We start from the raw sequence: 70,523 nt of genomic DNA, 5'->3' as shown, positions 1-70,523 counted from the left end.
TCTCTTTAATTATCAAAGACACATCTTTTCAGGGGGCCAACAAAGCGGTTTATTTCACCCGCCAAACTAAAGGAGAGTTATTCCTGTTTAGAAGGAAGATGCAAGCGGTTTGGGACCTTGAACAAGGCAAATATGGTTTTGGTATGTTTACTTACAGTATTTTTTTTTCTCTCTCTCTCTCCTTTCTCACTTTTCTCCTTGTGCTATGTGGGGTTGGGGATGACTTGGGGTTTTTCAAGAAAAAATCGGATTGCTAACGTGTATGAAATGCCTAGGACTGTGGTTTAAGGGGTTTGGGGAAGGGGAAACCGTCAATTCAATGCATTGCCATATTTTATTACATGTGTGTGGTAGGAGAGGTGGTGGAGGGGGGAAGAGGGGGAATATACAATTGCAAAGCTGCCAAAATATGATTAAACCGAAGCGTAAAGACTGCGGTGCCTCCCATCTCCTCAAACTCATTTCCTTCGCTAGAGCAAACTAAAAGCCAGTCCTTATAAGCGTGTTTTTCCAAGCAACAGACGACTCGGTTTTCTAGCAAAGGAGCTGCTAGGCTCGCACTAAGTGTCAGAATTTACTGTTCGATTTGCCTCGGCGCTGCATTTTGCAACCTTGTGCAACTGACAACCAGCCAGGCAGGGAGGGAGGAAAGCGCTGCCCGGCGCCCTCGGCCGCGGCTCGGGGAGGCGAGCGTTCGGTTAAGCTAGGAGGAGAAGCGCGACGAGAAGGGTACTCACCATCGGGCGGGGTGGTGGAGCTGGCGTGCGAATTTCAGGCAAACGTTTACCTTTTTGCTGTCTATTGCAACCGCGTCGGGCTGACTTAAGCAATTCTGTGCTCTATCCAAAACGTTCAAGGAACGGTTCCTCATTTTTAAAAAGCCAGCGAGAGAGACGACAGAGACAGAGAAAGAAAAAGAGAGGAGGGGGTGAGGGGGACGCACATAAACCCAGTTCAGGAAGGAAAAAAAAAAATCATCACCTCTCTGCCAGGGAATCGGGAAACGCAGAGGCAGCGAGATCTGAGTCCGGTCCAACCAAGTCAAAACCAATTAATTTTAAATCCTGAAGAATTATTCAGATTAAAATGTACAGAAGTTTCATTCTGCTATGCCTACGTGAGCTCAAAGTCGTTTCCCTTTAAGAGCTCTTTTCTTTTAAAGTTGAATTTTAGGCAGCGAGGACTCTTACACTAGGGGGCAGACAGATACTGTACTAGCTCCAATCTTAAGCAATTTTTTCCCTCCCAGCATATGCTCTGATTTAGCACTGTAAATTTTTCAGAGGACCCAACTCTGACAGCCCCTGGTGATTTTCAAAGTACCACAAGCCAGTGGTTAAAAATTGCATTGACTTGGAAGTTCAGAGAGACACAATGGAAGCCCCTTTCCCTATTCATGGAGCTCCAGTGTGGTGGAAGAGAAAAACACACACGGACTAGATTGAGGGGAAGGAGGATTTCAATGAATCCTGGTGGACAGAACTGGTTTCTACTGAGTTCAGAGTTAAACTCAGCATTTGCTGGGGTCTGTATTCATATTGTGATTTAATTTGTGTAGAATTACAGGCACTTTCTGCAAGAAAATCATATTCCTCGGTGGGTTCCTCCCCCCCACCCACAGTTAAACAAATGTTTTTTCAACTTTCTCTGGCCAAATTTAAGCTTGCCATTCTTCTCATTAAAATAAATTTATATCTGCAATAAAAGACTGGGCTGGATTAAAAAAAATGACATTGATATTTATCTTTTAGTCTTAGAGCTGTTTTATTCAAAGAATATGAACATCTCTGAAGAAGACATTTTAAAACCTGCTCCCCTCTTTTTCATTCTCAGTCTGGAATCTTCTCTCTTCTTCTATACAATAAAATTAACTGCAATTGATAGTCATTTCTTTGTTTCTTTTTGGCTTTTTAATAGCACCCCCATAACTGAATGAGTCCTAAGATACAGAGTGAAACACCTCTGACTCTATAGCTGCCCTGGGGTCGTATGCCTAGCAGACTCCAGAGCTGTTGAAGATGGTTGGGACATCCTTCATTTAAAATCAGGCCATCAGAGCGTACTTTAAATACCAAAAATCTCAAAGTGGACAGGGTAACTCTTGCTCCTCAAAATTTTTTCCACTGCATGTTTGTAGAAGGTTATCTTGCCATAGAAATGCCTGCACCCAAGAGGTGAGTTTAGGGTTTCTCTGTAATCAATTATTCTTATCTTCTATTAAATTGAGATAAGGATGCCCATTAGATTTTCTATCTCAACCCCAGCCCTACCACATCTTTGCTGAGTTTGCCCCTAATCTACAGACATCTGTAGCATTAGGCAATTCCTCCTCGAATTATAGAGACTGAAAAGAAAAAGAAGAAAAAAGATACAACCTTCTCTGAAATGATTTCTTTTCCATCCTTCTTGTCCTCCTTAGGAGAAAATTATATTGTATCTATAATCATCCTGAAATTTGCTGCCTGGCTTTGCTCTACGGCAATCTCAGGTTCATGATAGTTCAGTGTCCACTGGAGGTTTTAAAAAAAACTTCCAAATAATCCCAGCACCTGCAGCTTTAGTGAAATATCTAATTTCAGCAGAGAAAGGGTGAGGGCTAAGAAGGTTTCAAGAATGAAGCAAGGAGGATCTTCCCTGCCTTAAAACCAAGCCCCTCTCCGCCTACATCTTCCTTTAGTTCTTACCTCATATTCTGCCCCGTGTGTAAAGGGTATTGAATACAAAGTACAATCTACACATGTCAATTATTTTTACAATTTATTTTTTAAATTCTTCATTGCCTTGATTTCTAAAACTACCAAGGATGCTTTTCCTTTCATTAATTTCCTCTTCATGTGTGTTCATGTTTCCTGAAGCTCAGCATGCTTTGTGTAAAATATCTTAATTGTTCATACACCTGGTTGGATTACTAGTCCATAGATTTTTCTTGGTGCTGAGAGTATATGATGGAGATGCAGTTTTGTTCTATAAGTGTTGAATAGTCATGATCCACTAGCTGGTCAAAAGCGAACAGAAAGATTACTGTGTTGGAATATAATGTGTTCTGGGGGACAATTCTAGATGTTTGATGTTTAAAACCAAATGCTCCAGAATTCAGAGATACAACCGGCTTGATGATTTTTAGCACATTGAGCAGAATGGCACAGGCAATGAAGTTCTCATTGCAGCGAATCTCTTGAGGTAGAATATGGCTTGTGCAATGATTCCTGTGACTTGTACTTGGTGTTATTGCCAATTTGGGGCAGAATCTCTGTGTGTGTTTTAATAACTATATGAATGCTTAAAAGGAACTTGAGGAACAGTGAAGTCCTACTCAACTGTTCTATGACCTAGGAGCATAGTCGCTGAAGTCTTTGTCTGTGTACGTTGACAAATGTGCATCTGATACATGTGCGCTTACATGTGTGTACAGAGGGTACGCACAGGGGACGCTGGAGGCTGCGTCCACTTGTCCATCAGCCAGCAGAAAGGTCTTTTCACCTCTCCCCACGACTGGGTGTCTGTCAGGACGCTCGCTGGCTTGGGAGTTAGCTGAAACTAACGAGAGAGAATAAAGTTGAAGAAAATTGATTTTAATTGCGTCATGACAATGAGATGAAGTCTACTTCGGCTTCTCAGCATCTGAGATGCTTTATTTGAGCAATTAAAATGTCAGGCCACATACCTGTGAAATGTTAACCCTACATGGGCCAAAAAAAAAAAAAAGCCACTGAACGGCTCTTTTTCTTTAAAAAAAAATAAAGAAAAAGAAGCACCAAACCAAGCAAGTGATCAGACTCGAGTAAGGAAAGGGTCTATTCCCGGATTTGACCAAATGGTTCGTTTGCAAAATGCTTGCCAGCTGGGCTCTAGGTGCCTTCCCATCCTCACCCACTACCCCTCTGAAAAGAAACCGGGCAACTTTTCTCTTTCTCTGGCACCGCGGGCACCAAGATGCGCCGGGAGCTCCGGGTGGTGCTCGAGCTGTGGATCCGGTGGCATTGCCAAGTTGCGAGAATCGAAGTCCCCGATTCCATCCAAAGCCTCTCGCGGAGCCTTTAAGAGGCGTCGTTCCGTGCGCGCCGCGTTCCTCACCCCGCCGGGGCGGAAACCTCGGGTGCGGGGTGCGCAGAACGCGATGGCCGCGCGCCCGGGGACGGCGCGGGCCCATCCCCCGCCTGGCTGCGGCGGGGGCACCGCCACCCCGCCCCGCCCCGCCCCCCGCCCCGAGCCCCCGGAGCGTCCCGAGCCCCGGCCGCGACACCGCTCGCGCTAGGACCGGGCTGCGCCCGCGGCCGCCATGGCGGGGCCGCCGCGCTCCGGCCAATGACGGCGAGGGGGCGGCGCGCGCGCGCCTGGCCAGGCCAACCCCGGCGGCTGCCTTATAAGGCGCGCCGTCGCCATGGCAACGTGCGCTAAGTTGCAGCAGTCGTGTCAAAGTTCACTATATAGAGAGCTCAGTGAGCTGATCGCGGAGAAGCCACTTCTGCCAGCCCCGGCGCCTATAAATCGCATTCCCTCCCGCGCCCCCCTTTTTAGCATATTTGATCACTTTGATTCTCTGTTCTTTTCTCTCCGCGGTGTGTGTGTGCGTGCGCGCGTGTGTGTTTTCTCGTCCTCCTCCTCTTCTCCCCGAGTTGCCTTCTTTCTCCGGGTGCCGTGCTGCCTTTTTTCCCCTCTTTCATTCTTTCTCTCCGTCTTTTTCTCCCCCCTCTGCGCACGAAGGATGTGCTTCTAGGTGGTGATCTGCCCTCCTCTCTCTCTTTTATCATTTCTCCCCCGCCGCCGGCGAGTTGACTCTTTCCCTATGTGTGTGAGGCGGCTCCGGCGGCAGCAGCAGCGGCTCCGGCGGCGGCAGCAGCGGCAGCAGCGGCAGAGGCTTCAGCGGCGGCGGCGGCGCTAGACGCGGCGGCTCCGGGCCCGACCCGGCGGCTTCGGCGGCGGCGGCGGCTCCGGCTCCGGCGGCGGCGGCGGCCCAGGCGGCCCGCAGGGAGCAGCGAGCGGCCTCTATCCGGCGAAAGCGGGCGGCGGCGGCCGGAGCGAGCGAGGCGCGCGCCGGGGCGCCCGGGGCAGGCGGCGGCGGCGGCCCAGCGCCAGGACGACGCCGCTCAGCGCCCGACGCGGACCACTTTCATGCTGATTCCCCTGGACCCGGGCAGCGCTCCGGCCACTCCGCGGGCCGCCGGCCTCCGCCCCGGCCTGCCTGGCTCTCTGGGCGCGCCCGAGACCGGCGCCTCTGCTCTCCGAGTCCTCCCGATTTCGATGGCTTTCCTGAATGGCTGACTGTGGGCTGCCCTGGACTTGGCCCCCGGACAGTCGCCTCTCCTCCTCCTCCTCCTCCTCCAACTCCTCGGCTACACACCAGCTCTGAGAGCGAGAGAGTGAACGAGAGAGGGAGGGAGAGAGTGAGAGCGAGGAAGATCTTTGGAGAGATTTTTTTTTTTTTTTTGCCTCCTACTTCTGTCTTGAAGCCAGACAATCGACTTGCAGCTCTCCCTCCCCTCCCTCTCTCTCTCTCTCCACGTTCTGCTCTCACTTGCTCTCCCCCGGCCCCATCCCCTCCCCTCCCCGGCGGAAAGCCCCCCGAAAGCAACAAAGCTGAGCCGAGAGAAACAAACAAAACAAACACACCGGGCCAGACGAGCCATCGACAAAACTTTGCAAAAGCAGAAACAAAAAAGGAAAAACTAACCAACCTCAACCAACCAGCCCCCCCGAGCCACCCGGGGCGCCCTCCCGCGCCCTCTCGCACCCTTTGCACACACAAAAGGCGGCGCGCCGGAGCCCGAGACCCGGGAACCCGCCGCCGCCCGCAGCCAGGGGAGCAGGAAGTCCGGACGCGGCCCCCATAGATATGGCAATGGTAGTCAGCACGTGGCGCGACCCCCAGGACGAGGTGCCCGGCTCTCAGGGCAGCCAGGCCTCGCAGGCGCCGCCAGTGCCCGGCCCGCCGCCCGGCGCCCCGCACACGCCACAGACGCCCGGCCAAGGGGGCCCGGCCAGCACGCCGGCCCAGACGGCAGCCGGCGGCCAAGGCGGCCCTGGCGGGCCGGGCAGCGACAAGCAGCAGCAGCAGCAGCACATCGAGTGCGTGGTGTGCGGGGACAAGTCGAGCGGCAAGCACTACGGGCAGTTCACGTGCGAAGGCTGCAAGAGCTTCTTCAAGCGCAGCGTGCGGAGGAACCTGAGCTACACGTGCCGCGCCAACCGGAACTGTCCCATCGACCAGCACCACCGCAACCAGTGCCAGTACTGCCGCCTCAAAAAGTGCCTCAAAGTGGGCATGAGACGGGAAGGTATCGGCCTCTCATTTCTCCTCCCCTCGCCCGGGGTCCCGGGGCCCTGGGTACGTTTGGCTAGCCTGCTCTGGGTAAGGACACAGACGCCCCAAGCTCTTCTCTTCGTATTGCAGCTGAAAGGGGTTTTTATACTAGAAGCAAGTTCTGCAGTGGAAACCAGACCCCCCCACCCACCCCCAAATCCGCATGCTTTGGCCGACTGATTTCCTCAACTCTCTCTTTGGGCTGTTTTCATTTCCTTTGCACTGATGGCCAGTTCATTCGAGTTCGCCTGTTTGCAAGGGATGGGGAGGTGATGGTGGTGGTGGTGGCTGTTTTAAAGCCTGGTTTACTTCTCTTTCCTCTCCGTTTCTCTCTCTCCTTGTTTTCCCTGCATGTTCAACATATGTCCCTCCTCCTCACCCCTCTCCCCAGCCCCCACCCTCTCAAAAAAAAAAAACCAACAACCTGAGATTGTACTTTTTGTACAGGAGGTTCAAATTACAAATGGCAATTTTATGCACTTCGCCGTATTAACGCTGCCGCCCGGGCAGCGCTCATGTGACCCTCCGTGGATTAACATTCGGCTAAAAAAAAAAAAAAATACCTGTTTTCTTTTTTCCTTTCACTTTTGAAAGGAGGAGAGCGCGATAGGGAGTAGGAGCAGGGTGGGCGAGGGGCCTGGGGCGGCTGCTTTCGCTCTGCGCGAGTTGGGTCTTTGTGATATGAAATTCGCCGAGCGCCGCGAGCCCTGCTCGGCCAATGGCGCGCTCGGCGCCGGGCGCGGGCTCCGGGTTGCGGCGAGCGAACGCCCGGGTTTCTTTGTGTTTCTGCGAGAGCGACTCTCCCCGTCCGGCGTCAGATAACCGCTCGTGCCCGAGCCTGGCCGGCCCTTCCCGACCCTCCCGGGCGGCGCCGCCGCCGGCCGCTCGCTCCCCGCCTCTCGCCCGGCTTCCTCTCGCCTCGGCCGGCCTGTCTCTCCGCCCTCTCTCTTCCTGCGAGCACACCGAGTCGGCTGCCGCCAGACCTTGGCTCTCGGCTCGCCTCTCGCCAGGGGTGGCCCACGGGGCCGGGGCTGCGGGCTTGGGGGTGTGGGGGGTATGGAGAGCGGTGCTGGGGTGGCCACAGGCCGTCCGGGGTGAAGCTCCTTGGTGTCTTTTGCAAAAGCGTCTCCCCCTCCCCCCAGCCTCGGCCCCCCGCCCCCCGCGCTTCCTCTTCTCCAATCAATAAAAAAATATATCAGCCGTTCAGCAGTAAAAGAAGAAAGATGCCCCCCACAATGCTCCATCCCTCCCACTGTGCCGGGGACCCCGAGGCAAAGTGGTCCATGCTGGGTGCGCGGCCTCCCGGCCCGGAGCGGGCCTCTGAGGCCAGTGGGCCGCCCTGATCGCCGGAGCTGGCCTAGGTGGTGGTCGGAGGAGAGGGCGGCCGGGCTCCCGGCGCCCCTTGGGTCGGTGGCCCTGGCTCGCATGTGAGAGAGGGGCAGGCCTGCGGGTTCCTGCGCCGCGCGGAGTCGGGGTCGGGGGTTTTGGGGGGGCGAGGGGGGCGGGCTTGGGGCTGACCCTGCCGGGGGAGCAGGGAGGATGAGGCTGGGCATTAACGGCGGAGTGTCTCCTTTCCTCCCCGCAGCCGTGCAGAGGGGCAGGATGCCGCCCACCCAGCCGAGCCACGGGCAGTTCGCGCTGACCAACGGGGACCCCCTCAACTGCCACTCCTACCTGTCCGGATATATCTCCCTGCTGCTGCGCGCAGAGCCCTACCCCACGTCGCGCTTCGGCAGCCAGTGCATGCAGCCCAACAACATCATGGGCATCGAGAACATTTGCGAACTGGCCGCGCGGATGCTCTTCAGCGCCGTCGAGTGGGCCCGCAACATCCCCTTCTTCCCCGACCTGCAGATCACCGACCAGGTGGCCCTGCTCCGCCTCACCTGGAGCGAGCTGTTCGTTCTGAACGCGGCCCAGTGCTCCATGCCCCTCCACGTCGCCCCGCTCCTGGCCGCTGCCGGCCTCCACGCCTCGCCCATGTCCGCCGACCGGGTGGTCGCCTTTATGGACCACATACGGATCTTCCAAGAGCAAGTGGAGAAGCTAAAAGCGCTGCACGTCGACTCCGCCGAGTACAGCTGCCTCAAGGCCATAGTCCTGTTCACCTCAGGTAGGAAGGAACCCTGCTCTCTCGTGCCTCGGGGCTCCTAGCTCAGAGTTAGGGCCTAAAACTCTTGGGAGCCCCCAGAGCCACACTGTCGAGGGAAACTTGGAATGGGAACTCTGCCTAGCGGTGGGGCTCTGGCAGGCTTGTTCTGGGGAGAGGAGAGAAAGGCTGGGCCACGGGAAGGATGCTTCAGACTGTTGACTGTCTCAAAATGGGCCATGGGGAAGCCTCGCAGGCCAGTTGCCCTTCCGCCAGACTAGGATGCACACTCCTGTTCCCTCCCTCACCTCAGGCACTCTGGGCCAGCTGAGCGGGAATCTCCTCTACCCCCATGGCTCTCCTGTCACCCGGGCTGAGCCTCCGGGAGATGCCTGTAGGCGCTGGAACAGTCCTGGTATCAGCCCCTCAGGGGAAGGTTTGCTCCTGGCGGGAGGGGGAAAAGTTTGCCTGCTAACTCAGTGCAAGTTGGAGCTCCAGGCCTGGCCAACCTGAGGGCAGCAATTTTCAAAAGCATATTTTTTCTTAAAACAATGCAGACTGTCCAGAGAGGGGAAAGAGCTGTCAGGAAGGGGCAAGAGGAAGAAAGGGGCCATCATCACTCTTCTGAATGTCTGCAGGGGGTTCAAGACTCAGGTCTGCCGCTTCCCCTGCCCAGGCAAACACTTACGGCAATTTTTAAACACCCCACAGTGTGTGCCAACTTGGGCTGGATATGAGTGTTGCCAGAGATATAAAACCATCACTGACTGCATTATGAAATCTAATTAGTTTTCAGGTAGTTTAACCTGTGTGAGTAATAGGTCTAATATTAATTAACTCTGGAGGTCAAATGATCATGGAAGGTGTCTGGCTTACCAGTTTGGGCCACACCTGAGCCTTTTGGCTGGCCCCCCAGGCTGAGTTCAGCAGAGCCCAGGTGGGTGGAAATCACCCTTTCCACATGCTTGTTCCGAGTTGTCAGCTGACCCCCTTTGTGACGGCTCAGAGAGGAACGGGGCTCCCAGTTCAAGATAACAAAATTTGGACCTGGGTAGGGTTTGGAACCTAGTCACCCACTGCAGGTTCTGCAGCTTGTAATCAGGACACCAGGAGAGCTGAGGAGTTCCTGTAGCAGACAAAAAGATCCACAGTCTCTTCCTTATTGTTCCAAGGAAATCTGGGGACCCAAGTCTTGAGCTGAGTCTGGTAGGTTTTGAGTCCTTAACCCACTTTCTTTTATATATTATTGCTTTTTGCATAAAATCCACCCCCTCCACCGCCACCCCCAAATTCTGTCTTTGAAAGTCCTTAGGTAATCAATGAAAGGGCAGTGTCTGGGCAAGGAAGGGCTGTATGAAGAGGCTTGGATCTGGATTATTTTTCTCGGGGGACCTGTCACAACTAGAACGGTTGCCTGATGCAAATGTACAGACAGGATCGTCCCCTAACCCAGAGTCACCTTCAACCCTTCCTACAACCCAACACCCAGCCCATGTTCCCAGACCATCCAGGCAGTGGTTCCTTTCTTGAGCTCATTGTTAGCTCTTAGACTTACCTTAGTCTTCCAGGGAAAGAAATGCCTGATGCTCTTGTAACAATTTAATTTATTAGTGTTTGTAAAATGTAGAGGCCTGTGTGGAGAATGCAGAGCGCCTCACAAAGAGATAAAGGTCCCTGTTATCTGATTCTGAGAGAGACAGTGCGCTTGCGGAGAGGAGTCCAATGCAAACAGATCTTTTAATTTCTGATCACAGACACCTATGCATTCTGTAGACATGCAGAGCCCTAGACCCACACATGAGGAGGTTGTATGTGTGTTCTGGTTCTTGGGGTGGACGCAGTGGCGGCTTTTTTTGAATATCTGCTTTAAGGATTGACAATATGCATGTGTTAGCCCTCGTCTTGCCTGAGGAGCCCCCAAAGGTCAGGTCACAACCTGCACCGCCTTCGCTGAGAAGCCTCTCATTTCAAAGGCACTTATTGTATTTTCACATATCCGAAAAAGAAACGTGTTTTCCTGAAGATAACGGGGAGGGGGTTTCTTCTTGGAGGGACCTGGGTTTACCAAAAAAAAAAAAAAAAAATCAGGGGGTGGGTAGGAGAAAAAGGGAGAGAGAAGAAAAGGAGGGAAAAGAAACAGCTCAAATGAACAGAGAGATCACAGTTTGCATGGCTGCCCTTCAATAGGCTAAACTGACAAGATCAGTTTTAAAGGGCCACTTAAATCAGTTTCAAAGACTGGAGAAAAATGAGTCGCCCTCTTTGGGGAGAATCTGAGGCTGGGTCGTGGGCGCCATTACCCGGGGCTGGGCCAGGTTGTTGCCCCCCCCCCACTATATAATTATAAGCCAAACTATTATTTACAGAGGAGGAGGGGCGGAGCACTGGTAGTTTTGGTTTCATCTGTTTGTCAGTCTGTTTACTGACCTGAGCTAGATTCACCCAGTGCACTTTGCTTGGGCCTCCCGGTCACCAAGACTGAGGAGTGGGACATAGAAAGGGCTGCAGTACACTGAGCTGTGTTCTGTTTTAAAGCTAATATCCCAGGACCATCTCACACGGTTCCCCCCTCCCCAGCTCCCAAGTTTTCAGTCCATAGGCATTTGCTCCAGCTCTGGTTCGGGCAGTTTGACAGAGCACTGCACACACACTTCATGTGACCCATTTCAAACCTCTTAATCTGATGACTGAATTCTTCGTCGTCTTCTTCTCTTTTTTTTTAAACTTTCTTCCAGATGCCTGTGGTCTCTCTGATGTAGCCCATGTGGAAAGCTTGCAGGAAAAGTCCCAGTGTGCTTTGGAAGAATACGTTAGGAGCCAGTACCCCAACCAACCAACACGATTCGGAAAGCTTTTGCTTCGCCTCCCTTCCCTCCGCACGGTCTCCTCCTCAGTCATAGAGCAATTGTTTTTCGTCCGTTTGGTAGGTAAAACCCCCATCGAAACCCTCATCCGGGATATGTTACTGTCTGGCAGCAGTTTTAACTGGCCGTATATGGCAATTCAATAAATAAATCAATCAAAATAAGAAGGGGGAGTGAAACAGAGAGAAAGAAAAGGCAAAAGACTGGTTTGTTTGCTTAAATTCCTTCTGTTAAGAAAGGATATAAAAGGATGTTACAAGTTTGCTAAAAGAAGAGAGGGGAAGAATTTAATGGACTGTGAATTTCCAAAAAAAAAAAAGACTGTCGAATGAACTTTTACAGAATGCATTAAAAAAAAAAAACTCCTGTGTCGGTCAGAACAACTTGCTACTTATCATTTTTGTATAAAAAGGAAATTAGTCTTTTTTCTTTTTTTTGGTAAATTTTGGAAAAATATTGCTAAAAGTGCATTTAAGGAGATTGGGAGAAAATTAGCAGAATGGAGAAAGTAAGTCTTTTTTTTTTTTTCCAAATTATTAATTGTCCTGTGTCTATGTACCTCTAGCTGTTCTCTTTTGTACATTTCTGGTTCCAAACCAGTTTATTCTGTGGTTCTATAATAAGTTTTGATATAATCTTGGCTTCTTAAAAACTGTGTATCCTTAAAATATATGTTCTGCAAGAATTAAAACTGAGTCCATGAAAATATCATAGGAAGACATAAAACTTTTAAAAGGCAACTCAAAGATGATGGAAACGCACTTACAAGTGGTGACCAAAAATTTTAGATGAAGTTGAGCACTCTAATTTGAGAACTGGAGGAACCACATACAACGCTTAAAAACTTCCCCTATCCTGACCCACCCCCGCCCCCCAAAAGACCATGACAAACCTAGCTTTTAAAAAATATTTTAAGAAAGAGAATGAACTGTGGAATTTATTGGCAGCCAAGGAATGTGTCCAAGACACATGCTGAGGTTTTGAATAAAAAGTGAACTTTTGTAATTTGAATTGGGTCCCGCTTAGTTCTTGAATTGTTATGAAAATCCTATATCTGTTTGTATATTTGCAAACCCTTTGTATTATAATTGTTGATATTTTCCCTTTTTAAAAAATACCATTGAAATCAGCATGACAAAATAACACTGTTGGCACTTATAGGTAACGTGATTGATTCAGTATCTTAGAGTTTACAGTTTGTGTTTTTAAAAAAAAAACAAGGTTTTTTTTTTTTAAGTGCAACATTTCTGTATACTGTAAAAGTTATAATAACTGAACTGTTTGGTCGAGTCTTTGTGTGTTATATTCCAAGGAAATTGAAAGTATTCAGAAATTAAAATATTATTTGATATCTGAAACCTGTTTGGCTGTCCCCACTGTCTTTCCATCGAGAAGCCCCTGTAAGCTAGCTCTCTCTGAGCTGGGCCAGGGGCTCGCTCTGTTTGTTCACTTCCCTCAGCCAGTTTGTTCAAAGGTAGACTAGTGTATTTGCCTGTTTAATTTGGGTGTGATGGGGTGGGGGGAGCTGAAGTTAATGGTTTATCTATGGTTTAGGAAGTGCCATACTGATATAGTAAACCACCCCCATTCACCTAATCCTTCTTTTAATTAAAAATGGATTTTCTAGGGGAAAAAAAAAAGGCCCTTATATTTGTCACACTTAAGTGCCTGCTTAGGGAAGGTATTGTGAAAAGTATTAGAAATCTTGAGATCAGTATCTATTTTATGATCAGGAAAAAATACTGTTTTGTACATTTCTGACAGTTACGCAGAAGACGGTTCAAGCAAGCTAATCCAGCCTTGTCAATAGAAGGCAGTTGTTTGCAATGAGTTTTTCCTTAAGTAGGCGTGAATTTTAAAAATATTCTGTGGTTCTCATCTAGGGTGGTTGTTGAGAGGATTTCAAATTCAGTGATGTAGCTTAGAGTGGCTGAAGGGTTTATTTTTAATGTATATATGATAACTTGCAGTTGGCCTGCCTTCCCCTCCCCCCTGTACGTTCCTTCTGTGAGAGCATGACCACAGGTCAAGGGAATCTTTTCCATTGGAGTTCTGTACATAAAAACACAGCGACATTCTGACATTTCAGATTGTATAGATACAATCTGTACTACTCTTGGGATTCTTTGTCCTTAAAAGCCAAATTAAAAAGAAGAGAAAGAAAGAAGGAAACTTTATAGGGTGTGTGGATTTGGAAGTATTAACTATTTTGTTTTGGAGGTTTGTTTGTTTGTTTGTTTTTTCCTTTTCCCTCTCTCTTTTCCTGGTTTGAAGGAAGCTCAGTGTGTGGGAGCTTGCAATTTTTGTTCTTAGTGAGGCTTTGCAGTACCCACACCACCACCATACATCACTGTGTTGTGGTTTGATTTTAAAAGGGGGTGGTGGGTAAGGGGATGTGAAAGAAAAGGGATCATTTTGTAAAGTGTATTAAACTTTGATAACTCAGTTCCAGTCAATACATGTAGACCAGAAAAATCTGTCTGATTTGTGCATCTGAGCAGAGTTCTCCATCTGACCCTCAGCTTCTTTTTGTAGATATATACATACATAAATCTAAGTATGTTCTTATGACAGAACATTGCTGACCTCTAGATTGAGGTTTCGTAGGTGGTTGTTTATTTTCTCCTCTTGCAAGTGCTATCCATGTGAGTGTGTGAAGTTTTCGCTAATAAGTAAAACACAGGCCCTTTGCTTTGTTTGTTTTGTGTTAGTTTATTGTAAACAGCCATTTGTTGTAAATTATTATTGGCATTAAATTATAATTTATGATTTTCAAAGCAAAAGACAGTCCCTGTTTTATTCTGCTTCAAGCATGTGTTCTAGACGTTGGAAATCTCTCTCACTCTCTCTCTAAGTTTCAGCATGTAGCTTGGGATCTACGAGGCAGAAAAACTAGGACCCAAAATTTTTCAAACGGTTAAAACAAAACCCCTTGTATATGTTTAGAGTGGCCGGAGGAGGATCTGTTTAGAGTCTTGAGTTTGGTTTAAGTTTATAGCATTTAAAGAAAGTTTTTCTTTTCACGCTGAGTTAGAACAAAAGATCTTTGCTGCGACTGAATTGGACAAAAGACTAGGGCTGGGACCCAGCGAGTGCGTTCTGTGTGAAATTGACGAGATCTTTTTTAAAAAGCTGCTAAACATGGCGACTCTTTCCCTTTAAGTGTCTCTTTTTCCTTGCTTTTTTTTTCTCCCCCCCCCCGCCCCCATCTGATCTGAGCTCGCTTTATTTCTTTTCCCAACCCCGCTGCCCCTCCTCCTGTTGGTGCTCGGGGATGGGGGGTGTGTGAGAGAACCCAGTTAGACGCGAAATGCAACAATGGTCCGAGGAGAGAGAGAGAGAAAGGGGCGACCGCTGCTTCTCGCCACTTTCAAACAAACCCGGGGGCAGACCGAGCTGGGGAGGGGAGTGGTGATGGTGGTGGAGGGGGGGTGGGTTGCGGAATCCCAGCCCGTGCGCTCGGCTCGCGGTCGCCCGGCCTCGGCCCTTCAGCAGCGAGTTCTCGCCAGGGGCCGGGGCTCAAAGTTCGCAGGCTGCGCCCGGGGCCGGCCCCGCGGAGACGGGATGCCGGAGCGAGCATCCGGCTGGCCGCCGGGCCGGGGGCCGGGAGCAGCCGCAGGAGAGGTGCCCCCCGGCCCGCCGACGCGCGGCGGGGCCCCGTCCGCGCCCCCCGGAAGGCCCGGGGTGCCGGGCGCGCCGGGCCGCCCTCCCGGGACGCGCGTGAGGCGGCGGGCGGCGCGCGGGGGGCGCGCGCGCGTGCGAAACTCGGCCGCGAAGCCCCGCTCCTGACTGGGTCCTGTGAGCGGAGCCAACATGGCGTCTCCCAGCGCGCCGCGAGCGCCGGGCTGCCAGGCGCGGCGGGGCCGGCTAATGGGAAACACATTGGGTATCCGAAAGAAGGAGAAAAAAAAAGCGGGGGTGGAGGGGGGGCGGCTAAAGACCGCTGCTTCTGCAGGCATAGAGCTCCCTTTTCAAACTCTCCCCGGCGAGTAAGTGCGGGCCTCGGTGCTGCCTGTCGTTAGAGCGGCAGGACTGCGAGGGGACACGCTGGTGACGCGGTGGCCCCCTTCTCCTTCCGCCCCCCGCCCCTCATGAGCAGGAGAGGTTATTCCAGGTCTGCCCCCTCAGCAAGAACCCAGTGAGAGAAAGTCGGCCTCCACAACCGCTGGTCTTCAATGAGTGGTGGAGGGGGAGGGGGCGAGGCCATAGGAACAGACCTCGGTCAGTCGTCGCGCTCGTTAATGTCGGGGCTGCAGCTGGGGGGTCGTCCCGCGAGCCCCTCCGAGTTGTTGGGGTGGGGGGGGGGTGGGATGGTGGAGCGTGGGGACCGGTCGGCCATCCCCCCTGCAGGACTTGGGCACAGCTAACTTGCTTCTTCCGTGGCAAACTTGGAGGAAAGGGGGTTTCCTGGTGGGGGGCTGCCGGGGGGCGCGCAGGGGCTGAGGGCGGGCTCTGGGCGCGGGGGCGGGGGTCGCAGGCCCCAGAAGCGCACGAGCCGGCGTGGACGGCGCCCCTGACAGGAGCGCTTCTGCAGTAGAGGGGCTCTCTTTTATCGAACAGGTTTGAGAGCAGGGGAGGTCGGCCGTGGGACAGATCCGGCCGCCCATAGAGGGTCTCCTGAGGGCCTCTTCAGAGACTGGCTTGGGCCCGGGCTGAGCTCTCCGCCGACGGGGGGAATCGCCCCTGAACGTCCCACTGTAGCTCCAGCCCAGGCCTGGAGACCCTTACCCTCAGCCTCCTGGGAGGGGAGCGAGGTTACTCTCTGAATTCCGGGCCTCGTCAAGATTTATTGAAGTTAGGTTTAAAAAACGTGCTTCAGATGATTTTTTCCCATTTTCTCAGATTTCAAAGGCTCCCTGCAGTGCGGCTGCCTAATTAATGGTGAAATTCAACTAAATCTAATTATGCAGTAATTTTAAAGCAGTTAGTGCTGGGCGTTGGTTTGTAATAGGACCCCAGTTTTTTAAAGTTTGCTTACTGTGTTGGTTTAGGAGAAAGCTATCTTTTGTATGGCAAAGAAAGAGGGGGAAATAGTTTTCCTGCATGAAGGCCTGAGACCGCCCCCCACCCGCTCCATTTCCATCCCCACGTCTATCTATCTCCCTGCCCTTCTCGCTCGCTCTTTTTCCTTCTGCCAAGCTCAAGCTGAAAGGCTGAGCGAGGTGCTAACCCAGCCAGGAGACCCGGTTTCATAGCCAAAGGGGAAAGACCGAATTTTTCACAAGGAGACACAAAGGGACTTGGTATCTGCCCTCCTGGACGCATCCGTAAATGCCCGAAAACAGGGAAGGGACTCTCATCTCTAATAGAGAACAGATTTCCTCTCTTTAACATCCATTGTCATTAAGGGGAAAAGCTGACTCTTGGAGTTATAAATCTTATCGTCCTTCTGATAACAGACTTGTAATAAGTTAGCGTCTTATTCAAAGTGAACTGTAAAACTGCCTCATTTAATATGGCATCTGCGTCATTAAAACTTTTCCATTTTTTTCCCCCTTGCGTCTTGCAGGCCTGGCATTCGGGCAAGCCCCGAGGTGCCTAGTGGGCCTCTGGGGTTGGACCAAGAGGGAGAGAGGTGTGAGAGATGGGCTGCCTGGTTTAGCCTCTGGATCTCAGTCTGGGGGTGAGAGACCCCTGAGGCAGAGAGGACGTGGGTGGGGGGGTTGCTGTGTCCCCCTTTCCCATTCCCCGGAGCAGCCCCCTCGAAATGACGTTCCTTGAAAGAAACATGCTTGTGATTAGCTAAGCAAACACATCTGCTTTCGGAGTTGGGCCTTCGTTAATTAGCTGAACAAAGGGCCGTTTTGCTTTTTACCTTTTGCTGGGGGAGAGTGTGTTATTTCAGGAGTGTCGCGGGCCCTCCTCTTTTCAATTGCAGCCACGACGTTAATTTTATTGGGATTACTGATGGGAAATGAGGTGGCGCAGGCTTCCGAGAGGAAAAGCTTGATCATTACCCCCTCTGGAACTATATTTTTCCACCCAACCTCCTGCTTGCGAGGAGGGGGTGGGGGGCGAACTGCGCAGCAAGTTCGGAGCAATTGGAATCAGGCTCGCCGTCCGCTGATATCGGGTGACAGAGCGTGTGTGGAAGCTGAACTCTGTAATTTGCGCTTCTGTTTCTTTATTAGGCCTGGACAACGAACTAATGAGCTTTGGCCCAGCACAATGTCACTTGTATTTATTTTCTTATGGCAACTTTGAGGTAGCAGAAGTGTTCCTCACCAAGAGCCCGGGAGGGCCAGCAGCCCTGACCGAGGCTGCCCTCGGCCGGGGCTGGTGGCGGCGTCCCCGGGGAGCGAGGAGGCGCGCAGAACTGACGGAGCCGGGGACTGGGCCTTTAGGTGAGGCCCTGGGGCACTCAGGAAGGGTTAGGCCCTTTGGAGGCCCAGGCATTCCCGCAGGCCAGCTCCCTGAGATCGAGGTCGAGGGCCGTGAGGCTAGCCTGGGGCAGGTCCCCAGGCGGGATGATGGTCAGAGGTGCAGAGGTGGCGTGGCTCCCTCCTGGCGCCGGACGGAGGAGGGCTCCACAGGCCGAGCAGGTCGGGCCAGAGACACCTTGGAGCGAGCGGGGCTCTCCCGCCCCGTGGCCAAGGCGCCGGTCTGCTTTGTGTCGAGGGAGGCCTGGCTCAGCTCTCTGGCTAACTGGTTGGGGGGTGGGTGGGGCGAAGGGGACGCTTTAAAGGCGCTTTCGGAATCCTCAAGTGCTGGGGCTTCCCTGCTGTCTCTCCCTGGCTTGCTCCAAGGAGTGTCAGTTGGAGAGGCCTGGGATACAGTCAAGGAGGAGTTGGGGGTTGGGGACCGCAGAGGGTCAGCGGAGGCAGCGCGCGAGCATCCCTTGCGCTGCGACTGAGAACACAAGCCCCCCAGGCGGAGCGGGGGGCGGGGTGCGGGGCGAACGGGAGCCCAGGGAACTGCGAGGCGAACGCGGGCTTCTCCGCCCCGCAGCCGGAGGCTTCCCGCGGCTCCCGCCTCGCTCCCCGCCAGGCAGCCCCGGCTAATAACGCCCAGGCGCTGTGTCCCCGCCCGCCCCATCTCCCCTCGCCCCATCCTTCTGCTTTTTCTCCCCCCTCCCCACCTCTTCCTTCCTTCCTGCAAACGGGTGTTAACGTGGGTCTTTATGTTCTGTCTATAACTAGGATGTAATCACGCGCCCCATGCCTCTCTCTAAAAGCATTTAATAAATGTCTATTAAAGCGCTACAAATGTAAGATGAATTTAGTGGCGCGGCTGCCTCCCTGAATCTGAACGGTAATGATGGATTTATCAACGGGGATTCGCCTTCAACACAGCAAGGGAGGTTTACTCAGCAAATACGTCGGCGAGCACCCACCCAAATACAATCATTTGACCCCCTGCGGGTATTAGCCACCTCACCTCTTCCGCCTGCTTGGGTGTGGGGAGGAACCTAGGGTCGCCGGGGCCAGCGCCACCCGGAGGACCAGAGGGGTACCACCCCTCCCCTGGCCTCTTGCCTCTCTTCTAGGCCTGCGGGTCTCGATCTCACCTTTGGGACGAGTGGGGGACCCGGCTTGCAGGTTTGGGCATGGGGAGTGGGTGATGACAGTGTTGGAGCACACGATGAAGTGTGAGCTGTCTTGGTTTTGCCAGGTGACATCAGGGGGCTAAAGCCCCCTTTCGCTCCTCTCAGTTTCGAAGAGATAGCAATTGTTCCTGCGAGTGGGCTCTCGAGTACCCAGCTTTTGAGCACATCTTAGGTCCTCAGATTCTTGCTGGGCCCTGGGCACCATTCTAGGAGAGGCGGCTCCAGGACAGAGGCCTGGGCTGCCAGGCCCTCAGAGGGCCCCAGTGTGCCCAGAGTGGGTGCCTGGCGGGCCTGCTGGGCCTGCTGTCCCCAGGCTCCCCAGACCAGCCAAGCCAAAGCAGAGGCGGCTGTTTTCTGAGCTTAGGATGGAGCCCCTAAGCAGGAGGGCAAAACTTCCGAGCGTCTTCCCCTGAACAGATTCAGCTTCTCTCCCACCTGCCCTGGCAGAGCCCACCCGGCCATTTTAAAGTTTCTGTGCCAATGGGTTTTATAGAATTTGGTTTGGACTGTGATCATTAATGCGCACAAACCCCCACTGACCACCACCTCTTTCTGTCTTTTTATCTTTCTTCTGGAGAGAGGAGGAAAAGTGCTGGCCTGTTCCATCAAGCCCGGTTCGCATTTGCTCTGGCCTCTGATTTCTCTTTCTTCTTTGGAAATTTCATTGAGATGTCTCTGTACTCCGCTTGTCAGTTATCTTTGTTCCTTTTAAATAAAGGGCTTTTAAATGGACTTATTGCTCCCAGCGTGGGTTCCTCTCTCTAAATGTTAGAAAATTGTGCCATCTACCCGCTATGCTGAGTACTGTCACACTCGGAGACCTCGGGGACCTCCAGGCCGGCTTCAATGCCGCCGTGTCAGGGGCCGCGGGCGGCTGGAGGAGGGGGCAGCTCACGTGGATTTTTGCAGATTTCCGCCAGCAGCCGGCCCGCGTGGCCACGCCAGGGCCCGGCCCGCCCCGCGCGCCGCCGCCGGCTTCATGGCGGCCGCGAACCCGGGACTGCAGCCGATCCCGGAGCACATCGCAGGCGTGGCCGGGGCTCTCCCCTTCTCCCTTCCCTCCTCCGAGATGCCCCGGGCCGGGAAGTGGGGCGCCGGGACTGCCTGTGGACCCGAGCAGCCGCCGGGGGGTCGGGGATGACCGCGGACAATGAGGGGAGGCTGCCGGGGAGGGGCCGCGGGGGGACTTGGCCACGGCGCTTTGGAGCGCTCCTGCCCGCCGCCAGCCCCCCTCTCTGCCTCGGGGAAGCCGGGCCCAGGCCTGCGGAGAGCCACGGCCGCCGACCGGCTTCCCCGCCTCGGTGAGCGAGAGGGGAGCTCGGGCCAGGCAGTTCGCTGGCAACTTTCAGCTCTGTTTTCCCCGGTAGAGATCCTTCTGTAGTCTTCTGGAAGGCCACTCACTACTTGCTTTGCTTCAGGGGAGTGTGGTTTAGCTGAACCGAGTTCGAACAAATCAGATGTCTGACGTGGGGTCTCCTCACCCCGACCCCTCCTCTGCAAAACCACAGGTTCTTTTTGAATGAGTTAAAATGGATTAGCAGTTTAGATTTTATTATGTGGCTACCCCTCTCAGATGCCCCCCCCTTTTTTTTTAGCCTATTAAAAGTATTAGCTAAGATTTCCAAGTGTCTGTCGGGTATTTATGCTACTGGAGGTGGGGGGGGGGGAATCTGCGATACGGTTTACGACTTTTATTACATGTTTCACACTGTTGGAGAAATGGAGTTTTAAACAACATACAATTAAATCTATATTGCTCTTTGGAGAAGGGCCAAGGAACTCGACAATCAATTAGTTTAGATATTTTGATACTTGTTGCTAAAATCAAAGTGTAAAACTACCACCCCAAGGTAGAGCTGCTTCTCCATTTTTCCTAAGGTCATGGAGCTACCACATAGGAAATGGCAGTTGCTTTTTTCCATCCCAGGCTGTTTTTCCTGATTACTCTGCACAGATTGGTCTTTTTTAAAAAATTCAGACTCTTTTCTGTGTTTTTTCCTTCCATTTCTCTCTCTTACTGCCATCTCACATCTCCTGCCTTGATCAGTTAGGTTTAGTTTTTAAAAAACATTTAATTTGTATTATTTGAAAATGAATTGTCTGCTCACCCTTTCTCTTTATCCCTCTCTCCTTGCCTTGACACTAATAAGGGAAGCCGGTGTGTTTAATAACCACAGTAATATAGTGGTTTCCAGACAAAGACAAAATTCTCTTCTTTATAACCACAACATGATGAGAATAGGGGACTTATCCTTTCTCTCTCTCTCTCTCACACTCCCTCTCTCTCACTTACACTTCTGTCTCTTTCAATAAGCAGTTTAGGAAACAATCTGCATTGAACAGAAACTGCTTCCTTCTTAAAAATGACACCTTTTCCACCTCCCTGGCTCTCTCTGGGCCAATCCCCTTGACTGCCTGGTCGCAGTCTGCCTGTCCTTGGTCCTGGCAGGGGTTGGGGGTGCCTATGGAGACCTGGAGCATCATGAGAAAGTGGGAGGTCCAGCTCACCTGTACCAGGCAGCTGAGGCAGGGCTGCTGGCGAGTTCCAGAGGGGAGTTTGCTAATTTATTAGATAGTTCTTACTTCCCCTTGCAGACACCCCGGGTTCTGGAAAGGAGGGGGTTGTCTGAGGTTTTACGCCTGTCCACCCAGCCCACCCCACCGCCACCCACTTCCTCTTCTGCTTTCTAGGCTGGGCAGCTCTTGGCCAGCTTCATGACTGATTTGAAACCCCTGTGGCTCTTGGGATTGCGCAGGCCAGTCCCTGAACGGCCATCTCTACCAGGATGGGGCATCCAGAACCTCCCCGCTTCTCCAAAAGAAAGGCTCTGAACCCAGGGAAGAGATGGGACGGGATGTCATTCGCTTCCCTCCAGAAGCCTTCCTCTTCCTCCTGGGGCGGAGAGGGACCTTTGCCTGGACTCAGCGATGTGGCCTTGCCGCGCCTGGGCCTCTGCTCCCACCCTGCCTTGTGCCCACCCCCATGCTGAGGCCCTAATTGTGAGGAAGGTCTGGGAAGCATTTTCTCCGTGCTAATTTTATATTTCCCCTTTCCCCCTCACAACATTAAACATAATTTTGCGCTGTCAGTGTCACTAAGATTGCGGTTTGTTGACGTCTCTACTTGGAAACACGACCCCTCCGCCTCCAACGGGGAGTCCTCCCTGCGTAGCCTCTGGGAGGCCGCTTCTCCACCGAGGCTTTCAGGGTTTCTGGAACACCCTGAGAGAGAAAGAGAGAGACTGGGATAAAGGCCATAAAGGTCCCTACCAGAACCCCGCAATCATTTCAAATCCCCTCTCCCTGTGACAGCAGGAGCCAATGTGTTTTTGATGTGCGTTTGGTTGTTGGCTTGTTTGTTTAATAAAATCCCTGTGTGTGTGTGTGTTTTACTGTCTCAGTGTCTGTGACGTGTAACCACAGCCACTCCACTTCAAAAATTTCCCTTTGAATTTCTTTTCAGTTGGTCTGTTTTAGTCTGTCCTCTGCAACTTCCTTCTGTTCTCCATCCCTGCCCCCTCCCTCCCCAAAATATTTCCTTGGCCTGAGCAATAATCCTCTGGCCCACCGGCCACGTTCCTGGAGATAAAAAATCCATTTATCCCTTCTGTTGCTTTACCGAGGCCCAGTTATCCAGGGTTTTTGGTGACAGAAGGGAACAAGAGAGAGGAAGACACTTCTTACTTTGCAGGCCCTGCTTCTTTCTTTCCTGTGCCAGCCTGGAGGGGCTTGGGACTTAAGCAGATGCACCTAGGGTCTGCAGGTTTGCTCTTCATGCCTGGCTGTGGTTCTGGTGGCTTCTCCTGTTTTCCTTTTCTTTGAAGGAGCTGCTAGCTACTCTGCCCTCTCCACAGCAGTGTTTCCGCGCCTGTGTGCACCAAGGCTGGTGGGTTTCAGGGCGATTATCTCATTTCGCTGGTGCAGAGCGAAGCGGCTTGCAGCCCCTGGGTCAGGCATTCAGCAGAGGGCCCATGTCACAGACCCAACCCAAAGGTTAATTTTCTCTCATTAGCATGTCCATAGTTTGCTTCTAGCCCAGGAGCTCGGGTCCTCACTGTGTCACCTCCCGGCTCCCCTCTAAAAGTCTCTGGCACCTTGGCTCTCTCTTCTGGACCTTCCTTCACAACCTCACGTTCTGCCAGGTTCCTATTGGGTTCATGGACTCTAATCTCTGAAAACCCATCTCATCCATTTTCAGACAGTTTGCCTATTTTCATCCTGGAGCCCCTATCTTCCATCCGCCCCTCTTTGCCCCCCCTTTCCTCTATGCACCTCATTTACAAACGGATTCTGCTTTATTTGAATTAGTTCACGTCTCCTCTTTTACTTTCTCCCCTCCCCTTATCCTTTCATTCAGGGCTAGTAAAAGCAAAAGATACCAAATGGCAAAGTTCAGCTGCCTGTTTCTTGGGGGGAGCCAGCCACCCCAGCCACCTAGAAAGAAGTTGAAGGTTTGTAAGGACAGAAGAAACAACAAAGAAAAGAGAATTGCATTTGCGGCTTAAGTGGGCGAGTGTGTTTGTGTGTCTATATCTGTGTGTGTTTTTCAGATTTCTTTGAACTGCTTTTGTGCTGACTCGACAGAGACATTTGCCGAAGCTAGTCACGGTATAGGAACTTTGAGTTAACCTCTTATATCAAATGAATCTTTTCATTTAGAGACCAATAAATCTCAATCTCTAGCTACCTTGTGTAGACTCAGCCTGAGCTCAATGAGACAAGACTGGGGCTTATAATAAAGACCAGATAAAGTTTGCCAAAGTTTTTTTTTTTTCTCTCTCTCCCCCCTCTCCATTTTTTTTTTTTAAACTAGCCTGAAAAAAATCCCCCATCTAACAAATAAAACTTCAGGGAAGTAGCAGCTTTTCCTCAGCAGAAGGTTGGGGATTTCTTTACCTTCTAGCAGCAAGCCTGTTGACTGAAGTGGTTTTCCAAGCTCAGACACTGAAATGATTTATAGTTTTTCAACAAGTCATTATTTTGGTGTGTTGTTTAGGTGGGGTTGAGACAATCTAATAATCAACGTAGGATGGGGGGAGGGGATTGTCAGTGACCAAGAGGAGAGTTAACATCAGAAACATGAAAGCCAGTCCGGTCTCCAGGGATAGAATTTGGGAAAGAGCCTGCACACGTCTGCTCCTGGGCTATAAAGAAATACATTGTTAACAACAACAAAACAGACAATGCCCTGAGCTCTGCCTTGATTCAGAGCTGAGCTACTTTCAAGATTTTTTAGCAGCACTGTTCATTTTGATGGGGTTTCTGGGCCATTTGAAATTCAACCTTTAGCCAGCCTGCTCATGGGGTATGGTTACAGAATTCATTTTCTGATTTACTATCCCTCCTCCTGTATTTTCTTTATTTCCTGATGGCCTCCCATGGGGCTAATCTTTTTTTTCCCCCCATTTCTTTTATATTATCCAGTTTTGTTCTCCCTACAAACGACTCAGTGTTTTCCCTGTTTCTAGTGATCACTCATTTGCTTCCTTTTCCTCTTTCCTTCCTTAAGAGGAGAATAAAGAGAGCATGGGAGGGGGATTTCCAAATCATTCCTAAGTGTTATTAATTACTGTTACAAGGCAGGCGATTCTTAACTAATAACAAAGTTGTAAATTACCCCTGACTTTCAAATATTTCTCATTTGTCAGCTCTGATTGATTTGATTAATATTCCATCCTTTGGAATAATTTTAGCCGCACTTACAATCAGCTCTACTCATGAAGCAGGGAGCGAATCATCACACTCTCACAGCACCTCGCCTCTCTGCTTTTACTTTTCAAGTGAAGTTTTGGTTTCCATCCTGAGGTCCATGATTCTGACTGGAGAGCAATGCTGGAAAAGCTCATAGGCAGTTAAACTGCAGAAATGGAGTGGATGGGGGGACGGTATCTGCGTATGTTCAGTGATTTATGTGTAATTTAGAAAACATTGTTGAGGAAATTAATTTTATTGAGACAACCAAACAGTTTCATTTCCTAGTTCTCCTAAACATTTTTCCCCTCCAGATTCAGGCTGAAGGGATGGATTTCTATAGGATTCCTAAACACAGGACATTCACCCAGGCCAAGGCCAATTTCTCCTTATTTTCCTTTTCTCAGAAAGAACTGGTCTACTCCCAGTCCACCCAATCAGAGATGGGGATTGCTGCTGAGGGGAAAAGGTGTACGCTGAGCGTTGGGAGTCAAAAAGGTCAAAAGGGCTGCCCAGAAGAGAGCACCCTGAAAACCCCATCCTTTGGGAAGGGGGTTTGTATTTTCCAAAAGTCCTTTTCCCTTCCATCATCATATTCAGAACGCAATTTTTGACGCTATCAATACCCGCTGCCTCCAGTACCTCCGGAGTTTTCATCTTAATTATATTATTAAGTGAAGTACTGTGCTGTCAGGGAATTGAACATGATTTATGACATCTGCCTATTAAAGGATCGATTGTGAATATCGCTACTATCATCTATCAATATTCTTAGGCCGGGGGTATTTCTCGCTCCACGGTTGTTACTTGTAATACCAAAATGATAGACTGCAGGATAAGACTATTTCTTCTTCGCAGGACGAGCTTTCCAGGTGCGGCGGTGAGTCAGCGTGGGGAGATCGGAAGCTCAGCGCGCCCCACCATGTCTCGCACCCAGAGAGCGTTTAAAGTTTGTTTTGTTTTTCTTAATGTGAATTTTCCCTCGGGTCTAGTAGAAGAAGCTAGAGTCGTTTTTAGAGAAAGAAGTAATCTCTGCTGGTCGATATCAGGAGCCGGTGTTTCCGAGCTGCCAGGTGATTCGCAATGAGACCAGAAGCCAAAAAAGAAAAAGAAAAAAGAGCGAATAGGGGCCCCTTTTATAGGAGGGTGGCTGGGTGGGGGCAATCGGGGCGGGCGGGGGCAGACTGGATATTTTGGGAGCAGGTACTCGGGTCGTGCCGATGCCCTGGGCCTCGGAGGTGTTTGGTTTCTGGGATCAGTCGGAGCTCTCTACCCCGACCACCCCGACCACCTGCTCCGCCTAGGTGGAGGCGGGTGCGAAACGTGCTCCAGCCGAGCCTGCACGCGGAGGCCTTTTGTCTGCAGACAGAGCGCAGCGTCTGTTTTCTTCCACCCTTGCGGGGCACGGCAGGGGTCACCGGCGAGTCTCAGCCCCTGGTTTGGGGGGGGTAGGAAGGGGAGGCCGTGCAGGAGGAAGCCAGAGCCCTCTTCCCCGGAGCCGCCTGGGAGCGGAGGCCGGGGCGCCCCGGCGGGGTGGTGCGTGGAGAGCGGCGGGGCCTGCGCCCAGCTCCGGCCCCGGGGCGCGCCTGGGGCCGCGAGGAAGGCGGAGGCCTCGGAGCCGGTGCAGCGCCCGCGGCCCCGCCGGGGAGGCGCACCTCCCTCGGAGCGCCGCCGCGCCCGGGGCCTGGGCGGCGGGAGGAGGCCTCGGGCCTGGTTGCGGGCCTAGTCTCGGCGCGCCCTGCGCTCGCCCCGGCCCTCGCGAGGCCTTCGCTCTCCTCACTGCCCAGTCTCCTTGCCTCCTGAATTCCAGCAGGAAGAAGTGGGCACATGAGTGGAACTCCTAGCCCTCCTTCTCTCCGGCCGGAGGTTGGGGGCCCCGCACAGTGCGTGGCCGCGCGGGGCCGGCCGGATGTGGGAGGACCACAGGCAGGGCGGGAGGCTGGCTGGGCCCGGGGCCTGGCTGCCCCGCGCGACCCCTCTCAGGCAGAAGACGCCTTGCGAGGCAGGAACCTCTCATCCACCGCCACGGGCTCCCACCTCCCTAGCTACCTACCTGCTCCCTCCCTCTGGGCCCCCCAGCTCTGCGGCCTACCCCTGACCCCTGAGGGGTGTCCCAGGGGAGGACACAGTGTAAATGTGTGGACACACTCAGTAAATGTTAGCTGTGGCTCTTAGCATTATCAGGCGCTTCTGGTTCCTCCGTGAGCAGCACCTCTCTAATACACGTTTATTCCGGATCAACCACAGCACAGCCGCGGTTCCCCAGCCCCCAGTTCGTACCCAGATGCCCAACAGCTGCTTCTGGCCCCTCTGAGCCCAGAGCCACAGCCCTCCACTCCTAACACACGGGAAGAACACCCGGGGACCTCCGCCCTTCCTCCCTCTCGGAGCGTGCTTGTCCAGGTCTGAACCACCGTGAACCCGACACTGAGGCCCGAACCATGTGTCACCCGGTTTCTTCTGAGCTCTGCCCGGGTCAGCGCCAGGAGATGGGAACTTCTATTAAATAAGAACTTGCTGGGAAAGATTGGGGGGAGGGCGATTTTTAAAGCAAACAAGAAAAAATGACGACCTTCAGTGTGGGGTTTGGGGGGAGCAGGGCAGGCCGAGACAGGAGCAATAATAGCTGAGTCAGAAGCACCGGAAGGACACCCTTTTCTTCCAGAAACACATTCTTGGGTAAGCCTTTCATCGGCCTGGGCTGAGCTAGCTGTCGGAGACCTGCCACTAAATATACATACGACACCTTCAGGCCGGATTTCATCTTACGACCTCAATTAAATATCACCCCGCCTTCCTGATTCTTATTGTCAATAATACCTCTAATATTCTTGTTATTTTGCAAACGACGTTTCGGCGGCGGATGTCCCCTGGAACTGCAGCGGGAGCCACGCCCAGGAGGGCGCTCACCTGCTGCGCGGACCCCGGGACTTTGCCCCATCCGCGTCCCTTGCCTCCTCCCCACTCCACCTAGGCTGATGGATATCCTTGGATGTGGAGCCCTTTAAAAATGACAAATGCCTTGTCAATACAGACCATCCCTCCCCTCCTGCTTTCTCATCTTTTTTTTTTTTTTTCCGGAGCGAGGATGGACCCAGGCGCAAGCCCAGCGGCGCGGATTACACGGCCTGCGTTGTACCGTAATCGCCAAAACCTTGGCCTGATTTACAGCTAATAGATCTCAAGCGAGGGAGTCGGGAAGAAATCAGTGGCCTAAGGAGCTAGATTGGGGCTTTGGAGGGATCGGAAATTAAGGGACTGGAAGGAGGATGTGATTCACATTATTCACCGCTCCCCGCAACACACACACAGACAGACACACACACAGAGACAGACACACACACAGGACCAGTCGCCTCCCGGCTCGGCCTTCGTGGATGCGGCCCTCGGTTCTCCGCGGCCTGTGTCCCTGTCGCTCGCTTCCCTCGATCGGGACCACACTGAGCGTCAGGGGCGCCTGCGATGCCCTCAGACCCCTCGGCCTCCTCCCGGCTTCTCCCAGCCCCCGGGAGGAGGCGCTGGCGCCCGGGTCGGCCTCTGGTCCCTCCCCGTCGGCGTCCCCGGAGCCCCCATTCACAAAGCCGCGCTTGGAGGAGGCGACACACACCACACACACACCACACACAACACACACACACACACACACACACCCCGAAGAGGGGAGCTTGATCTTGTCTCATTGGTGTCTCGGGCCTGAAAGGAAAATCGTTTGGGTAAACAGCCAAGCTTCCAGGCTTAGCGCCCGGCTCCCGCCCCCGCCCCCGCCCCTCGTCCCCCCGCCTCCCCACTCCCCTTCCACCCCGCCCGCCACCCACACTCCGCTCCGCAGCTGGGCCCCGAGCGAGCTCCACGCCGCCGGCCGGGAGTCCAGGGCTCACGGGTTCAAAGGGCCGCGGCCCCGAGGGGATGCCCTCCTCGCTGTGCCCCGGGGGGCAGAAGCGGACCGCAGGGCGGTGGGACCGGCCCGGGCCACGGTAGGAACCTCGAAACCTCCCGCTTCCCTAAGTAGAGCGGGTCTCGGGGGAGGGCGCCGGGGAGTTCCGAGCCCGTAGAGACTGTTTGGCCAAGACCGAGCGGAGGCTGAGCCCCGGGCCCGGACGGGCCGTCCTGGGCAGGTGTGCAAGTGTGCACGACCGCGGGCGAGGGCAGTGAGCCTCCGCAGGCCCCGTAGCGGTCCACGCACTGCGGGGTGATTACTGGGTCCCCACCTCCCTCCAAGCGGGGCGGCTCCTGGAAAAGCATTTAATCTGATATTAAGGGTTTTCCGAAGTGTGATTCTTTCCAAAGGAGAGTTCTTCACTTAAATGACTGTAAACATAATTAATAGTTATTTAACTTGCAAAAAAAGAAAAAAAGAAAGCAACCTTTATGGTGTTTAAAAGGATATTGCTCTCTCTCTAGTTCACACTCTTAAAATCTCGAACTCTGAAAATATCCTGATGAGATTATTAGACTTGATTATATGGTGGCACCCCCTCCCCTTTCTTCTAATGAAATTCCTCTCTCTCCTGCCTTCCTATCTTTCTCTCTGTGTCTCTTCTCCTGCTCCCAGTCTCAATCTCTCTCTAATCCAGGAGTCATTAGCAACACCCTCTGGCTACATGTTTTGCATCAGTGAAACACTGTGACATAGTTGTAATACAAACTCTGCCGCCTTGCACTGCATCTTGCGGTAGGAAGTGTAATAGCAATAAAAATCATTTTTCATCTCCAGGCATTATTCGATGGGGGGGGAGAAAATCTGAATGTGAGAAGCTGAGGGGGAGGAGAGACAAATGAAGAGAGGGAAGATAAGGAGGGAAGGAGAAAGAAGAAAAAGCTTTCCAGTTTAGAGACTTCTCAGAACTAGAGGCACACAGATTCAAGCCTATCATTTTCTCTGCTTTCTCCTCGTCTGTTTTCATCCTTGTCCCTCGGTGGACCCCTGAACCCTGATTGGAATTGTCTCCTAGTTCCCAGGGTCTCTCAGCTACTCCTTTCTGTCCCAACGTAGCATCCCTTCTGTTGAGGAAGCCCCAGAACTCCCAGAGGCTGGGCCACCCTTTCTCAGCTGGCTGGGGTGAGGAATCCTCATTCAAGTCCTGCTAGGAAATTGGGGCCTCTTTCCCATCCGGTCTCTCAGGAATCTTTCCTGGCTTGATGGAGAAAGAACCACCACCCAGCAAGCCAACGTGGCTATTTTCCTGATGCAGCCCTATAATTTTCGAGCAAGGGCCCTCAGAGAGCCCCCTAATCTTCACTGAGGAGTGCTGGTTACAGGGAGAAGGAACATTCCCTCCTTGCTTGCCAGCCCTTAGAGAACTCACCCTGCCAACTCAGGGAGGGCAGAGTTTCCAGGTAAGGCTCTCCATGTTGCCTTTGCTCAGGCAGGGAAATGCCAGGGCTCACCCACCACCACAGGCAAAGTGTCCCCCCACCCTGTAGTCCCCAGTCCAACCATCATTCTATGTGGGAGCCACCAAGTTCCTTTAAACAAAAACAAACTTGCAGTCAGAACTAAATTAGAGAAAGGTTCTGTACCTGCCTCAAAAGAAAGAAATCACACAAATCTTCACAGGACCCTAAAGTAGATACTCTCTACTTTTAACAGGAAAAAAATCTTGTTTTGTGAAATATTTCACTAATCACCCTGTGTCTGGGGCAGTGCGCTTTAAAACAACAAATTGAACAAGTACACATATAACTAAGTTAGAATTTCTGTGTATTTTTAGTCATGTGAGCTTAAGAGTAGGACAAAACAGTTAGGTTACCAACCAGATAAAATAAGGTCAAACTTGCACCTTGAAGAGAAACGCTGCGTGATTTGTACTTCTTGACTTTCCTGTTCTCACTGGGCTACAGGTGTACAAGTTAGGGGCGGCATTTTGTGGTTATTTTATCAGCAGAGCTGAAGGTTGGGGGGGAGGGGACAAGGTCCCAGTAGGCTGGCGACAGGCATGGCACAGCCCCTCTTTATGTCCATCTGATGAGAATGAGTGGATATGGGTGGAAATCGTAATTGGGAAGGTCTGACTTCATAAGCACCCGCCTCCTGGGAGATATTCGCAGCCGCCACAGCTGAGTGGCCCTGGAACACACGACGGCCCAAATCCGTGTCCTCCAAGAAGACCCCGCTCATTTATTTTATGTTTCCTATGAAAGCAGCATCACCGCTTAGACTCGGTGATGCTGTAGCTGTATATTTGCTCCCCTTTCTCCTATGATTTGCCCTTTCGCCCAGTACAGACACTGTGGGGTATGTTGGTCACAGATCGGTGGAAAGAAGGCCTGTGAGTTTCGGCTTGCCTTCAAGTTTAGATGATGCAAGGAAAACTCTTGACGGTCCAGTGAGGCGGGAGGCTGCGCGGGGCGGCCGAGGAGTTCCCGTTTCCGCAGCGAGGTGGCGCTCCAGGGCGCGGCAGAGCGCCCGGCAGTCCGCGCCGAGCGCCGCGGCCTCGCTCCCGCAGAGACCGCGGCCTGCGAGCGTCACTCCCGCCGCCTCCCTTTCGCCTCGGCGCCCAAAGGCGGGGAGCGCTCAGACCCGCTCGGCGGGCTGGTTCTCGGGGTGGGCGGAGGCCCAGGGCGGCGACCGCGAAGCTGGCGGGGTCGCGGAGCGCGGCGGGGGCCCACGCGCCGTGGTCCCGGGAGCCTGCGAAGTTGTATTCGCAGCGGGACCCGGGCGGGGCCGGAGCTGCGGCGCAGGGTCCGCTGGCCCGGTGACCGCGCGCGGGGTCAGCCCCGGCCCGGACACTGCGGAGGGTTAGGCAGCTCCTCCCTGGGCTCGGGAGACTTCCTTCTTTTTTTCTTTTTCTTCTTCATTTACACACATACATATATTTAAAGGAAAAAAAATACAGGAAAAAAAAATCTAATGCACTCCTTATTGGTTTGTCCCCAAACTAGGCAGTTTTCCAGTTTGATTGGTTTTTCTTTTTTCTTTCTTTTCCTCCCCCCCCCTTTTTAAAAAAACTTTAACCCCTTGTGGTGTCCCCCCCTTCTGTTTTCCCCCCCAACCTATTATACTTCTGAGAGCTTGTTCCCTGTGGGTTGGTGGGTGAGAGAGAGATTAACACTAGCTCCAGAAGACCCAGCATTGGGCAAATGACAGCAGAATGGCAGAAGAAACTACTTCAAATTATTTAACTATTTCCATCCACACGATTTCGTTTCCACACTTGCCTTCAGTGGGTATCTCACAGCTCTAAGTCAAAGACGACCGGCAGGAAATGCCTTTTACCCTGTCACGCTCAACCTGCGTGGGGCCCATTAGAACCAGTTTGGAAACAATGTCAGAAATAATAATAGTCATAAATAGTCACGGTGGACAGAAATTCTATCCTTCGTGAACTTCCTCTGCCGTTTGCCCCCGGCTCTCTGGGACCCGGGCTCCATGTGCAAACATCAGGCTGGGCCCTCTTTTCAGCATTTCGATTTCCCGGGGCCCTGCCCCGAGAGTTGTCCCCTTACCTAGGGGCTTTGGTTACCTGGCCTAGGCCCTAGCCCCCATCGGGGAGACTCTGTTGAAGCTGCACCCGGTCGCCGACTTGTCGCCAACTGCACTTCTTTTAGCCCGTATTTCCGGCTCCCTCACCCTCCCTGACATTTTCTGATATAAATGCAGGAAATTTCGGCCCGATTTAGGAGTCTACAGAAACTCAGAGGGTCAGGTCATTAGAATGTTAACGTGGCGACCAAGAATTATAAACATGATCTAAAAGTCTCTTCCAATTCATTTCTTCAAGTATTTATCTGAGTTAAGCAATGAAAAGTGACAGTTGTGAAATAGACAGCTTTTAAAAGTAATGAAGTCAGATGAGGCTTTAACCTGTCGATTGCGATAAATCAACTTTGAAAAAGACGAAGGAAGAATATTACTTGGGCGCCTAACCGCCAGCGTTTGCTGGGCAAGCTGCAGATTCTGAAACCCGCCTGCGATTACCCTGGGAGCCGTGGCCTGGTGAGGCCCTGAGACTGAAGCTTGGCCCTTGGGTGACCCAGCAGTCCTGGCACCCGCGCTGCCTGAAGGCAACACTTTGACGGGGATGGGTCTCTCTTTCCGCTTAGACTTGGGCAGATTTCGGCTACCGCAGTTTGTCTGGGCAGGTGACTTCAGCCCTCAGCACGGTTAGAAATTCAGAGGGGCCACTACCCAGGGGACTAAACGCTATGCAGGAGAGAGATGGGTGCTCAGCCCAGCTCCCCACCCAGCTGAGGGTGTCAACTTCCTGCCGCGGTTCAGAAAGACCAGGGCCTGCCTGACCCCGGATATTACTAACCCTTTGTAACTGGTAGCAGAAGTTGGAAGGTGAAGAAGAGCAGAAAACTAAATTTCCTGGGTGGGTGGCGCTGGGAGCGCTTCCTGTTCTCACTGACATCAAATGGCCTTATCTACGAGGGAACCTAGAAAAGGCAGAGACCCCGGGACAGGCTTCCGGTGGTCTTGCGATGGGAGAAAGGTCTTAATTCTGCACCTCCTCCAGGCAGAGGGTCGGAGAGGCGGTTCTAAGGGATGTGAACTTGTAGGGTGTTTTAAAAGAAAGTTGACACATTGTCTTGGACATCTCAAGTTCCTCAAAACTGCACCTTTGGGCCCAGGCTTGGGGGGACTGGTTCCCTTCCCAATGATTTCAACCCCCAGTCCCTATCCCCGCCCCCCGAAGTCTGAAGGAGCATGCCAGGGGCTTCTAGCCCTCTGGGTCTGCCAGGATCACTTTCCTCCAACAATTCTCCCGGGGGAGGAGGGCCCAGAGGTTTCCCCCGTTTCCTTTGTCCCTGTTCCCCAGGGAGAGGCGCCACTCTGCTGGAGCGCCAGCAACAGGTCCCTGCACTTTGTCCCCCGAACTCGCCTCCCCTTGCTCTCTCCATCCTCAACTTATGGGGTCCACTGGGAAGCCTGGGAGCACCTCTCCCGTCTTCTCTCTCGGGGTTTTCGGGGGCAACTCAAGGCCAGTGAGGAGACAGCGCCGGAGTTTGCGGGCAAGTGCCGGGAGGGGCGGCTCTTAGACCTGTCCTGTGGTGCCCCCCTCCCCAGCCATCACCCAGCTCCAAATTCCGACTCTAGTCCGGAGGCTCCGACTCTAGTCGGGAGGCTCCGACTCACACGACTTTGAGAGTGAGACCCAGGGGAAGGGAGAAGAAAAGGACCACGCCCTTCCCGAGGACAGTCACTAGCGACATAGGGGCCACGCTGGGCTGGTGGCTCCACGCTGCCCACCCAGGCCTGAGACGCCCCCGCCCTCCGCGGCCAGGGGGCCTGCTGTCGACCCCGTGCAGCGTCCTCTCCCCCTTCCCCTCGTTTTTCCTTCTCTGCAGACCACACCGGGGGGAAGGAGGTGCCGCAACCCGGGCGCACAAGTCTCTCGCTCTCCGCGCGCTCGGCCCGCCCTCCAGGTCAGGCGAGCTGGAACCCGGCTGCGGGGACCCCGCTGGCCGCAGCGCAGCCACCACCCCCTGCCCGCCCCGCTGGCGCCAGGGTTCCCAGCGTCCCAGGCCGGGGCTTCGGGGGGCGCGGGGGCGCCCGGCCTCGCCAGGGTTGGAGGGTGGGTAGCGGGGAGAGCAACTCCCAGTTTCCGGCCGGGCGGAGGGGGCCGCTGAGACTCCTCCTCCTCTCCGCCCCGAGGCACCCAGCCGCGGCTCGCCGCGCGTCTCCGCCCGCCCGAGCGTTTCCATAAATCAGGCCGCTGGCAGGCTGCTAATTAGCTCGGGCCGCAAAGAATAGGCAGAGGGAGAGTCCAGGAGCGCTAAGGGGGGTGCGGGCGCCAGCTCGGTAGGTGGGAGACCAGAGTTTCCCCGGGACCCACCGGAGGCTTCGCGGAGCACGCCAGCAGCCCCCGCGGAGGACCCCTCCCATCGCTCCTCCCGCCCCCCTCCAACCCCCCGCCCCGCCCCGAGCCCAGGCCTCCAAGCTGGGCCCCCAGATCACAAGCACCCCGCACCGAGCGCATCCCCGCGTTCGACCCGGCCCGCCCACCCACGCCGCCGCCAGCTCTCCCACTCGCTGAGCCAGCTCCACGTTAATTAACTCTCCCCTCACCCCCTGCAATCTCTCAAGACTTTTCACAACTCATCCCAAGTGTTTCCTCCTTAAGCCCGCAGCCTCTGGCGGGGAACAGCCGCCGGGCAAAGAGGGAGCTGGGTCTGGAAGGAGGGTCAGCCCCCCTCCAGGCTTTTGGGATGGCGGGGTGCTCCCGGGGATAGAGGATGCTGTGTGGCCCTGGACCAGTTCCCCTCCCCCAGTGACAAGGCTAGGCAGGCCCTGCGAGATGAGAAATAATAACTAAAGTTGGAATATTGATGGCCGTGTAAATTCAGAGCAGAGCACGCGGCGAGTGAGTGCAATTGCTGTTTATTTTCCTTCTTTCCTCCCCCACCCGTCTCCCAGGCCGCCTGGCTCCGCTCGCCCCCGCCTCCCCCCAGTCCTCCCCGCCCTCGGCTGGGAAGGGACTCTGCGATGACATCAGCCTCCCCGGCCCCGGGACCCCGGAGCGGAGATTGACAGGTGTCACTCGCAAGGACAATGCCTTCCAGGTGTCACCGTCGCCGTCTCAGCCCTCCCCACCCGCCCACTCTGCCCCCTTCACTTCCAACTCGCCTGCCCCCCCCCACCCCGTTTCTCCTCCGAGGGAAGCGCTCTCCTCGCCCCTCCCCTAGCTCCGCGCATCTGGGCCTCGGGGCCTCGGTCTGCACGGGCGGGGGGTGGCGGAACTCCGCCTGCTGCCTGCGGCGGGGCGGCCCGGAGATTGCCCCGAGCCCCGGGACGGGTCCCGGCTGCTAGAGGCAGCTCGGGCAGAGGCGGATCCGGCTCTGCTTTCCATGCCCATCTTCGCCCCCACCCCGAGACACTCCACACGCACACACACACATAATATAGCAAACGCGAAGATAATCCTGCCATCTGGCAAATCCCAAATTTGGCGCCTGAGCTCTGAAAGCCACGGCGAAGTGGCATCCGGGAGTAGGTGGCTGGCTGAACCTGCCCTGCGCTCTGGAGCTGAAACCAGGGCACTGAGCTTCGCGCCCGCACCTCGGCTGGATCCCCCATCTCTGCCCTGACCCCTCGATTTCGTGAGGTTTTGCTCTTACAGTGGACAGAGGCTATGGGAGTCGGAAATGGGGCCACAGGAATTACGGATGGGGAGGGGGAGTGTCCCAGTTCCCACCAACACTGCCTCAATGAGCTCAAACCCAAATTCGGCCTCGTTATGTAACACCAAATGTAATTTATAGCTGGGCGGCCTGTCGGCAGCGATTTAGATCATTTGGTGATAAGAATCACACTTATTAGATTTCTTCAAAGCCAATGGGGGTTTTCTGTTTTTGTTTTTTTTAAAGGAGGGCATTTGTGCTAAATTGCCCAGTGCTGGTGTGATAACTGTCAAAAGTTTGACATCAAAGGAGCTAATATTATTCAGTTACTAGAGATGCTGTCTGTCTAAATAAGAATATCTTAATTACTGCATGACAAAGGTAGGAAGGGGTCGGATCTGAAAAGGGGAGGACATTCAGACACTCCTTTTGATGCGCTATCTATATTAGACCGATGCGTGGCTCTTAATCAGGCTTCCCTCGATTTCCTTTCCTCTCCCCCGTCGGTCCTCTGAACTTTATAACTATATGTAAACACGTTGTCAGTGGGGACATAATCTTCTCGGGTTCTTATTAGAAGAAATTTCCATCCTTTCCCGTTCTAGATTAGCAGTGGAGTCCGCTCCATCAATGAAGGGACTAAGGTTTCGTGGACAATAATGTGGCAATTGTTGATGGTTTGTGACCCATAAAATGTGGAGGTGACTGTTCTGGCTTTGGTATGTAATTATGCAAAACACTTTCCATAAAGACTTGCCATTCGATCTAATGGCAGTCCCTGCGGTCTATTTCAAATAGGGAGGGTCTATGTACAGAGAGAGAAAAGTAACATTTGTTTTAACACAGGTTTTATGGGGGGGATGGATAAATACAAACACATCGTAACTGCCGCCCAAAGTATTTTTTCGAGTCGAATTAAAATAATTACGAGGGGGTTTAATAAGTTAATCATAGCAACACGGCCTATCCAAACACAGAGGGAGGGGCGTTCGGGCTTCAGCCCACCACCTCCGCGACCTGGGACTGGGCTTGTGGGTGGCGATTCAACCTCCCGCTTACGCAGGGTATCGTGAGTCTCCGTGTCATCTCGGTCCACCTGAGTGCAGGGCTGGGCTCTAAAGCTCACTCTGGGGCTGAGATTGGGGGAAGGGTGGGCAACCACCCCAAAATCTTATCTGCGGAATTATTCGACAGAGGGAAGTTTAACAAAGCAATCGTCACACTCCTGCCTCTAGTGCCCTCGGACCCCCAGGATCTGGGGCCCACAGAGGGCCTGGTGGGAGTCGGTGCGGGGCCGGAAGGAGTGCCCGCATGATTGGGTCGAGATGTCTAAACTTGGCGCCCTGGCTCAAGACACAGCTCCGGGCCCTGACTGCCAGCGGCTGAAAGCAGCACCTTTCCATGCCGCCTGAGGTTTTGTTTTGTTCTTAAAAAAGGAGAAGCATCATCTAAAAAGGCTTGAAGGAGGAGAGGTGGAATGAGACACGAGGTGGTCAGCGGGCCCAGCCCAGCCCTGGCCGCCAGCTACAAAGCAAGCGTTTCTCTGTGACACGGCCGCCCCCGACCCGGCCCGGAGAGGCGCCCCCCCCCCCCAAACTCGGAACGGCTCTGCGTCCAGCTTCGCGGCCTCGCTGCCCGCCGCGCAGTGACGTGGCAGTGTGAGTTCCGCAGACGCAGGCGACAGGGGATTTTTTTTTTCCAAGGGGGAAATGATGATTAAAAGAGAGAATCATCTAAATATCAAAGTGACACAAGGGGAGACCTGGAAAAAATATTTACGCTAATGAAAAGCAAATAAAGAAGCAGGCACTTAGGCCGGGAAATTAAATATTATGTTTAAGATGGTGCTTTTCTGTGGGCTTGAAGATTTCCGATTCATGTACACATAATAAACACTCAGGTTTGTCATCTGGAGGTGCAAATCTGAAAGATATTCCAACAAATGAAGTGCCGGCAGAGAGAGGAATAAAGAGATCGGCTCCTGTCAGGGGTCAGGCAGCCTGAGATTGCTTCTAGAGATCTTTTGAAAATTTCACACGATTGAAGGCTTAGGGGCTTCACTGTGCTTGCATTTCAAACTCAGATCAGTGGGATCACAATCAAAAATAGAGGTCTGGAAAAATTTGATGCAAAGATGGCCACGGGCTGCACCGTTTCTCTCACTAGCTCACTCTTTCTCTCCGACCCCCCTCCCTTTTTTCTTCCCAAGACAGACACCCTGACATAGCTGTGATCCCTTGGATGACAGAGTTGTCAGAAAAGAAAGAGAAAATTGCATCTTGTCTCGTAACTTCTTTTCAGTCAAAAGGAATTTAGGATCTTGTTTCCAGTAAAAGAGAGGAAAAATGACCATTTTCTGGCAAGCATAGGACCCTAGCTCAAAAGAGTTTGGGATTTCATAATTAGCGATTTACTCCTAGACATTTAGGTCTGGGTCTCCTCTTCATTTATCCAGATTATTAAGATGATTTCTCATTCAGCTTGTGTCCCTACATTACATTAAAATTTCTTCCCACTGTCAATCTTATGCAAGTTCGGGTGGATAAATATAAGTACACACTTAACACATATACATGTATATACACACAGAACTTTGTTAAACCTGGAGATTGGCCTGGCTGCTTCATATTTTGTGGGATTTCGTGCTCACTCAGATTTCATCCAACACCTCAAGACGTCAGCATTTTCTGATTCAAACAGGACACAGGAAAATCAATTGTCTCTCTGATTGATCCATGGCTGGTGAAGGGAGGAAATAAAGGGATAGGGAGGGTGGGTCCTATGAGAACAGTTCTAAGGAACTCTGAAATGGGACCAGGCTGAGTAGAGGAGGCTGGTTTGACAGTCCCAGCTGTAAAAGACTTTGTGAACAAGCAGAAGTAATGCCAGTTATGCTAAAATGGGAGTCATCTAAAATGAATTTCTATTAGTTTGGCCAACTTTAGGAAGATCAAAAAAGAATGGCTAATTCATCATCAATTTGCCAGTTTTCCTATTTACCTAGCTAGGTACTTTTGAGAAATAATCTAAATTATGGTTGGGTTTCATTAAGTCTGAGACCAAGATGAGCAGAAATTAGATGTCTAAGAACTTCTCTTAAGTGCATGCATTAAGAGCAGTGACCTCACAGAGGAGGAAGAGGCCAGAGTAAAGAATGTCTCCTATTCTCTGAATTACCAAGTCAAACCGTTTAAGAACATGTGTTCTTTAACAGGTGGGCAGAAAGGGAAAAGTGTTAAGAGTTGTTCTAACTGGTTTTACAAGTCCAAATCCTTGACTACTCTAGCTTCTGTCCACCAGAGCAGCCTTTGCCAGCCCCTTCTAGTTGGGGAGCAGGGGCTGAACCAGGGTGGCAGCTGGGGAGGGGACCAGGCCTCAGCTGCGGCCAGTCTTTCCTGTACCAGGTTGGGGTGGGGGGCACTCGGCTGCAGACCCCCTGGATTTGGGATTCCGGAAGAAAGGCCGGGGAAAAGTAGAGTGCCCCTCAAATCTCACATCCAGACCCTTGGCAGACCCTCAGGTTACCAGGGCAGAACCTCCTGCCCCAGAGGTTTGGGAGCCAGCGGCCCTATATCTACAGGATAGCGGCTCTTCTAGATGGGCATGTCCTATATATATGTCTGGGTCTTTTTTTCCAGACCCACAGGAAAGGAATAGACAGCGGCCTTGAGTATAACTTCAAAACACTTGACCAGAGATGCAAACGAAGGGGGGCCTTCTCATTGCAAGAGGGCCACCCCCTGGGCTCTCAATCTCGCCCTTTCTCTGTCTCCTACGAGGGACCGAGGCTCCCAGCTGGGCTTTAAAAGCGGGGGTTTTGTGCCTTAAATACATCGGGGCCCTGTCCTGGCTTCCAGGAGAAGCGCTGGAAAAAGGGCCGGCGGCTAACGGACAAAAAGACGGGGAGGCTGGAGAGGACCCTCGGCCGAAAGGAAACGGCGCAGCCTCCAAACCGGAGCCGCGCCCGGGGCCCGGCGGAGCGAGTGTTAGGCGAGGATCAAGGCCACGGCGGGCGCGCCGAGTGACCGCCATCCCCGCTGCACCAGGGCCGGAGAGGGCTAGGGAGCCTTGAGTGGGACGTCGGGGGTCTTCCCTGCAGCCTGGAGAGCTGGCAGGAGGCTCCATCAAGAAACACCACGAGGACGCGGGTTTGGGGACTGCCCTCTTTGCCCACCGCAGAGGGCCTGGAGGGGAGGTGAAACTCCCGAGTGCCGGCCCCGTCAAGGACCCGCGTGGAGTGACCCTTCAGCAGCCTATTAAACAGGGACTTAAGGGATGGAGAAGAGGGTGGTCTCTCCAAACCACAGGCTGCGGGTGACCTCCGGGTCCCCACGTTCTAAAGTCTCCAGCCCTGGGAGCTATGGACAGGGGAAACCTGTCCTGGTCTCGCCTTGGGGGACAAAAAAGGGACGGCACAGCGGAGAACTGCAAACTGCAGGTTAGAGGCTTCAGGGAGCAGGAAAGAAACCCGCGCCTCTAGGTTTTAAAGTAAACAAAGCCGAAAACCACCCCAGAGCCCCAGAGCCAGAGCTCGGGACGTCCAGGGTAGCGCGTGCGCCGAGCACCCCTGCTCCGGGGGTCATCCCCAGGCAAGCCCTGGGCTGGGCCCCCCGCGCGCCTCGGCCTGTCCCGCTTCGAGTGAGGAGACCCTGAGAGTGCACCTCTGTTCGCAGCTGCTGGACCCCTCCGGACAGGGTGGCTCTGGGGGGCGCTGCCCAGGGCAGGGAGGGCTCAGGGCTCAGAGGGGGAGCCCAGCGCCGCTGGAGGCTGGCGCGCACGGCGGGCCCCATTGCACCCCCTCTGCCAGGCCGCACGCTCTTGCCCTCTCCAGGAGTGAAACTCCCAAATCTTCCCGAGAGCTGGGTAGGGAAAAGGGGAGCAGCCAGAGGCATCTTATGGCTGTATTACCGCGAGCTTGGAAAACTCGGCATTTCCACTGTTGGAAACCTCCCGTGGTGGCTGGGAGAGGCCGGCCCCGCAGGGCGGCGAGAAAGCACTCGAATTCCCACGTTGCCGTCTTGGCCTTTTCTACAAATGATTTTTTAAAAAATATGAAACTAAAAACTCCAGGCGAGGCAACGCCTTTCTTCCTCTTTTGATATGACATCCACTAAATAAAACCCGCTTTTAAGCTGTCTGTACTGTAACTTCAAAGGAGCAAATGTTAATTTTACCTTTATTTAAATAGTTGCCAGGCTGCCTTGTGAGAGGTTCTCCCCCCTCCTCCGGCCCTCCCTCTAGATTTTAACATATGGAGTACTGTAATGATTTAGCGCCACTCCGGAAAGCAGGCAGCTCTTCCCGCCCGCCTTCTGCCTCCCCCAGCACTTTGCCTCATTTTTGTTGATATGGTTAATTTCATGACCTCTCCTTAAAGTTTAGCCGGAAATACACGGTGCCAGGATACCAATGGCGAGTGTGGGTTGTCTCCAGTGGCCTGTAAGTGGCGATGCACCAGCAACAGACCCCACGTCTCCTTGGGTGCCTGCAGATCATGCCATGTGGGATTTCGTGGGCACGGCTCCTCGATCTAAGCCCAGACAGGAATATTTTTACTCCACACACGCCCAGGTGACCACACTCCCGGCGATTCGCCACTTGCGCCTGGAACTCTGTTCCTTGAAGGCAAGACTGCAGACCTGTAGGGAAACGCAGGGAATTTCAGGTGGTCCTTTTGATCCCACCTCCAGTTTTTAGGATCTCCTGCCAATTTCTCAGTGTGTTTCTGTCCAGATAGACTGAGCTCTTTGGAGTTAATTAACCCGTGGTCCGGCTATGATGAGTACACAGCCAAGAAAAGGCGGAAAGAGAGGATGTTAGAAAGAGGAGAGGGAGATAAAGAGCGTACGTTTAGCCCCATTCCTTTACATGCGTCGGCCACAGTTCGTTACCGACTTTCCAGCTGCGAGGACGCTGTGCGCCATTTACGGTAATTGAATTGCTGTTATAACACCTTTCAGGGGGACAGCAATGCGTTTCAAAAAAGTTGCTCGCGGCCTGCGGCTGCCTTTCCTGCTCTTGCTGCCCCTCGGGGACTGGGGACACGGGAGGTGCCCCGCAGGGTAGAACAGGAGGGACCCGGGCCCTGGTGAATCCAGCCCAGGCGGGGCACCTCCTTAGTCCTGTGAATACTCTGGAGTCGCCGGGGCCCCCGCGAGAGCCAGAACCCGAAGCCTAGTCTGAATAAAAGATGACGACAGGACCTGGAACTGTAGAAACTGGGAAAAGCAACATGCGATCCAGAGTAATCCGAGCGCCACCAAGGCCTCTGCCTTCACTCTTCCACTGGATTCGGACTCTCCGGCGCTGCCTGCGGCCAAGGGTGGCTCAGACAGCGCTCCCTTGGCCTGTGCCCTTCCCCCAGCCTTGGCCTGGCGTCTCTGGGTACCTGCTTGCCCTGAGAAAGAGGAAAGTTTCCTGCCCAGGGCTAGGCACCCGAGTTTGGGGGACCGTGCTGAGATGCCCCGTTGTGTGTTCTCCTACCCCTACTCCAATGACGTCCCCAGCCTCTGATTTTGGCCACGTGGGGCTGCGGGAAAGCCTGGGAGGCCCCAGGATTCATCACCTCCCTCTAGTCTCTTGGCAACAGCCCTGGCCTCCTTCCTCTTCCAAGGTATATCCCTCCAACCCTTCTCCTGTCTCTCCTACCCCTCAGCAGTGGCCTCGCTGAGATCTCAGGACCAGCCAACTCTTTTCCCTGGTACCCTTCTCTCCAGGCTGACTCCTCTCTCGAGCATGACACAACTTTCCAGGTGGAGAGAGCAAACCTGATTCATTGGTTTTTCCCTTGCTCCTCCTCCCCACGCCTTTCTGCTCCAGGACAGCCTTTGGCTTGGTGGCCTGGGTAGTAGCAGGTTGACAGAAGTGTGCAAAAATGTGTGTTTGTGTAGAAGGAGTGCAAGGGGATCTCCCTACCCTTACCCACTGTGTAAGACCTCTATGGCTAGCTTAAAGAAACTAGGAGAAGAGAAAGGCGAGAACTAGAGGCTGGGCTGTGTTTCAGCAGGCCCCAGGAGATGAGCCCAGTGCACTGGGAGGGACTAGCGCACCAGGCTGCTGACCCAGGGGTCTGAGCCTCGTCTACCCAGGTCAGCCAGAGAAACTGAGATGCTAGTGGCCATGCTAGGCTCCCCCCAGCCGCCCAGTGCTGTGCAGGGTGGGAATCAGGCTGAATGAACTGTCTAGGAGGAATTAGGACTGAAACCAGTGGGCAGAACAGTGTAGAAGGAGAAATTGTTCCTGGGGAGGATAAGCAATGCTGTGGGGTCTGGCCCTGAGCCACTGAGTGGGGAAAGTCTTATGGCCTTAGTTTGGGATTCACCGAACAGGAGTGTGGTGTGTGTGTGTTTGAGGTGGTGGTGGTGAGAGGAAGCCGTGGTGGGGGAGGGGTGGTTGGCATCCACCTCACTCATCACTGTGGCTCCAGTTAACCTTCTCTTTTCCTGGGAAATCTTCAGCTCCCACCCCCCTGGAGTCTACCCCCCTCCCCCCCGCCCCCTCCTTGCTAGACTCAACGTTTCCTCTGGAACCAAAAGTCTACTGCCCCTGGAGGCATCCAGCCCTGGAGCAGGAATGAGCTCTGTGGTCCTGCAAGGTGGGGGTGCATTCGCCTGACCCTGCCCCCAGCCACACACAACCCTTAGCCGCCTCCGTCTACTCTCCGGCAGAACCAAGTTCTTTGGCTCTCCTGCGTGGGCAGGAGATGGGGTGCGGGTGCCCTGCCTCCTGGTCCTCCATGGCCTCCTGAAGCTGAGATCAGTTTGGGGTGGAGTTGGGGAGGGGATAAAAATCTACAAGAACTCGGTAAAGTGACTTGATGGGGAGGCCGCGGGAATGTTGGGAGTAAATGGACTCAAGCTTCAGTTGCGGGCAGGAGGAAAAAGCAGGTAGCTCCTATATCTGTGACCAGCACCCGGTGTTCTCTGCCGAAAACGACGGGCTCTTGGGTTTGCGCTTCGGGGTCTTGGGGACGAAACAGGTGCGCCCCTGCCTCCTTCCGCTTCTGGGCGAAGCGGGTGCGCGAAGAGGGTGCGCGTCCAGGGCCCTCGTTCTGCTCACCCAGGGTCGGTAGCATGGTCGGGGGAGGGGGGTGGTCTGGCTCGTAGGAGACTCCCTTTCACCTGGGAGCGCAGCCAAGGCTGGGTTTGTGAGTGATTGAGTTCCCGCTGCATCGTTCGGTCTATCTACTCTCGCAGCCCTGTTGAAATCTACTTTGCAGGTTTGACCCTCCCATCTCTAGATTGCTCAGGAGTGATTTTCCCCGGATATTGACCTTTGCGCAGTAAAGTTGATTGTCAACAGCCAGAAAGATTCTTTAGGAAAACGCATGGATCAAAAAAAAAAGAAGAAGAAGAAGAAATAAGACTGAAGCGAGCCCTGAGCCCTGCGCGCGGCTAAGCGCCGCACCCTAGCGCTCCCACAAGCCGCCCCATCCCACCTCCCCACAGACTTAGGAACTGCCATTGTCTCCTCTTTGCTGCTAAAGAAACTGAGCTTCAGGGAAGTTAAGAACCTTACGTTGAGCCCACTAGCAACAGCCCAGGCCTGGATGGAACCAGGCCAACTTGCTGGAAGTCAGCTTCCATTCCACACTGGATTTAGGAGAGAAACCTACTCACTTGGAGGGTAAATGGAGCTTCTCCTGGGGACAAAGTGGTACTTCGCAGGTGATCTGTCCTTGCCAAGGGGGTCAGGAAAGGGTTTTCAAGCAGGCTCCAGCCCGTGGACCACTTGGTTGAGAGGTAGCAAGCAGGTGGGCCAGCGATTCCCCTTCAAGGCACAGCCTGCTGCTTCCAGGGACGGGAGATGGTATGTCCCTGCGCTTTCTGTATTTCAGAGATGAATCAGGGGTGCTTGCTGTGTTGCGTGTGCCCACAAAAGAAGCTTGGGATCGTATCCCTTTTAAAGAGCTTATTAAAAGAGCACCTGGATTTGTCAGGGGAAGGGGGGAAGGGGAAAAGGAAAAAAAGCACCTGGGATATTTGGGCATATTCATCTTGGGAGCTGGAGCACAGATTGGTGGCGGCCAACAGTATGATTTGCAACATTGGAATAAAGTTTCATTTCAAACATTCTGATACGCTCCCTGTTCTGATGGGGAAAGACAGTGATGTGAACACAGTCACGAGAACTTCCCTCTTGGTAAGAAGTCCCATTTCCTCACGGGATCCCAGGAAAATGTCTTCAGGGCAGATCAGAGAGTTGTCTAAGATTCAATGAACACGAGTTTGGGCAAACTCCGGGAGATGGTGAAGAACAAGGAAGGAAGCCTGGCTCGCGGCAGTCCACGGGGTCACAGAGTCCGCACCATTTAGTGACTGAACAACTGCAGGTTACTAAGGAACGCATCTCACCCGTTCTTCCTTTTAATCTATCTCCATGCTCTTTTCGTGGATTTCATGAGGAATCAGACTTTAGAACTGATTATTTTTTTCATCTACAAAAGCATACTATGCCTTAAGCGTAACCACAACAAACTTACATAGTAGTGATGATAGAGAACCATTAACTTTCCTGCCAAACTGGTGTGGGTAGCATTTGACTTCACCTTTTCTTCTTTTTCCGTTTTTTTTTGTTTGTTTGTTTGTTTGTTTATTTCTGTTTTCTCATGAGGGTGAAGTGAATTTAAGAAAATACTCTCCTTAATGTCTCTCTCTCTCTCCATATACACATACAAGTTACATCTCCATGAGTCTAAGCATCCAATATTTTTAAGGTCGAAGTAGGAAAAAAAATCAGTGTACCAAGGTAGTCATTTTTTTTTTCAAAAATTCAAAACAGAAAAAATAACAGATAATGTTCACATCCTCAGCTTGCAGGAAGGAACCACCCAGGTGTGTGTTACTTATTTGGAAGGAGATGGTCAGCTTGGGTCAGCCAGTCCTAGGGGAATATTGCTAAGTCAAGATCAGCTGTGCCTACCTGGTGACCCTACAGGCATTCTGCGCTTACCCTTTCCTGAATTTAGAGCTTCCTGGCTTGGGAAGTGGGTCATCAGTGTTGGGAGGAGGTGGAAGCATGGGTGGGCTATGAGTGTAGCATGGAAAATGCAGACATCCAGGAGGAGGAGGAAGGGTGATTATCTTTCTGCTCACCATGGAGACTTTCTCACTTTTGCATTTACTTAACACCCACTTATTAAGCAGGTAGGATGTTCCCAGCGTGGTATGAGGCACTTGTGGACACAAAGATTAGTAAGTCATGGGCCCTGGCCTGGAGGAGATTTTAAGTTTGCAGCAGTGAGGCAAGCAAACACGGCATAATACTCTCTGACAATGTGAACAAGGAGCTTTGGAAGTTTGAAAGAGAACTGCTTGGAACAGATGTCCAATGTAGGTGATTCCATTCGGCATTCAAAAAGTATGGGAGGTAGGGCAGAGCAAGGAGCGGGAGGAGAGAGGAATGGAAACCTCAGCTGGAAAGAGGCGCAGAGTAAAGGTAGGGACCAGGGTTCTTATTTCTCTGGGGGACACTCAGGTTCACTGTTCCCTGGATTATTGGGGCTTATATAAAGAAGCTGGAGGTTTCTCCCATAGTTCTTAAGTAGAGTGTGTCTTCTGCCTCCCTGTCATTTTCATAGGGGGGAGGAGTGGATTTGAGATGATTTTCTTTTTAGTCTAACTGGTAAGCCACGTTTAGATTCCCTTCTGGAGTGAATAAGTTGAACTCCTTGTCCCTTGGGCATTTACCTGAAGATTTAAGACAGAGAGAAGGACACACAGACATGGACAAGGTTGTAGAAATACCAGAGGAGATTAGTATAAGGAGGATAGTGACCAAAAAACAAAAAACCCCTGCCAGAATGAATTCCTAACTTTGCACAAGTGCCAGAAGTATGGGTACCGTCGGCTTCCACTTCAGAGCTTCCACTTCTCTCAGAACAGATGAAACATGCTGTTTGGGTTAGTTCTCTGTGTCTCTCTCTCCCTTGGGGCTGGAAGCCCCACGGAGGCTGGGAGTTGAACTGTTTCTCTTACGGTCCCAGCTCCTGGCACAGCGCCAGGCACATAAAGAGAGCTCAGTCCATTCTGAGTGCATGAACACTGCAAGTATAAGGATGCTGGCTTTTAGTTTGTGTTCACGATGGAGACTCTGAATATCTTTTTAGGTTTATCATTTTAGGTTTTTAATTTTGATCTCACAGTAATCACTGGAACAACTAGTTTTGATAATAACTTGTTTTTATTCATGGTGGAACTAGCCTGTTGAAGTGAAAGATTTGAGCACAATAGTTATTAAACTGTACCCCGTGCCTTGACCTTGGACACTCACTTATAAGACACTCAAGAACCACAAATTGAAAACCCACTGTACTAGAGGCTCCACATCAGCGTTGTCCAATTTGTTGCTCTCCTTATTCTCAGCATGATGATTTGACTTAACTGTTCTCTCTGAGCTGGTCTTCCTACCGTCCAGAGTCATGGTGAACTTTCATACAACCAAAACTCACTTTTGGCATATGTTTTTGCTGCTGTTGTTTTCGTCATTTCATGTATGACTTGTACCTTGGCCAAGATACTTTCATAGCTGGACTAAAGAAAGGTTAAGATACCTTCTTCTTCCCAAGGCTTCTGTATAACTTTTAGATGACCCAGGGAATGGCAGTCATCTGGGTTCTTAAAAGTCAATATCTTATGGCCACTTACTCAGGGAGAGGGCAAAATCTAGGTTGGAAGAAGGATTAATCTAAGATGTTTTGATACCCTTCTTTTGCATCGCTGCTCTGTGTTAACATTTTCCAACATAGGCACCAATTAGGTCTTGGAAACAAGCATGAAGAAAAGCATAAAATGTGATCAAAACATGATCAGCTCCCTCTGAATTCTACCTTATGTTTTAGCCAGTCTATTGGCTCCTTGACTTGGAGTAATTTCAAATTCCCACTGGCTTAGTGGCAAGACATCTTCTCATTCTTTTCTAAATACACTCTTCCTTAAAGAAAAAAAAAATTCCTCCCCACCATCTTCTCTCTTGTGAATTCTCTTTTTAGGATTCAAATTGCAAAGAAATCCATAAGTGAAATAGAATGTATTTTTGAGCACTATGTTCATTGTTATTCCTAGCTCAATGGGGCAGTAGAATATTTCAGGGAGGAAGTTTCCAGTTGTTTTTTTTTTTTTTTTTTGCTTTGAGTTGAGGAGGCTGTGTTATCCTTGGTAATCATCTCAGTGATACTGTGTCTTGGTACCCAGTCAGCTGAGGTACAATACAAGTATCATCCAATCTTGATTACATTGCTCATAAAAAGGCAAAATTTTGAGAGCTGTGGACCTCTCAGGGCAAGAAGAGTGTCAAACTCTCCTATTAGCAATATCAAAATATGATTCCAGAGAACCCATGATAAGAGATTCAGATGGGATTATATGATACAAATGCAAAGGATGGGAAATCCAATTTTAGGTCAGTTGCCAGCCCTTGGCATTCTGGTGGCTCTGTGAAAGTAGAGACTTCACTTTTGAGATTCTGAGAGGAAATCAATATGTTATAGTAACCTCTTCCATCTTGGAGAACGGTGTTCATATCTGTATGCCTACAGAGAGGAATCTAAGTAATTATTACAACTAATACATCAATTTATTATTCTTGATGTGTGCATTCCTAAGAAATAACAAGAAAGAAAATTATAAATTTATAGATTAAAAAGATACAAATCATTTGAATTTAAAACTTGAGATGCTAGTACATTTCCTTTTGTTTAAATTATGGCTGCCTCAAATGAACCTATGTCTCACAGACATAGAGAGCAGACTTGTGATTGCCAAGGCGGCTGCCTGGGGCCAGGGGCTTCTATATTCTAAAAGACTATATAAAGGCAAATTTAATTTAGAGATTTTTGTTTACTGCCTATAAAAACTACACTCCCATGTAGGGACCAGGAGACTTCCAGCCATATTGCTTTCTGAGTTACAGCGGAATTTTGATGAAACCGTGAGCCGCACTAGTTTTGTGTTGCAGGATGGCGGCAGGATGGTGGGTACTGGGGAAATGAGCACATTTTCAGTAGGTTTCCCGTATTTGTCTACATTTGCTCCTTTTCGTCCTCCTTCTCTACAAGGATGGTGTTTTAAAAAGTTAATGCACATTTAATAAGAGGGGGCTGAGAAGGGCTGAGAGTTTGAGGTTAGAAGGTACAAATTATTACACATAGAACGGTCCTACTGTATAGCACAGGCTTCCCCGGTGGCTCGGTGGTAAAGAATCGGCCTGCAATGCGGCCTGCAATGCGAAAGGCACAGGAGGCTTGGGTTTGATCTCTGCCTCAGGAAGATCCCCTGGAAGAGGGCATGGCAACCCATTCTGGTATTCTTGCCTGGAGAATCCCACAGGCAGAAGATTCTGGTGGGCTAGAGTCCACAGGGTCACAAAGAATCCAACACAACTGAAACAACGGAGAACTCCCTGTATATAGCACAGGGAACTATATTCGGTATCCCGGGATAAATCATAATGGGAAACAATATAAAAAAGAATGTATGTACGTGCAAAACTGAGTCACTTTGCTGTCTGGCAGAAATTAACACAGCATTGTAAATCAACTAACCTTCAATAAAAAAATAAATGAAGAAAAATAATAAAGTATGGCTGCCGGTGCTGTCTTTACTTACATGTCAAGGTCTGTAATAATCTTCCGTGGTAGCCAATGAAAAATTCCTTCCCATGCTGCCAACTTGGTGAGCATAAATTACTGGGAACTTTATATGGAATAAATTATGTTCTTAAGCCTTCTCAGATGTGCAGCCAGTAGAGATTTTAAAGCAGAAAACAAAATGCAAAATTGAGCTCGAAGGGGCATTTGTTGTGTTTGGAACCCTCTCTGGAGTAGCTTCGTCCTCTTTAGCTCTGGGAGGGGATTACGGGCGCTGCCTTCCAACCCCAGGCTTTCTTAGCCACACACGGCTCTTCAGAAACCTGCGTGTGGTTTGCTTCTCAGATTTAAATAAAGCGATGTGGACTGTTGCAATGCTGATGTGGCAGTGGGCCCTAGGAAAACAAAATGAAGAACCCTGCTGAAGTGACAGACAGGACAAAGACGGAAAGTGTCAACTGACCCCAAATGTGCCATTGCCTGACTTGCATGCTTTTGTTGAGAACCCTGTGCTGCCATCTTTTTTGTACGACCACTGTAAGTGCAATTCATGGGTACTCTCAAATCCACCGTGAGTTTAATTGATTTGTGGCTTTCCCCACTGCTGACGATGAAGTGGTGCTTTGGCTGCTGAAAGGTGAGGGGAACTTGATTTCAATGCAGAGATGAGATGAGGTGCAGCATTCTGTAAACTGACAGACGGAAATTCTGCTTCAGAACTCATTATTTGACGTGGAAGATAATGGTGAAAATTTAAATCTTTGAAAGAGTGCAGTGGGTCAAAATACAATCAGACCATTGAAAAGTTAAATGAATTGCACTGGGAAATACATTGAGATGGCAGCTTCTAGTTTCCCTGATGATCTTTCTGATAGATTTTTCTATGGCATCTTGTTTTCCTCATTCTCTTTGAGCTTTTAAGGTGCCTGACTAGAACTTTGGATGCATGCATGTGTGCCAAGTAGCTTCAGACATGTTTGATACTTTGTGACCCCCTTGGACTGTGGTCCACCAGGCTCCTCTGTTCCTGGGATTGTCCTGGTAAAAATACTGGTGGGATCTCATGCCCTCCTCAGGAACTAGAAATTTGGGTCTGTGTAACTCCTGACACATGAATGGAAAATGATATTCCTCATCTAAAGATACCAGATATCTTGAGGGATTCATGCTTTCTGGGTCTCCTTTGAAAAGGTTGAAACTACATGGCTGTATCTAGTTTATTAGCAGAAAATTAAGTTACAAAATATCACGTGTTAACTGTAAGTAGTCAAAAAAATGAAAAAGCTATGAAAACATTTTTTTTTAGCAATTTCCTTTCTAATCAACTCCCCTCCATGGTTTTCAAATTGTATACATGGATTCTGTGATGCTTGTCTTTGAAGAATGGAACCTATTTCCCAGAAATGACATAGAATTGCTTTGGAAATTAGGTAATAAAAAGCAATGGTGGCTTCTGATTTGGGTGCAGGCTCTCTCTATTTTGGCTCTGGGAAGCCTAACAAAAAGGTCCACAAGAGTAGGAACTGAAGTCTCTGCCAAGAGCCAGTGAACCGCTGAGCCTGCCAACAAGTAGGAGAGTGAACTTGGAGCCAGATTCTGCAGCTCCAGTCAGTCTTAAGATGACCTGAGCTCCAGCCAATAGCGAGACTGCATCCTCACAAGAGATCCAGAAGCAAAACTGCTTCACTAAGCTGGTCTCAGATTCCTGAGTCAGAAACTGTGTGAGATCACAAGTGTTTGTGCAACTTGCCAAGTTTGAGGCTAATTTTGTACAACAATAGATAGCTTGTACATCACTCAGAAGTAACTTGCACAGTGTCTGGAGCTGTCTAGGAGGCTAAAAAATATTTGTGGAGTGCATGAATTAAAATGAATAAATGAAAAGTTGAATTTAGATCCTTCCTTAGCATTCCCTATTACTTAACAACCTTTTAACTAGCTTCAGAGTGTTTCTAGGAAAGGGTCTCTTCAATTATTAAAAGTTCAGTCATTCAACAAATATTCATGGCTGTTACTGTTTGTCAATGAACAACTCTTCCACTGTGAAATATTGTGAGCCCACTGGAGCATCTGCCAAGCTTTTAAAAAGAAGTAGTTATGGAAGCTCTCTCAGTTTAAAGCAGTTGAAAACTAGATTTGGGGTTGGGGAGACACAAGTCACCAAGAAAAGTGAAGGATTAGAAGGACAAAATTTATCTCTACATCGACAAACTCAAGGTATTCAGAGGTGAGAATGAGACCATCACCGAATCAAGGGATATAAATAGTGTGGGACATTCACAGTGAGTGTGGACAGCGAGGGGGAGTGTGGCCTCTCATCCTGTCTGGAGTGTGATGTGTGCCCCGAGCTGCCTTTTGGGTCAGATGACCTGGCTCAGAACCTTGCCTCTTCCGTTTACCAGTTGTGAGAACTTAAGAGGGTCATTTAATCCTTTGAAATCTCATCCACACATTAAGCAAGCAGAGTATGATGCACGGTTTTTAAAGCAGATGAAACTGGTGAAAGGTTTAGTCCACTTCCTGGAATGTAGTAAATCCTTTAAAAATGGTTATGTGCTTTTCTTATGATGAATGGCCGCTTTCCTGCACACATGAACCGCCCTATGAGGTTCTTTACCATGTGTGACATATTGAGATCATCTGAAAATACAGAGTCACAGAGTATAATTAGGACATGGTCGGATTCGTCTGCTGTTCTCGGAGGAGCCTGGTAAGAGGAGATAAACGGAGCATGGGCGCATCTGCAGTCTTTAAGGGTGGACACTATGGAAGATGCTAAGCACTCATGCTCCTGATTTTCTGCCCTATGTGGCTTTCTGCTTAGGTGTTCTTTCTTCTTAGGTTCTAGCTTTTGACTGGCTTCTTGAAGAGACCAGATGCAATGGAGGCTCCTCCTGCACCATCAGTGTGACCTTGATGGTTGGTCTTGTATATCTCTAAGCGGTAACTCTGAGGTTTGCGCTACCTGGGCCATTGTAGAAATAGTTCAGCCAGAAGATTTCAAGGCTGTTTATTGAGAGACAAGTCAAGAAGCTGTTCTCTTACTCACTGCTGGCTGCTTCACCTTGTCTTGGCCATGCATGAAATTGTCTGCATCTGCCTGCGTATTCTCTTCTCCTTTTCTCTTTATCTTGTTAAGTTTTGTCACTTGGCCACTTCCTTCTTCTGTTCTCGCCCATCCCTATAATCTGCCTCAATTTTCCCCCTCTCTCTTCCCTTTCTCTCTCCTCCTACTCCGGGAGGAGAGAAGAAAACCTGGAATGGGCCTGGAGCTATGCTGGGTCCTCCCTTTCTTCTCTTCTTACTCACATTGTGTGCTGCCGTGGTAGAGGCACTTTGGAATTTGCCCAGCAAGCGAGTTCATAGGTAGATCCCACTAGAATATTATTCAAGCCCTTTGGGACGCATCTGCAAATAAGTATGGCGAACAAATTAAATGTAACATCTAATGATATTAAAGCTACATTTCTGTTCTGTTCACTATTTTTTGTTTGTTTTTTGTTCTGTTCACTTTTGTATTAAAATGTGTCTTCCAAGTTTGACTCCCATTTGTTTTTGATATTTAGTAAGATAAAACACACCTTTTAACTTTTTAAAAGTCCTGGTGGGAGGAATTAGAACGCATAATCGAGAAAATTTTGTAGAATGCCCCCTCCTCGGGGCAGAGAAACTCCATGGAGCCTTTCCCTATCTATATCTCTCTGTCTCTCCTTGCAACTTATAAAGAAAAACATCCTAGAAGATCTGTGGGATTCATAGCTTCTTCTTGCTCTAAATCCATTATCTCAGCATAGAAAACATATTGCATGGCAACTGTATCAAAGAGAGTTTAGAGAAACATGGAAATTATTTTATTTGTAAGGATAAACTAGATTATGCTGCTGTAACAAATTAGCACTGAAGTGTTAGTGATTTAACAGAACAAAGGCTTTTTTCTACATATCAGTGGCAGGATGGCAAGGGGATTCTGTTCCATGTACCTACACAGAGCCCAAGATGAGGGAGGCTCTACTATCTATTGCTGGACCACCCTGAATTAATCCCTGGAGAAGGAAATGGCTACCCACTCCAGTGTTCTTGCCTGGAGAATTCCACAGACAGAGGAGTCTGGCGGCTTATGGTCCATGCGATCGTAAAGAATTGAACACAGCTGAGCAACTAATGCTTTCACTTGAATTAATGGCAGCCTCTGTGGCTGGAGCAGGGGAAGAAAGTACTGAAAGGCTTCAGGACCAGAAGTAGCATTTGGTCTTTCTTCTCATACCCTGTTGACCAGAACTAGTCATCTGGCTAAGCATAACTGCCAGGAGTCTAGAAAATATAGTCTTTTGTGTGGTTGGAAAGCAGCGGAAAGCCAGATGTTGGTGAGTGCCCATGTTGTCTCCCACATTACAAATTTAATCCCTTCAGGAAAACCAAGGGCTAGAAGGGGCTGTGTCCTAGGCCACAGAATAAGCCAGTGACAGGGTCAGTACTAGAACTCAGCTCTTTTGGTACCAGCTGTTATTTCTGCAGTTATTTTTGCAGTAGTTGCTCCTTCCTCTGTGGGAAATAATGGCACACTGATAGGTGGCGCTAGTGGTAAAGAACCTACCTCCCAACGCAGGAGACGCGGGTTCGATCCCTGGGTCAGGAAGATCCCCTGGAGGGGGAGAATTCCATGGACAGAGGAGCCTGGTGGATGACAGTTCCTGGGGTCACGAAGATTTGGACATGACTGAATCGACAGCACATAGCGTATGTAGAGTAAATCATGAGGTGTGAACGGAGAATGATGACCTTGCTGTGATTTTTAAATTACCCTTTTCTATCATATGCCAGGCAAAGTTTATTTTCTGGTTGTGGCTTAGAGGAGTTCCAGGCCATATCTCACTAGTAGAGAGTTTTCTTTTTCTTACTTAAGCAAAAGCTTTTTTTTTTTTTACACTCAAGTAGTAACAATATTCTGTATGTACTTAGAAACTTCTGAAGTCATTTTCAAGTATCTTTTCTCATGTGCTTTACACATAATGTACGAGAAATAAGGAGGTTGCATGTCACTGGCTTAATTTTACAGATACCCAAGTGTTCTTGCCTGGAGAATCCCAGGGATAGGGGAGCCTGGTGGGCTGCCGTCTATGGGGTCACACAGAGTCGGACACGACTGAAGTGACTTAGCAGCAGTAGCAGCAAGGCAATGAGAATACGCATACAAGCTCACACAACCAGTTAGTGGTGACCCTGGGACTAAAATTCAAAGCTGTGATTTTCGAATCTGGTACTGAAGCACGAGCTGGTTTGCCTCCATTCTTTTTCCTAGCATTGTGGATTTCCTGGTGTAAATTACATAGGTTACTTTCTCCAAGCTTCAGCAGCTTTTCCGTGGTAGGAGGAGGAGCAGAATTTGACTCTTAACCTTGGATGCTTTTGCTAGATTCTTATGTTGAGAAAAATAAAACACACTTTGACATCTGGAGGGTGTTACATTGAGGCTCAACTTATGTCTCCAATACTCTTCAGAAACACAAATTTTTTTTTTTGCTCTTTATGTTTTCCTTAGTTGGGAATAATAACATAACTAAGATTAAAAGAATGCCTCTCATATTCCATACACTCTACTCATGTTTGCTGTTACTTATTACTCAATATTCTGGGATAATCAAGAGCAAAGAGGAATATGAAACAAGTGGAGTAAACTCAGCTCTGCAATTTCTTTCTCTATCTACTTTCTATTCCTTAGAAGCTATCACAGTACTGGTAGACAGTATATGTCATATGTAGAAATTTTGTACAACTGATACATCTCCTTGGGCTAATGGTCACAACTAATAGAACCTTGGGCTAATGGTTGCAACTAATAGAAATAATAATGCTTGCTTCCAGTTGCAGCTAATAGAACCAGGGTAGAAACTGGCTTGATCAAAAAAAAGAATGTATTACCTTTGGTAATGGAAAAGAAGAGGGAAAAGCTGAATGCGCGTATAATGCCCCTAGGAAATTATTTTTTTATCTTTCGGATCTGCTTCGTGTTGATGCATTCTCAAGTGGTTTCTTTTCAAGTGGCAGCAAAGATGGCCACTCGTACCTCAACGATTATAGCTTTGTAATTTAGCTTTTTTTTTCTCTTGGTAGTTGTTGCATCAAACATTTCCAGGTTAATAACCATAGGTTTGATTGGGTCTCATGCTCAGTGTTGGAAAAGTCACCATCGTTTAGACTGGTCAGGTCTCAGTTATCTTTCGCCTGCTGGACCCAGTGGGTAGAGTCAGCTCTATTTAAACCTTAAGGACTGAGATACAGAAAAGAGGTGGTATCTTAACAGAAAATCCAGCTTCTATTACATAAAGAAGGAATGGATGCTGGGCAGAGAAAAATTACAGATACCTATTGCAGTTCTCAACTCTATTCTTGAGTACTCAACAAATGCAGGAGAGAAAAACAGATTATTACCGCCAAGGGTGTTATTTTATGTTGAGAGCAAAGACAGCGAGGATGCTAAGGACAGGTGGAAAAAATCTGATAGATGAAGTCAGATCTCAAGTTACCTTCTTCTCTTTAACACTACAGTTTCTCAGAGCTTTACACATGTAATATAAGTTGATAATAATTTTTGCAATTTTTTAATAGAAAAATATATTGGGGGGGAGGTCTATAAGCTATAAAACAAAATTTTTAAAGGTTGTAAGTGATCAGTCTTCTCCAGGTAAGTAAACATGGAGTTGCTGGTCTATTCTTTAGATAAGATCGCTTTTCAATCCCCAGGCTCCCTGTTATTCAATTGGATTTACCTTCCCTGGTGGCTCAGAGGTTAAAGCGTCTGCCTCCAATGTGGGGAAACCCAGGTTTGATCCCTGGGTTGGGAAGATCCCCTGGAGAAGGAAATGGGAACCCACTCCAGTATTCTTGCCTGGAGAATCCCACGGACAGAGGAGCTTGGCAGGCTACAGTCCACGGGGTCACAAAGAGTCAGACATGACTGAGTGACTTCACTTTCACTTTCACTTAATTTGTAAGCAGTGCTGATCCCAAGTACAACTGCCTTCAGAAGAGGAACCTTATCTTTGGTGTTTTAACTTTCTAAAAATGCCAGTTACTGGTGCCCCAAGACTGGAGTGCAGTTATGGGACAACCAGTTCCTTCTACAAATCATGTCCATTTATCTCTGTGGGCAGAGTCCATCATTTTCATCTGCTTGTCATATCTAGTTTTGGTAGAACTCATTTGCAACCCTCATACACAAAATATTCCCTAAATACCAACTAAATCGATACAAATCCATCAACAGGCTATGCCTGTAAATAAACTCTATCAGCTGATACTTGTATAGCACTCCCGCTTCCTAAGTTCTTGCATGTAAACCCTCTCACTTGATCATCATGAGAGTTCTGGAAGGCAGGAAGGACAGAAAAGAATATTACTTTTCTCCTATCAAAACTAATGAAACAGAGATGGAGTGATCCGCTCAAACTGATGACTACTGTGAGTTTTTGGAGTCCAGACCTCAGGTTTTTCCCACTACATCTTGCATCTGAATTTGGGTGAAGGCTGTAGCGTTCACTGGAAGGTTCAAGAAAACACTCAGGAGTCAAATGAACAAGGGTTTTAAGACTGACTGCTGATTGTAGCTGTATGACTTTGGGCAAGTTTCTTAATCATTTAGCCTCAAATTATTCAACTGTATTGTTTTAACCATTGCATACCTCATAGGACTCTTGTGATAAAATAATACATGGATAGTGCTTAGCAAATGCTCTGTATGTAAATTCATGCTTCAATATTCTAAGTATTGTTCTCATCATATATCTCTAAGTGCTTATTTAACCTTCATTCACAAAGAGAAATAAAGATTTGAATCATTCGTGTGGACTGCTCCATGCTTATGCCTCTATTAACTACATCTTTCAGGTATGGGTAAAACATGAGAGCAAATTGCCTGAATCAGTCTTTACCTCATCATGCTTGCATCTAATTGCTTGGTCTATCTTTTTTGCCCTTCTGATCATCCACTATGAAGCCAAGTCTTTGTTATTTGTACTCAACAGGTTATAAGGTTAATACTATCCTGCATATTCTAGGAGATACGTAGCAATTCTGCAATATGATTAAACAATTTAGACTAATAGTAAACAACACTACCACCCATTGGAGTCCTGTTTTTCAGACTAAATAAACCTCAAAGCAAGTTATTTTTCCCCTTTTACTTTGTTTTGAGCTTTTCCCAATTCAGGCTGCATTATAGATTTTCCCAGTGTTTGTTTGATAAAAGGTAGGCCCCATTATTTTCATGCAGCCCCAACATGGTTCTTCTGTAACACTGGCTTTGAATATGACAGCCAAAACATCCATTTCTTTTGAGCAGAGCCTCATCAGTGAGTGATTTTGTAGAGTCAATGCAAAGGGAGATAGGAAGCATGTTTCTGCAAAGGGGCAGGCTCTCCTGTTGGTCTTGACGCTCTCTTCCATCTCAGTGTGTCAGAACTGGAGCTCAGTGACAAGCACTGCTGCATGGCGGATCCAACTTTCTGCCGAGGGGAGTTTCTAGTGTCATGGTGGAGGCAGAGCGTCAGCAGGAAATAAGAGGTGGTGACTGAAAGAGGGGGGCCGTGAGCATGTGGACGGGAGCACCGAGTGTAGATTTGGCGTGGGGGAGATTCTCCAGGACGATGACATCCAGGGAGAGGGCTGGAGGATGAGTGTGAATCAGCCACATCAGCATTTGGTGGGGGAGAAAAGAGGCAACTATTCTGGGCCAAAAGGAGAGGCAAGGACTGTGAGGAGTGAGCAAATTGAGAGGGATTAAGGAGCTCAGAATTTAAGGAGCAAGCCGGCTTCCATGGTGGCTCAGAGGGTAAAGCATCTGCCCGCAATGCAGGAGACCCAGGTTCAATCCCAGGGTCAGAAAGATCCTCTGGAGAAGGGAATGGCAACCCACTCCAGTATTCTTGCCTGGAAAATTCCATAGACAGAGGAGCTTGGCAAGCTACAGTCCATGGGGTCACAGAGTCAGACATGATTGAGTGATCGATACTTTCACTTTTCACACTGGCAGGAGAGAAGGCAGAAAAAAGGGTAGGGACCAGAATGAGGAGAGAGTGTAACCTTGGAAATTTCTCCCATTCCTACACCCAACCTCACAAAGGAAGAAATGACCTCTGATGTCCCATTCTCTCCCGGGGAAAGATTAGTGAAGTCGAAGTCGCTCAGTCATGTCCGACTCTTGGCAACCCCATGGACCGTAGTCCCTGGAATTCTCCAGGCCAGAATACTGGAGTGGGTAGCCTTTCCCTTCTCCAGGGGATCTTCCCAACCAGAAATCGAACCCAGGTCTCCCACATTGCAGGTGGATTCTTTCTCAGCTTAGCCACAAGGGAAGCAGGGGAAAGATGATTCCCTTTAAAGCCCAGACTTTCAAGGGATTGAAAGAAAATAACAATGACTGAGCACTCTGTGCTATACCAGGCACAGTTTTAGTTACTTTAGACCGATTTAAACAATCCTGTGGCATAGGCACTATTATTGTACCCACGTTATAGATAAGGATATTGAGACAAGGGGAGTGAAATGACCTGCTCAAGGCACTCAGCAGATGGCTTTCTTGGGACTGAAACTGAGGGAGGCTGGCTCCAGGGAATGTCCCCCCACAACGAGTGCTTGTAGCAGTAAGCTGTCTCGTGAGCCGATTCAGGAATTCCTCTAGAGCTTCCAACGGTGCCATGGCAACTATAGAAAACTCTACTGAAATTCATATATGGCATTTACTCTTTCCTTGTTGAAATCTTTTATCAGGATAATGTTTTAATAAGACATGGTTATGAAAATAATGATGTTCTTAAGCTCAACTTACAACTACCATTGCAAGTTATGGAGATTTATCATGAAAGAACTTCCAGACACCTTTTATCTTTACTTTTTTTTTTTTTTTAACATGAGTAATGAAACTAGACAGGTCACTGTCCGTTAAAGTCAGTAACATTTCCTGGTTTCCAGGAGGTGACAACGATGACTTTTCAGCACAGCTACATTTTGTTGAAATTCAAGATGTGCTTTTAGTATGACTTATTTAGGATTGTATTTTACTTTGCAATTTTTATCACAATTTCTCTCTCTCTTTTTTGTAGATTGTATTATACTCTTTTGTCCCCAAATGAAAATGCAGGCTCCAGCCATACTTCCAACAATGGCTTTTTGGGTGTCTTGTTCAGAAGTTCATACGACTTTTGATACATGGGTTGTAGCAAAAAGTGAAATTTTAGAGAATACATTACAATTTTAAGAAAAAAAAAGTTTAAAAAGTGGAGCAGATTCCATAAAAAATGAAGCTAATTTTAAACTGAGATGCCTTTATCCAGGGGTTTGTCACTGATCTTCTACATGACAACCTCAGAATTCACATCAACCCACTCCAGTACTCTTGCCTGGAAAATCCCATGGATGGAGGAGCCTGGTAGGCTGCAGTCCATGGGGTCGACAAGAGTCGGGCACGACTGAGCGACTTCACTTTCACTTTCACTTTGCTAACATTTCTAGTGCAAGTTTAACTTCTGACTAAACTCTGTTCTCTATCGGGAAAAAGAAAGTCATGCTTGCTAACTGTTTCAAACTTGGCAGATTTATTCTGAGAGTACTAGTCAAGCAAATCAGATTCAAAAACAAAAGCATCATGTCGTATTTATAGTATCACAAAAATGTTTTTATGACAAATATTTTAGGAATATCTGTAATTATTTCCTGGGATAGTTTTTTTCTTTTTCATAGTTTAATTTTTTGTGCCTGTCAACAAACATTTGTCATATTAGATCAGGTCATTTGAGCTTTGCATCCTATTTTGACGTTTCTTCTAAGACATGTGAGCATGGGCAAACAGTTTTTAATTATCCTGATCAAGTGTGGGGGACACCTTTTTGCTGATCCTACTTGTAATCAACTGTGATCTTCGAGAAGCAGGAGAATTGATTGCTTTTATCTTCCCCAACTAGTCAGAAGAGTGGGTCATATATTATTCTACCCTTCGGAAAAATGCAACCCAGTGATTGATTTTATGACTGCCGCTGGCAGCAAATTCCTCAGAATGAATTCTACCAGGTGAAGAAGTATTTCCTCTAACTTGCTTTAAATTTCCTTAGCATTAACTTCTCCGAGTGGCCCAGTCTCTTATGGGACAATGTAATAAGGATCTATCAGTTTTACTGTGCAGTACCTATCTTTAATGCCTAAGTAAATCTCTCTTATTTTCTAGCCCTGACTCTGTAATTTTAACTTTCGAAATCTCTCGTCATGAGTGAGTCTACCCTGCACTCAATTTCTTGCCCTGCTCTGGAGCTCTGCCGTCCCTGAACTACATACCTGCAGGTGAGAAATAGAGACAATAACACAGATGAACATGTATTATTCTCCTCCATAATGCTCTGGTGCTGCGCTCTTTCATATCTATCTTCTCTGCACACAAAAAGGGAAATTCATGGAAGACAACAAAAAGTTGCTTTAAAAAAATTTTATCTAGTTCATATCTAAATACAGTGCAAAATTCTCTTTTATAACATTATACACCCTGGGATTTTTTTTTATCCTATAAAAAATGATCTAACGGGGCTTCGACACATCTTTGTTCTAATTTCTGCATCCCATGCAGGGGAGTGGTTAAGCCTTCTTTTTATTTAAAACACTAGGCATCTATTTCTTTAAATAAGTGAAGACCTCAAGTATTAGTTACTCGTGAAATCAAATGATAATACAATATCTAACTACTCAAGCTCCACATTTTTCTCTAGATTTTTGCCAAGATACACCTCATCTCCACCCACACCCCCAAATAATATTATTTCTAGTGTCTCAGTTTTATAACGCCACTCTCAAGTTGGACTTATCTGATGGCAAGAAAACTTGTGTAAGACTTTCAAACCTTAAGTGAGAAAACTATCTTAACAAAACATATTTTGCCATTTATTTACTGAGGTATATATGACACAGACAAGATGCTTTGTGCTCGTTGAATAAATTGGCTTTGAAATTGTTCATTTAAATCATGGAGGCAGGACCCAGAAAGACCAAAAAAAAAAAAAAAAAAAAAACCTACACCAAATTGGAGTACATACTGAGGCAAGGATGGTTTTAATTTTGCTTCACTTTATGGTGTTTCCATGAGGAGGCTATGACGGAGGAGGAAGAGGAAAAAGAGAAGGGGAGAGGCCATGAGAAGGAGGTGTGACAAACCAGGAGTGCCTCTGCAGTGATGCAGTTTTGCCCTTTCTCTCACGGTCTCCCCCCTCCTTTCTTCCTTCCTTCCTTTGTCTGTCTCTCTCTTCCTATTTTCTCTCTCTTTTATTTCCATCAAAGATTACTGAGCACCTACCACATGTACGCATGGTGCTGGGTTCTGGGATGCAAGAGTAAAACAGAAATAGCGTCTAAACTCAGAGCAGGAAAACTGCAGTCAAGAAGCAGTTGCATGAAGTGCTTGAGAAGTCATCGTCCAGGAATCGGGAGCACGGGTAAAGAGCTTTCCGAGATGTGAAGATCTCCTGTGGGGAGCTGTGTTCAAACTGATGCTCAAGGGACGCACAGAAGTGAGCCGGAAGAAGACGGAGTTAGGAAGAGAAAAGGCCATCTGTAAAACAGACGGAGCTCGTGGCAGACAAGCTGAGGGAAGTCCGGGTGGGCAGGAAGGCTGGGTTGCTGCAGGGCAGGGTTCCAGGAAAGAGTTCACTGGTGAAGAAGGACACCAGGTCTTGGGGGGGTGGGGGGGGGCAGCTACTGCTTTGGAAACAAAACTAAACAGTACCTGGGAAGCTATTTGGGGAAAAGAAGGTGTTCTTTTCCCTAAATCTCATCAAGATTAGTTTTGAGTTCAAATAATTACAATAAAGTCTTTTGAAGTAGCTTCAGAACTTTAGAAAAGAGGACATTAGAGATTCAATAATATACCAAACATTTATATCCATGCATCCACCTTCCTAGATAGGGATCATAATATGGGATATGGGCAGCCTGGCAGACTAGCTGGGTGTAATGGCATTTACTCTCTCTGGAAACTAACAGAGGCTCACCTGGTGCAGAGAGGATTTTTTTTTTTTTTCTTTAAGGGCACTCCTTTCAACATCAGGCAAATACAGCTGAGAGATACCACAGAAAACACCTTTCCAGGTATGTAGTACTTTTCATTCTAACTTGCAAATTTTTTTTTGCTGGTAAAAGCCACGGCAGTCATAAAAATTAATGATGTTTTCGCTTTCCCACGCAGGGGGAGGATCAGTCTGTGATGAGTGGAAATTAATGGTCAGAGTCAGCTCTAATGAGGTGGATGAGCCTAGAGCCCATCATACAGGGTGATGTTAAGTCAGAGAAAGACCAGTATTGTATATTAACCCATATATATGAAATCTAGAAAGATGGCCCTGATGCAGAGATGCAGACATAAAGGGCAGATTTTTGGACACAGTGGGGGAAGGGGAGGGTGGGATTATTTGAGAGAGCAGGACTGAAACATGCGTCATGATCATGCATGATCATGCATGATCATACGTAAAATAGAGAGCCAGTGGGAATTTGCTGGGAACCCAAAGCCCGTGCTCCATGACAACCTAGAGGCATGGGATGGGGAGGGAGGTGGGAGGAAGGTTCAAGCAGGGCGGGAGCGTGTTCACATCTATGGCTGACTCATGTTGACACGTGGCAGAAGCCTTCGCAGTATTGTAATTATCCTCCAATTAAAGATAAAGTTTTAAAAATAAAGGTCAGACACAAGAGCCCCCTGCCCATCCTCCCACTGGTGCAGAAAATAATTGCCCTGACTGCACCTGAAGAAAAGGCCCTGTGCACCTCCATCCGTCCATCTACGTCTCCACTGACAGGAGACCAAGGGCCATTCAGCTGCCAGTGGAAAAGACAGCTTGCTAGACGAGGCCTCCTGAGAGCCTGGCACATTCTGCCAGGTGGAGCTGTGACTTGCTGGGCATCAGGAAGGCCATCTGAGCCCCCATCCTCTTCCACATACTCTTCATGAATGAGCTCAACATCTCGGTTTACCGACCTGCTTATCTACATTAGTTGATCCCCTGATTTTGTTTTTGTTTGGCCTAATGAAGCCAAGTGGTTAGGACAGATATCTAAGATGCAGGTTCTAGTCTGCAAATGTAAGGCTGTATTCTGAAATTTGGTTTGGAGAGTCAGTGTAGGGTCCTAGACCTCCATTCAGTTTCTGACCTTAATATACTTTTATACCAAAACTATTAAACATTGAAGCAGAAGTTATATGCCAAATCATTAAAGAGGCATGACTCATCCATGTTCTCACTGAGGCTGACAAATACTTTGGGTACAGAGACAAGCAGAATGGACCACAGTCTTCATGCATTAGGTTGATACAGTGTTTAAACATTTGGAACCATGTTTTCCTCAAAGGATATTTAGGAAAAAAACCTCTTTTGCTTAGACATATTTAATGCAGTTAGTTGATATTTAAATTTTAACTTAAAAGGGATTTTAAACTGAAATTGTTTTATACTATGCTAATACTAGCTATAATACCCTACTCTACTATACTTATGATTCTAATACTATACTAATGGGCTTCCCTGGTGGCTCAAATGGTAAAGAATCTGCCTGCAATGCAGGAGATCCAGGTTTGATCTCTGGGTTGGGAAGATCCCCTGGAGAAGGGAACAGCAAACCCACCCCAGTATTCTTGCCTGGAGAATTCCATGGACAGAGGAGCCTGGGCAGGGGCGGTGGCGGGGCGGGGTGGGGTTCAGTCCACGGGGTCACAAAGAGTCAGACAAGACTGAGCGACTAACACTTTCACTTTTCATACTGTGTCGATATTTATATCTATCCATCTATCTATATTTGGGGGAGAAGGAGAATAGGGGTCAGGATTATGTTTGTGTGAATTCAGATTCAAAGAGGCCAGTCTGGTATTTTGAAAGACCATGTCCAGTTTCATCACTAACTGGACAGGCACATTTGTTAAATACCCCTTTGTCAGGTGGGAACATTACTGTGTCCCCTGGATCCTAGAACACTCCTAGAACTTTATCCTGAATCTTCTATAGAGAAGGAACTCAAAACAGACTTGCTGAACTGAATTAAATAATGGAGCAAGCACAGCTGGTGGCATCTAAGGATGCTGAAATGGTCAGCTTGCGTGTCATGCCTGAACCCTGCTACTTCTAACTTCTTCCCTGCCTGTTTCCTGTTTCAGATGGAAGAGTATCCATAACTGGGGTCGTTGACTCAAAATAGCAATGAAGACAACAACAGTGCGGTAAGGACCTAGACTGAGCCCTCACTATGCATCAGAGACCTTGCCGCGCACGCACTGTGATTTTCTGTGATCCTTACAGCAGCTGGAGGAGGTACGTTGCTATTACTATTTCTGTTTCGCAACCAAGAAAGCCCAGGCTTAGAGAGAACTGCTCAGTGTCACGGGACTAGTGTGGGGTGGAGTCGGAACTCCAAGTTGTTTCCTATGGTCTGATTCTTGATACCATACTGTTAATCATTTTCCAAACTTACCAGGCCGGACCTTAAGGCACAGAAGGTCCTAGAAAATCTAGAAAGATTTCCCTGTACCTCACAACAACCAAAGCAAATTTAGAGTGGGAGAGCTCTCCTTGGGGCCAATTCTTTCCTTCTTTCCATTGTTCTTCCTTTTCCTCATGACTCTATTAAGCTCTGCCAGGCATTGCAAGACACTTGAGTGGGTGTGGGAGGGCCGATTGAGAAAGACTGTGCTCGTGCTGATCTGCCCTCTTCCTGTTCTTCCCACAGGACTGATGGGCTAAACAGATTTAATGCTTGGCTGTCAGCATCCCTGTGGAAGACTCCAGCAGACCCACATGTCCTACGGTTCAACTTTTCAAACCTACCTCTGTGTAATTCCTAAGTAGGAGTCTGAGCTCTGTTGTCATATTTCAGTTTTACAGTTACTCTGAAATATTTTGATCCAAATATGCCCTTAGTGTCATGCTTTATTAATGCGATGTGACTCATATTAGTGACTGCTTGTTCTTGAGCCATATGCCCTGAATAAGTTATCGGGTTTCATTGTTTACCCTAAGTTTAAAAAAAAATTCCATGCGCTCCGACCTCCTGACACCTAAACCCAGCTCATGCAGTTAAAACAGGAAAACTAGTTATCTGATATCACTAAGGCAAATCAACTTGTAGAGCCGTCAAATGTTTCCATTTCCACTGGTGGGAGGGCATTGTGGGCGCCATGGATTATTCATCAAGAAAGCACAGGAGAGAATTTCTTTTCTGTTTGTTTGTTGATTTCCAAAGTAAACCCAAGTATGAAGAGATACAGCTATGGTGCCTTTATTTTTCATTGTTAGCACATATCATTATGCCATCCTGGAAGAACTGCCCAAAAAAAGAGAAAAAAGAAATTACCACGTGGATTGCTTAACGGCTCTCCTCCTGCCTGCCTGCAGAATTGTCTGAGAAAGGAAAATATGCACGCATTAGTCAGGCCCTCGGGGTTACAAGGCTTCTCACCACCAGCAGTGCCAGGTTAGCCTGGGAGTCTGCGGAGCAGGCTTTGGCAGGCCACCAGAGACAGGGCATTTCATAATCAAGAACTTACCCGGGAGGGTTCTGAGCCAACAAGACAGTGTTGGGAGTCAAGGGCTAAGGAAGAATGAGCGGATTTATTCTGTGGACCAAAACCTCTGCACTTAAAGACATTTCCTTTCTAGTTTTGATTTCCTTTTATTTTAGCTGCTGCGCATTTTTTTTTCCCCTCGCCAGATTTCACAATATATCAACTGTTCTGTCTTTGGTGTACCTGACTGAAGTGTTACACAAATCCATCACTAAAGGGTATACTGGCTATACGCTGGGTGGTGGTGGTAGTGATGGAAACACTTTCCTAATAAGATATAGGAATAACGAACATTTATTGAGCACTTTTACCAAGTGATCCTAAGACATGCATGAGATAGCTCAGGCAATCCTCTGAACCCTAGCGTTTGGGTACTATTACCAAGTTAATTTCAGTTGAGGTAGCAAAGCATGGAAAGGTTAAGTAACTTACCTGAAGTCACAGAGCAAGTAAGTCACAAAGGCAAGACATGAAGCCCTATAGCTTGATCAAGTTCATGGTCTTAGGAGAGACTCTTTGTTCCTCCAAATGGTCCCAGCTCTTGCCTTGGGGTCCACCAGGAGCTGTTGGCAGTGCCTAGGTCCCCATGTTTGCTTAAGGACCTATAATGTAATAGGACCTAACATGTCATTTAAAACTACAAGAGATGCATTGGGTTGAAAGATAGTTTGGCAATTTCTTATAAAACTAAACACACTCTTCCCATATTATCTAGCCATGAGATTTATTCACATGAGTTGAAGATTTATGTCCACGTCAAACTTTGCATATGAGCGTATATAGCAGCTTTATTCATAATTGGCAAGACTTAGTACTTGTCCAGTTGTCCTTCAGTAAGTGACTGGATAAACAAACCATGGCACAACCAGAGAGTGGAATGTCATGCGACAATAAAAAGAAATGAGCTCGTAGACAGACATGGAGGAAACTTACATGTACTGTATATAATTCCAACTATATGACATTCTGGAAAAGGCAAAACTATAGAGCAGTAAAAACCCCAGATGTTCCAAGAGGCTCCATGGGGAGAGAAGGATGAATAGATAGAACACAGTTGTTGTTGTTGTTGTTTTAATTTTTTCTCACTTTTATTCATTTTTAACTGAAGGATCATTGCTTTACAATGTTGCATTACAATATTTCTGCCATACATCAACATAAGTCAGTCATAGGTAGACACATATCCCCTCCCCCTTGACCTCCCTCCCACTTCCCACCCTTCCCATCCCTCTAGGTTGTTGCAGAACCTAGGTGTGAGTTCCCTGAGTCATACAGCAAATTCCCACTAGACATCTCTTTTACACGTGGTAATGTGTATGTTTCCATGGTAATCTCTCCATTCCTCCCACCCTCTCCTTCCTTCCCTTCTCCCATGTTCATAAATCTGTTCTCGATGTCTGCGTCTCCACTGCAGCCGTGCAAATAGGTTCATCAGTACCATCTTTCTAGATTCCATATATATGTATTAATATGCTATATTTGTCTTTCTGACTTACTTCACTCTATATAATAGGCTCTAGGTTCACCCACCTCACTAGAACTGACTCAAATGTATTCTTTTTTATAGCTGAGTAATATTCCGTTGCGTATCTATTCATCTGTTGATGGACATTTAGGCTGCTTCCATGTCCTAGCTATGGTAAACAGTGCTACACTGAACATCAAGGTCCAAACACAGGGGATATTTAGGGCAGTGAAACTGTTTCCTATTATGCTTAATGGTAGATACATGTCTTTATACATTTGCCAAAACTCACAGAACATACACCACTGAGTGAAGCCTAATGTAAACTATTATCTTCAGCTAATAATAATGTATCAGTATTGGAGCATCAGCTGTAATATATGTACCATACCAAAGCAAGATGGTAGTAGCAGGGCAAGGTTGGGAAGCGATATGAAGGGATATACAGAAACTCTTTATACAGTTCTCTCAAATTTTCTATAAATCTAAAATTCCTCCAAAAATGTATTAATTTAAAGAAAGGGTTTTGGTGAACTTGGATGGGAGGGACTGGGAGATAGGAGGAAGTGTTATTGCCCTTTCCTACCTTTTACATGTCTATTCAAGGTAAATTAAAATTTAAAAGCCAGTAAAGGAAAGAATAGGGGCTTCCCTGGTGGCTCAGACAGTAAAGAACCTACCTGTAATGCTGGAGACTTGGGTTTGATTCCTGAGTTGGGAAGATCCCATGGAGAAGGGACTCACTATCCACTCCACGACTGGGCCTGGAGAATCCCATGGACAGAGGAGCCTAGCAGGCTACAGTCCATGGGGTCACAAAGAATTGACACATTTGAGTGACTAAGGAAAGAATTCTCAACTTTAGGTATGATCCTGAGGCTATGGCCTATTTTGAAGGGTGGAGCCTTGGTCTCCTGTATTCTTGATGCAACAGAGGAGCCACCTGCTTGGACCGAAGGTGGCTGGGGTAGAGTCAAAGGTGTTAGGTTGGGAATGACGATGGAGCTTCACGCTGCCCAGTCTGGCCCTGCTCAAATCTGCACGTTCATCAGAGATTTTGAAGAGCCCATTCTGGTGGGCTAGTTTGTGTCCTGAGCTTGCTGAAATGAGACAATGCTTAGGAGAAAGAGCCAAAAAAAAACAAAAAACAAAAAAAAACAAAAAAAACAAACAAAAACAAAAAACAAAAAACCACCAAAAACAAAAAACAAAGTGGGATGGGAGGAGAAAAGAACAAAGAAAGAGAGAGAGGAAGGCGCAAAGTAAGGAAGGAAGTGGAAGGAAAATGTAATTTTGGTGGGCCATTCTGAAGGCTGGTATAGCTTCCTACTAAAGGTCTGGTCTTGGCAAGTGATGCTGGAGAAAGAAGGAGGGGTGCCTTCAGATTTTTCTAGTAAAAACGAATGGGGCTGGAGTTTTTCCTAATCCCTCTCAACTTCAAACCTTGGAAGGACCATTAAACCAAAAAGGGGACGAGCTCATGTCGGTCGCCATCTCCCGCATGCTCACCACCAGGCCTGGTTGATGCCATTCATCATACAAGGCGTCCATCTGTGTGCCTGTCACTTGAGCTGCTCCCTATGGTCAGAAAAGCAGATGACAGGCAAATGCCAAACTCTTGCTTGTGTGGCTGTTCCGTGGTGACTCTGGGTAGAGAGCTCACTTCCCTCTGCCTACATTTTAATTTTCATTATTCATTAAATTTTCTCATTTGCTTTCCAGAAGGAGGCAGTTGTGTTGGAGGGAATGGAATGAACCCAACTCCATTTGGCTCCTTGCTGAACTAAAGGCATGAGAGTTTTAAATACCACTGGGCAGGTGATACAGTAGAAACACACACACACACACACCCCAAATCTCATATAAGGATTCATGTATAGGGGCTATCTGAACAAACTGGTTTTCTATATAATCATTTAAGGAATGTTTGGTTTTATATATAGAATCAGCTAGGACAAGGATTTTATTTAGTTGTGTTACATGTAAATGATTTACGATTGGAAAAGTCCAGTTCTTACCAACTCCCCATCTTTCTAGGAGATTATACCAATGCACTCTGAGGTGTAAGGGAATCTTCCAAGCTATGGAATATTACTCCCAACGTGAAATTTTATTTCAATATACGGGTCCCCCAAAACCCTAACAGAACTGAATTACTGGCTCAGTGGGCTTCCCGGGTGGCTCAGTGGTAAAGAATCTGCCTGCCAGTACAGGAGATGCAGGGGGCGCGGGCTTGATCCCTGTGTCGGGGAGACCCCCTGGAGGAGGAAGTGACAACCCCCTCCAGTGTTCTTGCCTGGAAAATCTCATGGCCAGAGGAGCCTGGCAGGCCGCAGTCCATGCGGTCTCTAAGAGTCAGACACGACTGAGCCATTGAGCACGCACACGCACGTTGACTCAAGGTGATACTCCCAGAAAACCAGGATTGATGACTCCTTCCCAGGCAGTTTTCTGAGAACTGCCTGACTCTTCCTGCAGCTGCTAGAGGCTGCTGGCTTCAGAGTCCCTTTGGGTTCTTTCAAGGTGAATCTTTAAATGGCACCTGGGTCCGTCCTTATATGCCAGCTCAAGAAAGGTTTGATTCTATTTCTAGAAGTGGATTAATGTAACCATAAGGAAACAAAACGTTCCAACTCTACAGTCTCCTTCAGATTTTCAGACTCATTTTGGATCAGTGAGGCAACTTCCCTGAGTTTAATTTCATCCACTTTCTTCATCAGAAGGAGGTAGACTTGAGCTCAAGTCCAATTGGTACAATTTCTGACCCCAAAGCACTGGGTCAAAATGAACTAAAAATTAATGTCAGATTTGCAGAAATAGTTCATTAAGAAGAGAAGGGAAGACTTAGAACCAAGGAAAAGGATTAAAGAATCTTCCAACTGGAAACCTAAATTTTAAAGTTTGGAACAATTAAACATTCTTACTAACAAAAATTACCCCAAATTAAATGTAAATCTCCAGTATCAACAACAGTGACTGCTTTAGTCTCATAGTCTGAGGTCTTTTGCCTTTTGTTTTCTTTTTTAAAAATCTTATGCCAAACTTTAACTTTCATATTTGTGAAATTAAAGGTTAAATAATAAAAAACATCAGAGTTTGAAGTATTACAATGATTGGTTTTTTCTTCAAGAATATGACTCATATACTATTTTATAATAACACTCAGGAAGTAGAAATTATTTGCATGAACAATAGGGATTATGTGTGAAAGTGAAAGGAGAGATAAATACTTTTATAGGTCTGACAGTCTTCACTTAGGTATAATACAATAAAATACGATATTATCCACTAAGGACAAGAGCAATACTTCCTACTTTGAACCAGGTATCACCAAGTATG

At 49.1% G+C, this 70,523-nt stretch overlaps 1 protein-coding gene and 1 long non-coding RNA gene across 4 annotated transcripts in view; both read left to right on the top strand.

The window, feature by feature from the left end:
• Nucleotides 1-12,612, top strand: part of NR2F2 (nuclear receptor subfamily 2 group F member 2) — a 13,595-nt gene extending 983 nt beyond the window's left edge. The window contains exons 1-4 of one of the 2 annotated variants that reach the window (XM_018066081.1): nucleotides 41-141; nucleotides 4,705-6,275; nucleotides 7,887-8,414; nucleotides 11,126-12,612. In XM_018066081.1, the coding sequence (XP_017921570.1) occupies nucleotides 5,834-6,275; nucleotides 7,887-8,414; nucleotides 11,126-11,400 (1,245 nt within the window). In that variant the 5' untranslated portion in view covers nucleotides 41-141; nucleotides 4,705-5,833 and the 3' untranslated portion in view covers nucleotides 11,401-12,612. Of the gene's footprint in view, nucleotides 142-4,704; nucleotides 6,276-7,886; nucleotides 8,415-11,125 lie in introns of both variants that reach the window. The other variant, XM_018066082.1, reaches the window with a different exon arrangement.
• On the top strand, nucleotides 28,299-65,421 carry LOC102172201. 2 transcript variants are annotated; one of them, XR_001919903.1, is made up of 6 exons: nucleotides 28,299-28,465; nucleotides 60,356-60,468; nucleotides 61,453-61,607; nucleotides 62,199-62,259; nucleotides 64,316-64,469; nucleotides 64,885-65,421. It is a non-coding gene; the product is annotated as an uncharacterized LOC102172201 (long non-coding RNA). The 2 variants fall into 2 exon arrangements; XR_310887.3 differs by lacking the exon at nucleotides 61,453-61,607.

Source organism: Capra hircus, chromosome 21 (assembly GCF_001704415.2).
Source record: "Capra hircus breed San Clemente chromosome 21, ASM170441v1, whole genome shotgun sequence".
Classification (NCBI taxonomy): domain Eukaryota; kingdom Metazoa; phylum Chordata; class Mammalia; order Artiodactyla; family Bovidae; genus Capra; species Capra hircus.
This window is presented reverse-complemented; position numbering and strand designations above follow the sequence as displayed.